Raw genomic sequence first — 54074 nt, forward strand, 5'->3', positions numbered from 1 at the left:
AAAGATTTGTTGTTGTTGTTGAAAAATAAAATGCTAACAGTAATTCAAGTAATCAATTTTCCTTTATAATTAGCGCAAGATGTTAAAAAATGGATATTTTCTAATTTTTTTGTAATAAATAATTTTCTGTTTCATATATATATTTAAAAATTAAGAAATATGAAAAAAAATTTGAAAAAAGATAGAAACAAATTATTAAAAAAAACTCCACCCATGCAGGATGGAACAGTAACTAACAGCACGACAAGCGAGAACGCTGCTACATACACTAGGACGCCATTTGATAAACAGTCGCCTTTAAGATGATATAAACATATATACAAGAAAAATCAAAACTTTAAAAACTTTTTCTCAAAATTGGCTTCGCGTTAGGATGAAATACTTTACCACAATAACACTCTACTTGTATACTACTAATATACCAAAGCTCGTTAAAATCCGTGAGGGCACAACCGTAAGGTCTCCTTGTAAGACTAATTGTAAGACTAATGTCTAAGAAATAGGGAGGAGATTTCCCGGTATATCGTGTAATGGTAAAATAATGTTCTAGAAATTATAAGCGTGGCGGGACGTCACAATAAATTCCAATAATGAAGAAATTGGCTGATCTTTTTTATGGTCCAACAGCAAAATTCAATAAAAGATAAAAAATCGTTAAATTTCTACTATTTAAGTTTACTTTTCGTGTAGAATTTACTGCTTTTTCGACGAAAAACGATCATTTTCTTCCTAAAATAGAAACTTTATATAGGCTAATAGTTAACTTAATAATAAATCTTTTTTTCGCAGTCTAAGATAATTTCTGAGAAAATTATTGTTCATGCACTTTCTTATATAGTTTAACAGGTAGCAAAGGAAAAATCCACCTAAAAAATCTTATTTACCCCCTTCTTTCTTATTTATTTTAATGTTTTTGTTAGCAGGATAAACTATGAAGATGATGCAATATTCAAAAGGACTGTAATAAGTTATGGTAAACGATACCATAAAATAATTATTTCTAACAGGAAATGAAGTATTTTAATCCGTTTATTGTTTTCCACGAAGCATTATACATGTATTATAGGTTTTTTTAATACATTTTCTTTTTTACAGATATGCACCATAAATTATGTACATTTATTTTTATTTTACTTTATTTTGGTAGATTGGAAAATTATTAAACATAAAATATACGTAATTTGTTATCTCCGTTAATGCATATATTGAAATTATGCTATGTTGTGTTATTTTTCAGAAAAAATCATCGTTGGTACTTAAATTCTACCCGGATGTATTCCTTGTTTTTATTTCTGGTCATTTTGTAATCACACTTCTCTCTTTTTTATGGATAATAATTGTAAGATTTTTGGTGAAACTCTTAGGGTGGGGTCTAAGAGTTAGGTTTCTTAAAAAACATTCTCGGTTAGATCATTTTCTTTGGTTTCAATTTAATTCGAATGTGGACATCTTCAGAATGCACATCCCGGGTCTTCAGAAGCGGTTACCTCCTCGTGGTCAGACCTGGGCAATGGTATTTTACTTTCAGTATAATGTTTAACATATTTTATATGTTATACATTCCATTGCAAGTAAAATCTAGCCAAAGACCGTTTACCATAAACATTATAAAGGTAATTAGTTTCTTTTAACTTCCTAATTAATACCATATTCTTTTACACCTTTCCTTGGTTCCTTTTATCCATTTCATATACAGAAACTAATTACTTTATAATGTTTTTAATATCTTTTTATATTTTTACTAATACTACACAGAACACACAATAAAGAATTGTTAAAATTTTGTGTTCATTTTACTTCATTTCACTTTGTTTCAGAGGAAGATTAATTCTAATACTAAATTTGTATTAATTATTCTGCTGTGACGCGAATAAATAAGAGGATTACGTTGGACAGAAAGATTGAAACTTTATATGATGCAGATAGATTTGTATAACATTATATTTATTAAGTATTGTTTATTTTTAAATAGTTCTTCACGCTTGTGTTTTATATAGTAAGAATATTAATTTATTATTTAAATTGTTTTTCTATCTAATTGATTAAGGATCAAAGACTTAACAATAGAGACTATGGAAGTCGGTGTTACGTTATAGTCAACATGTAACGTCAAGGCTAAAAAATATACCTTACTATTAGATACTCTTGTTGAAAATAATAATATTGATGTTTAATATCACATATCACTGCGTGCATTTACGATTATTAGGATATTGCGCGAGCAATCTTTTAACGACCCGTTGGTAAAGTTTTGCATTTCTTTTTTCATGAAGTCTCAAAAATTCCTGTCTCGCTACACTGACACTCTTTGGTTTACGCTTAATTCCTGGTGTATGTACTAAGAAGGCACCGTCGAGTACGACTAAACGATAATTTAATAGACACATCTCGAACATCTGTAAGAAAGTTTATCATATATTTATCTCTGTTGTTTACTCTGTTTTGGCAATTATCTAAAATACCTGAGCCATTTTATCTTGTTTTCCTTCCCAAGACATATTTTCCGTATAAAGGGGATCTTCTCGCATCCCTATGAAGACAGGCTCCCATCTATGATGCGGATATTCTCTGCGAGTAATAATAAGAGGTTTGACTTTTCCTGGGTCTGTCCTTATCATCCATCTGGTTAAGCCCGGAAATCTTTGGCAATGCGGGCACAGGAATCTAATGTAAATGATACTGTTGTAACATACATAATTATGTATGATAGAAATACGAGTATATGATTGTTTAGTTTCTTTTTGACAATTGGATACGACGCGATATATAATTGTTTCATATTGTACTCTATTGTTCTCTATTCGCTTTTACCTATACCTATGAAAGTAAACAGCCAGGCCAGCTTTAGCTGCAGACAGGAGTTCTCTTTTATTCGATGGGGGCTGCTCATTCTTATCGATTTCGAATACAGGTAGAACAAAGACGACGCCAAGTTTAGGCGGCCTACCATGGACCATAGCTACAAATCCAGAGGCTAATCTCTCGCTGGGTAACAGTTCAATGTCGGATACGAGGACGCGCACAGTACTAGCCGAGGTTCTAGCCACGTTCCTGGCTACGTTAATAGGATACGTCATACCGCTCTTCCATCTTTCGGTCTCCGTTCCTCGCCATTGTAGATCCGAGGCGGTACAATCATCTTTTTCTTTATAAGCTCGACCAAGCGCGGGTACTCTTCCCGCGGGAAATACTAAATGGACGGATACCTATTGAGGAATGAGATTGAAAAATAGTCAATTATTATTCGCTCTAGAGCTGAGCAATGGCCGCAGCTGGGCTTAAAGTTGCATGCTAATTGACACCACCTGCGCGTGCATTCGTTCGGGTTGCGTCTGATTAGATTGTTAAAGCACGATTCGATTGGTATCGAGATAGATCATGTAGCATCGCGACATTTAGACAGTTAGACATTTCTAACGAAGGAAAGTGCCACACGTCGATACTATTTGTCGATACTATTTGTCGATACTATTTGTCGATAATTGCTTCTACTTTGGGAGTATAATCTATGGGAGTCGTGCTTGTGGTAACTAGAGATAAGGAGATGATCGGAGGCGTAAAAATGGAAAAATGGGAAACTAGGTAACAAGGCGGATAGGCAGGACCAAAGGAAACCTTGGACATGGCTGTTTCACATCGACAAGCACGATCGAGCAGAGCGACGGCCAGGCCGGCGTCGAGGCCGGGCGCGAAAACGGCCAGGCTCAATGGTCCCTCCCACCTGCGGGCGAGTTCGACGATGCCGTAAACTTGATCGGCCGTCGCGTGAGTGCATAGAGTTATCGGCGGTGCATCCTCTCGGTCTCCTCGGTCTCTGCCACGTATAGCAAACGGAAGTACTCTATATGGGCTTTTCTCTCCGATCTCCGGTGTCCAGTTTATCTGCGAGGAAGGATATGAGAGGGAACGCGGTAAGCCGTAATACCAGATGCAAGAACTTTCATTTCCAGATGACCGACGACCGGCCATGTAAGCACCAGCGATATACGCGGACGTTCCACCCGGCAATACATCCTCTCCTCGATAACTCAACGATTGCACTCGACTTTTCTTTATTGCGTACGATCGTTCCTTTGAGTTCTCGATCGACAATAAATGAAGACGATAACCGCGATCGAGCAATAATCGACAAACAAAAAGTAAGAAGAACGCTAGAGTAAACCACACGATAATCGATCTTCGCGGAGGACCGCGCATGACTTTCTCTAATCTCACGATCAGAGAGATCGCGATAAAGAACGCAACATCCTATATTACGAAAAAGATGTGTCCATCGAGGCTCCGTTGCGTTCACTGCTACGCCAGATGTAAGGGCCGGAAAGTCATTCTTACGGATCGATTTGCTTGGCGCAGTCGTATTATTCACTGCCGTCGTTGCCGCCGCCGTCGCTGCAGCAGACTTATTTTCAACAAGGTTCATCGGACGATTGTAACTCCCTATCTTAATCTTTCAACTCATTTTGATTTATTTTTTTCCATTAACTTAAGCTTACTACTACTACGTTACGAACTTACTTATTTCTTTGTCCAAGCTGCTTAATTTAACTAACAATAAGATTAACGATAGCCGTTAAAACTGTGCGACGATTCGCGATCTAATTTTAGTGGGCCAACGGGTGGGAGAATCGTCGTGTTACCAACCCCCTTTCACGGGCGCTCAATGCTACGCGGCAAATACACAGAATACATAGAAAAATACACATTCTATTGACTATCAAATGAATAGTCAATTCAAAGGCAATAGTTATTAACGAATCGTTCGCTGTCACGAACGTAAGTTTCCCACGTTAGTTTTATTATTAGACATATTATATCAACTACCAGTCAAAAAGTTAGATTGTTCTATTTAAAAGAAGTTCACCAATGAACCTAAAGCGAGATTCCCTACGACGCGTTGCGTCGTTTATCTATTAGGGTTGCTTCAGCTAATAGAGGAAACATTATTCGCGCGCCAAGTTATTATCTAGAGTGTTATTAATACGATAGATCGAAATCGTTGAAATTCGGACCTGAGTTCTGTGAATCAAACGTAATCTCGTTGGAGAATAGAAGGAAGTCCGTTCGACAGGTGGTCGAAAAAGTTGGATCGCGTTAGCGACGGGCGCGTCTATCGCCTTTCATATTCTTTCTCGATGAACGTTCCCCTCTTCCCAATGCCACCGATCTTCGGTGGCGCCGCAACGTCCGTCAGTGATGTCTACGACGTCGCCGCCTCGTCTGACGTGGTAACGCACAGCAGCGAATTAGAACGACGACATGCAGCAACCGTCGCAGGCAATGCTCCCTCATATTTGGAATTTAGAAAAAGTCCCGTTGTTCGCGGGAAAGGATATCGTCGTGTCTCAAGAAACATTGTTCATCCGAAGAGAACAACAATTACGAAGAAGGCGCGCCGACGTTGCGTTACCACCGAATTTCGCCTAAAAATGACCGAACCTAGAGATAAGGATGAAGACGAAGAGGACAACGACGACGACGACGACGACGACGTTGTTATTTGCGCCGATAGTAAGTGTCGACTGATCGCTTTGATATTTTCGCCGTTTTCTTTTCCCATATATCCAAATAAAATACGATTCGAGGCCTACATTTACAATTGGTCGCTATTACGAGGAAGATTACATTCTCGCCTCGTAACTTCTTCGTCGCGTGCTACAAACTAAAACTTTTAAGGACAAATATGTTTGCTTTTTACACTTTCATTAAAAAAGAACATTTCTTTTAAATAATTTAGTCCGGATTCGTTCAAATTATTTTATTTCATAACGGCTTATGTAGTTATACGATCTCATAGTTTTCCTCCGTCTCCTACGTCGACAGAATCGATAATCATCGTGAAAACTATACTAGTATACTTGTATATATGCACGTATTTATGTATTACATATGTATGTATACGGGAACTTATCTCTTTAAAAATTGTTTCGAGCCAATCGTTATACGTCCTCGACACAAATATACACATGTATATATATATACACAAACATAGATGCATTCTTCGCTACGCTTCCGTTTGCAGTCTCGTGACAAATTTTCCAAGTTCAAAGTATAGATTTAATTTTTGTATCTGTGCACTCCAGTACACTGTGTTAAGGGGTTACATGGGTTTACTCAGGGAAAAAATAGCATATTTTCAACAATTTTTTGTTCTATATTAAAAATGGAATTCTTATTCAAACTTTTTATAGCATTTAAGATACATATTTAAAGAACATTTTCTAAAATTTTGGTTGAAAAATATTTTAAACTCAGCCATTGCGACGTCATTTCCGGTGACCCCACCGAAAAAAAGTGTTTTCGTGTTGACAGCAGAACTTATAAACGGTAAGGGGTTTTTCTGTTTAAAAAATAGGGTCTTTTAGTGAATACTTAAAACTAGAAACTGGACGAAGAAAAAAGAAAAAAATTAAAATTTGGATTTTTGGCAACGTTTTTAGCAAGATGGTTTCTTAAAATTCGATTTTATGAAAAAAACAAAAATCCTTCGTCCAAGTCCTTGTCAATAGTATCACGAAGACGTGTACCAAATTTCATCAAAATCGGTTAAATAGTTTTCGAGAAATCTTGACAACCGTCTTTAGAAAAAGCGTTTTGAGAAAAACGCGTTTAAAGATTTGAGTGCTGGTATAAGAGCCATTAAAGAGTGGAACTTTCCAAGGCTCTATCTTTAAAACTACTACTCCTATCGACTTCAAAATTCAATACAATATTCTAGATGAGTTGTAGAATTCAAAAAGATAAAAAAAAAAATTTTGTTTGAAAGTCGCAAACCCATGTAACCCCTTAAATTAAATTTTCAAACATTGAAATGCGATGAAAGATCGAACGTAGACTTTAACAAACTTAGGGCAGCTAGTAATGTTCGCGTAAATACTTTTCGATCGAAAGTTCTTCTATATACATATTAAGTACATGAACAACATCTTTTCTGTGAACACAGCTTCGACCATACCAAGGGAAATTTCGTCTTGGGTACAAAACAGCGTGCATCACGATAAAGCAACTAAATCTATAGCGTTACAAACGGCAGTAAGGGTACCTTTACGACTAAGATTCTTACCATCTCTCGAGGACATCATCGATGAAAATGATCCTGCATCTGCCAGTCCAAAATCTTCTGTCATTTGGAAACATTTAAGATTTTTAGGACGTCTGTTGCTCTCTCAATTCGGTAGGAACATCATTTGTTCCCCATTTTATTCGTCCGAATTTGACGGTAAACAATATCGACGTAAGGCATATGCATAACTATTGAATAATAATATTTTACAGAGAGTTGTTTTTCGCGTGTCGATCGTTTTAGGGGGCGTGAAGGGGGCGCGAAGGGGGCGCGAAGGGGGTGGGGAGAGTGGAGGAGGAGGTTAAGAAAATCAAAGATAAATGGAGAAATATTATTAACTCCATCTAGTAGTATACTTATAGTTCGCGCATTTTTACCTGATAGAAATAAAAATCATTTTTGTCAAGATAAGCGACAAGCGTTGATATCGTCTTCAGGACTCGTATGGTTGTTGAGCATATGGGCAATAGCCGGAGCTGCAGCCTTTTGCGCTACGGAAGGACCACGTGAACGTGAACAGGTTGTAGAATTAAAGGATATGCAGAAAGATCTTGCAGTTGGCTTAGCCACTGAATTGCGTCAACTACGTACGGAAAAAGAGGAAGACATGGAACCCCTATGGAGCGGCAAGGTGCGTCAATATGTTGCAAAACACGAGCAACTTCTTCTAGCAGCTGTAAACTCTGGGTACGGTGAAACCAACGACGGTGGTCAACTTTGGACCTTCCCCGGTTGCGTGCTCTTCGCTGTATCACTTCTCACCACTCTGGGTGAGCTGTCAGCTTCTTTTAAATCATGTCCAATGATCGTACCGGTGATCTTATCAAATGTTCACCTGACGACACAATGTAACATCTACGCTATTTATTTTTCATTACTCATTTGCAATTATGTATAAATACATGCTTCTAATTAATCCTCCTATCACCCAACAAATATCTCCCACGAAAGATAATAAGGACACGTAAGTAATATAAGGCTAATCTTTCATCTATTTTAAAAACTTATCGCTTTTAACTTGCTTGTTAAAAAGTTGTATATATACCATACACCGTTAAATACCATTTAAACAGATACGTAGAAACATCTAACTCGTCGTTTGAGGTATCGATTTTTTCATAGGTTTTGGGGCACCGGTTCCACGCACGAATGCTGGCCGTACCGCGGCCATCGTATTTGCAGCCATTGGTATCCCAGTGCATTTTCTCTTAATCATGAACGTCGGTATTTTACTAGCAGTCAGACTGCAAGAGTATGCAATTAGAAAAACATCCAATAAGGATTTACGAGATCCTATAGAAATTTCTTGTTCCCCACGACCAGTACCCAAGTGGGTCAAATTCGTCCCCTTTCTTTGTATCGGTAAGTGCACAATTAGAAACTTTTAAATTTATATTAGTAACAATATTTTTGATAGTACTTATCAATAAAATACTAACAGTACATGGTATACCTATATGTATAACGTATCTTACGTATAAAAGCGCCTTAAAGCGAATTTTTTTTTTTTCATATAACGAATGCACAGGGGGTTATTACATCCTCGGGGTTTTATGTTTCGGCATAGCCAGATCAAGACCATTGGCAGCGAGCGTCTTATTTCCTTTAGATTTCACAGCAGCCGGTGGACTTTCGACAACGTGCGGTTATGTGCGTGTCTTTTATGCGATATATTTGGAAGGTGCTGTCATTATAGCAGCAGTAGCTGTCGCCGTTCTTAGAGTATCGGCTACTCAGAGTTTGACCAATATCGGTCTAAGGTATGGTTTACTCACTGAAGCCTGATCAATAAAAAGAAAAAAAAAGAAAAGAACATTTTGACCGGTTTGGTTCGCGTATTGCAAACTAAGTATATCCTACGTGATTCTATAAGAATTCGTATGAAATCTCTTTTCCCCGAGAACCGAATGACGGCTATGTATGAGACTCGCACACGATAATTCGTTGATCTTTGATTTATCGACAAACAAACATATTGAATTAACTTTTACAAGTTTTATTAAATCTTCTTTTTTATATCATTATTTTCGAGAAGAAGTGCATATTGTTCAAAAATGTTTTCTACTAACTTCCTAGAAGAAATTTTTCATTGATTTTAAAAACAAACTTATAATCAAAGCCACGCGCTCATCAACCTTATAAATACTTTCATATCGTAAATTTTGATTTAGACCGATATTAATTAATGGTAAGACAAACTAAAATTACATACATTTTAATTTTTTATATAAAATTATACGATCGCGTTAAAAAAAAAAAAGAAAAACAGTACAAAATAAGAGATTATATTAAAATTATTAGTACATATTTTTTGTACAGTTTCTATTGCACAAATTCGTGTAATAATAAAGTAATATTGAAATTCAATGAATGTAATTTCGTCTTTGCCACTAAACCCAGAAAATCACTAGTTTCTACGTAAATTTAATATATTTCCAAATAAATATGATATTATAATACTTCTATTCTATGTGATATATAAATAAATTATACTCAAGAGAGATCCGTTTATGTGCAACAAGTATTTCAGTGAAAGGATATTAATCAGGGAGATTCGAAAAGGAAGAATAAATTAATTTCAGGTGACCCAATCGCACGGTCATTTTTACGTGACACTAACTTTTCATATTTATTTACCAGTAATACACGTACATCCTGTGTGAAACAGCTAATTAATCTTGTTAATGATTTTCAAGATGCGCATTGCATTGTTATATTACATAATCAAATGAAAATTATTTTGATGAAATGTAATGAGGAATTCCAAATATATTTAATCTGACAAACGTAACATTAATGTGAAACGTGCGATGTTATATAATCTGCATGTCAGTGTAATATCAGATCCTCCTTAATTATATACAAGATTATTGAATTTAGTCATTCTTTGTCGCATTCGTTACGATGCAAATATAGACAGTGTATTTAGTCAACAATTTTTTTATTTATTGCTAACATTTTTATAAGAAACTTATCACCTTATATAGTACTACCATTACGAGCCTCTTGTTTCCTTATATCATTACTATTTTTTTTTGTCCTATCGTTATTTTCAATATTAATATCTGAATCAATATTGGCAGACACATTATCTCCTTGCGCTTTATCACCCGGATGCTGAAGTATAGAAGATGAAGATTTATTGTTGCAAATCGATTCGTCTCCTAGGGCCACTCGTATGGAGCCTACCAAATTTAATGGCCCTACAAAGGATTGTTTGGTTCCTGCAGGAAAAAAAACACGCACAGATACATTATATTAATTATTGTGATAGAAGAAACTTGACGTTTATAAAGTTATGATGCGAAAAAAAGTGCAATTTCCAGTATAATTAGTAGGGATTATTTTTTCTATCGCAGAGTTACTACGTGAGATAAAGACGAGAGAAAGACGACAAAGAACGCTATCTATATAACCAAGTCGACATTTTAAACATATATTTTCTACATATCATATTGTATTTTCTTTGAAAATAATTACCTATTAAATTGCGCAATTGCCTACATTATTAGAAATGCAAATAAAACCTTATTTCTCAATTAAACGATGTACAATGCTCCAGGATATTTATTTCCGACACAATTAACTTACCTACAATGATTTTATCCAAAAATAGCTTTTTTAATTTTGTTAAGTAGGCCATTACTTTGAACATTTTCTACATCCTGCGACGCTTGAGTTTGCTTCTTTCGGCGTGCAGAGCCTAGAGAAGAAATGGTTTTAAATGGAGACTACGATTGTTTTTATGCCAAAGTAACATTTCTAATAAAATAATTTCTATTCAATTATTATATCTCTCTCTATATACGCATACTTTTATATGCGTATATTTGATCTCAATATTTATAAAGAAAAAGAGAATAATTAGAATTATAAACCACAAACCTCAATGAAACGCACGTGTCATATTTACTATACAATTTATTTGGTTAGCAAAAACAGATACAAGTAAAAAGAAAACTCAAGCGATGCACAGGTCTGACTGGTTCCTATGTAACATTCTAACATTTTATAGTTAGAATATTTGAGCCATAAGTGAGAGATCAATAAGCATAATGATAACTACTATTCGGAAGAGAATTATTTCACAAATACAATGTAATTATGATTGAAATATGAAGTAGACGAAAACGCTCGGAAAATAAAGAATTCAATTTAGTCGCTTAATCATTAGGATATCAAGATTTTTTATATTTATCCTTACCATCTGTTTTGTAAGTTATTCCATATATACTGCCAGGTGTGTCAGATTCAAGTTCGGCGTATGCTTGAAGTAAAGCTCTCTGTTTCTCAGTCAATTTTGCGGGCACGGTTATCTTAATATTTACGTAATGATCACCGTAACCATATCCATTTACTTTCCTCAAACCTTTGCTCGTCAAACGTATTTTAGTGTGCGAGCTGGTACCCGGACGAATCTGTACTGTCTGATCTTCATAGACACCTTCTATCCTTATTGTACCACCCAATACAGCTTGCGACAATGATATTTCTGCGTCAGTATGTACATCGGATCCATCTCTGCGAAAGTATTTGGACTTTTCCACGCGGAATGTTATAAATACTTCTTTATTATCAATAGCCAAGCGTACTGTTTGACCATCCTCTACTCCAGCCGGTACTGGTACAGTTACTTTTTTTCGTTGCACCTTTTGCAAAAGATTATACGATCTTTTATTAACGCAATCAATTATAATTGAAATTCTATAAAAATGCAATAAATTTAAATGATAGGTATACAATACCGTTTTTCCTTTCCCTTCACATTCGGAGCAAGGATATTTTATATATATTCTAGTACCATTACAATAACGACAAGTTGAGCGCATTACAAAAGGTCCTGTGCTAATAGTTTCCATTCCAGTACCTTTACATTGTTCACACCTGACAGCCCTCGTTCCAGGCTCACAACGAGAACCAACACATTTTGGACATGTATCCACTACGTTTAATTCAACATCTTTATTTACACCTCTGGCAGCTTGCGAGAATGTAAGATCCATTATTACCTATATGTCAAAAGAGATGTTATTTTGAAATGAATTCGTTGCAGATTAAAAATATAAGAAATACAAAATACCTCTTTTGATGCTGCAAAACCATATTTTGATTCTGCAAAATCTTCGAAATCACCAAACACGCCACTTTTAAAGCCAGCATCTCCAAAAATTTTTTTAAATAATTCTTCTGGATCAAGTGTAGACCTAAATTGCCACTGTTGTTGGAAGTCATTAGCACTTTGTCTACTTCCTTGACCCATTCCCATCTGCTCCGAGGTTGTACCCCAAGTATCATATTCTTTTCTTTTCGCATCGTCGCTTAATACTTCATAAGCTTCAGAAACTTCTTGAAATTTTTTACCCGAATCTGGATCACCCTTGTTAGTATCGGGATGATATTTTTTTGCGAGCTGGTAGTAAGCTTTTTTTATATCTTTTGCAGAAGCATTCCTGGATACTCCCAAAATTTCATAATAATCACGTTTTAAAACCTTTTGCGTCGTATGAATAATTCTACACTGCTGTACAAAATTTTCTATAATTCCTGAAAATTTGTGAAATATATAGTGAAACAAATATTTAAGATTCGAATATGTTAAATAAATCTTTTATTAGTACTTATTAAAATTGAATATTTTGTATTATGTATATATATACAGAATCGACAAGTTATATTTGAGAAAGTAAAAAATGATGTAATCTAGATTCTTCGTAATGTGAATAGTATACGTTATACGTTACGTTTTCCCATTTTCTTCTTATTCCAAGCACCGACATCCATCGCCAAAGTTGCAGCAGATCGCTGACATCCGTTGCATTGTTGTAAGACATTGCATGATAATTTATGAAGTTTATTACAACTAATTAAACTGATATTTTTTGGCCTAAAAATTATCGCAAGTCCTTTGCCGGTCGCCATGTTGCATAAAAGACGCATGGCTCCTTTTTCATATCACACAAATACAGTAAGCATACATAAATAACTGCTTTGATTTCTCTTTGAATCAACGGCGTTGATATTATTCAATTGATAAGAGACATAAATATAATATTTATATATTAGGAAGGTTTTTCGAAGAGAAAATAAATATAATAATTTTTTTTCTTCACTGTGGTCGGTATATTATTGTTTATCCTATCACGTGTGCTTACAATGCAAAGGATAGACTGAAAATGCTTCAGTGCAATTCTTGCTTTGCTTGGATCGACTTCATGCACGCCATCTCGAATTCCCTAAATTGTGTGCTGTTATTAAAATGCAGAGGTGCCACTACACTTTTATTTATAAAAATATATTTAAATATGTGGGATTAAAGATATGCGATACAAGATCTTATCATTTTATTATAAATACTCGTCTCTTCAGTTGTTGCACCTATCTAGGGCTAAAGTCCCTATGACACGTTATCAATAAACGTGAGTCGTGATGTCGGTAAATGGTCGATAAGTGGAATTTGACGTCACGACGCGACATCTACCGCTAAAAATTATAATGCTTTTTATAAATATATTTTTATATTTTCTCTTCTAAATCTCTCTCTAATCGCGCTCTCTGTTATCGCGCATTAATTGTATTGGAAAAATGATAGAAAACAATAGAAAAGAAATAAAAAAAACTCCTCTATCTAGGAGCTCAAGATCTATGATTTTCGTGCATATGTTCGCGCATTGATGATCGTAATTCACACGTGACACGGACAAAGTTCAAATCTGGGAGCATCAGGAGATATACTATGATAACGTGATTGAAATTCGGTGATGAATTCGATTATGGAAATTAATAGTTTACTGCTCGTATTCTAATGTCAAACTCGATTAAAATATATTCCAGTCTTTTTTGATTTGTGCATATCGTCTGAACGATGGAACAATGAAAACAAGTGTATTGCTGTACCCTAGGAGTTTCATATTCCTTTCGTTCTTTTGCATAAGTTATGAATCACCAGGTATAATAAAGTAGGGATAAAATAAAACATTTTTCACACATTATATGTACACATTCTATAATAAGAACATTGACATCGATATCTCGATATATTGTTTGAATCTAATTCGAAACATTCCGTATTTACTGCATTCAAATCGATGATATTGCTTAGAGTAAATTGTTTACAAATAATGTCACCATATGAATATTTGTGACAATAAAGTAATAGAAATGATATATCAATATGTACATTAAACGCACGAAAATACTGTGATAACGAAGCTGAAAAGCTCAAAGGGCAGTTACATGGTGAGTGAACGTTACTTACGAAATAGGTTATTCTAAAATTCCTGAGGAACGTTTTTGAACAGGCAACGTCTACCCAAAAAAGTAATATTTATTATACGTAACGCTGTATAATAATTTCTTAAACTTAATCAATTCGTTTTATTGTTTAGATCAATCTATTGTTATTAATAATAGGTAGTTTTTTTTTTTATTAAATCATCATGTAACCGAATGCATGATGCATGTTACATTGCGCCTTATTTATTTATACTTTCTCCCTCTCTTTCTCTGTCGATTATATAGAATAACAGATTGTTATTTTCTTAGAAGACAACTCTTAGAAGACAACTCTTAAAAGACATTAAATGTGGTAAATGATGTCTACGAAGAATGTAGTCGATTGGACAACCAATAATGTTAGTGTTTGGCTCGCTGAAAATGGACATTCACATTTTATATTATTATTTAAGAAGCACGACATAGATGGAAAGGTACTTCTAACTTTGAAAGAAGAAGATATAAAATCCGAAGCGATACAATCAAATAAAACAATAGGAGACTTAAAAAGATTGTATATCAGTATTAAACAATTGCAAAGAGACAATGTTGCAATGCTTTTTGAATTGGGATGCGTTGATTTGTTTACAACGCCACATTTTTATGGTCATCACAAACACGAAGTCAGTATTTACTGGAATTAGTATTTGTCTTAGAGATATTTTCAAATGAATGAATTATTTAACATATTATGCTTAATCACCACAGATGCCTAGCGTTGGTACAAATAATGAAGGTTCTATAGAGAATGAATTTTATTCTGCTTCGGTATCAGAAGATGGACACGCGTCTCATTTGCCTCCTGAAATATGGAAAGCGTTTATCAGCTTGGCATATTTATTTATCGTTACTTGGATTACTGCCTTTGTAATGGTAATAGTGCACGATCGAGTGCCAGATATGAAAAAGTATCCACCTTTACCGGATATATTTTTGGATAACGTTCCTCATATTCCATGGGCATTTGATATGTGTGAAGTTACTGGCACTATACTTTTTGCTATTTGGCTTATTGTTCTTATTTTTCACAAGTATAGGTAAAAATATAAGGCATACAAATTTTCCATTATATAGATCTATCTGTGTTTGATAGAAACGCTTTTCTCATGATTACCTCATCAATTTTTTCTGTATATCCCTCCATAGATTTATCTTATTACGAAGATTTTTCGCCCTCTCTGGTACAGTCTTCTTATTGCGATGCGTTACAATGCTCATCACATCTCTTTCTGTGCCTGGAGCACATTTACAATGCCAACCAAGAAAGGTGCCAGACGAAGATTGGACTAGGTGTGAACTATTATGATAAAGCGTAGCATAAATTTATTATTAAAGTAGATGTTAGCGCAGTCTTTATTAATGTATTTCAATAACATTGTTTATCTAGTTCTGCATACGTGGAGTTATATAACAAGATTGCAATGGCTTATGTTATCTGGCGTGGTGCTGGTATGTCTATACAAGGTGTTAGAACTTGTGGAGATTACATGTTCAGTGGCCATACAGTCGCATTAACTATGCTGAATTTTTTTATCACTGAATGTGAGTATGAATCCGAGTATGTAGAGTAAAATTAGTTTTACTTTTTCTTTCTTTTTCTTTTTTTAAATCTTCAAGCGGAAAAACTGGAGCACTTAAGAAATTGGCTTTTTTCATTTCCAGATACTCCAAGACAGCTCTACTTTCTTCACACCTTTACGTGGATGCTTAATATGTTTGGTATATTTTTTATCTTAGCTGCCCATGAACATTATTCCATCGATGTGTTTGTAGCATTTTATATAACTTCGCGATTATTTTTATATTATCATACTTTGGCGAATAATCAAGCATTGATGCAACGTGATTCGAATAGAACTAGAATTTGGTTTCCACTTTTTAGTTTCTTCGAATCGTCCGTCGATGGAATCGTTCCAAACGAATATGAGTCTCCATCGTTAATTGTTTATAATTTAGTTTGTAGAGGGAAAGATATTTGCAACTCTATACGATCGTTTATCTATTTTCGAAAGCCGCGGAGTAACGTAAATGGTAACATAAACAATATGAAAAAGGAACGCTAATAAAAAAAATATATATAAATATATATATTTTAATGTGTGATTTAAAACTTGAATATTGTGTTAGGAGTTGTTGGTACGAATACACATGAAAATATTTCAATGAGCGGTGATATCCGTACTCTTGATAAAATTAAACACTGGAAGATGATCATTTAACAAAAAATCGATATTATGAATGCATTGATTTTTCATTCTTGAATATTTTTAGAGTTTCTTAATCTAATCGTATTTAAAAAATATTCCTTCCAAAATATTACACGTACTCCCGTTTTCTTTTTTTTTTGTTTACCGTTGATTGTTACCTTATACTATTTTTGCATTAATATTTATTATCATTATTATCTACATTGAATTATGCTCTTTATTTAGTAATTTTACATTTATTGTTCAAATAGGAGTAAAACTTTGAGAAATAATGCTTCATTTTAGAAGCTCATAATTCTATGAAATATTGTAAATATTAAAGTAGGAGTTGCACAATTTTGTTAATTAATTTTATTAACAATTCTTCCATTGTGTAAGTTTTTACCAATGAAAGCCTAAAATAATATAACAGGGCGACTAGTTATCTATTCGTTTCATTATATTATATTTAAAAAAAACTAATAATAAAACTCACGTGCACTTGTTTTCTTATATATGTGCAATGTTATAATAATGTTTGAACATTATGTTTTTTAAAAATGCATTAACATTATGACACTTATACTGTATTAGTATGAAATGCGAAGGAGAAAAATTACAGCATTGTATATATATATAGTACCGACACTAAAGTAGAGTTTATATAGACTGTTTTATACAAAAAGATATAGAAAAAAATTGTGTGATATAATAAGAATTCTACATATTTCTATTCTACTGTAAATCGTATCAAGTTTTAATTGTTGGTCGTCATATAATTGATTAATTATTATCAATTATAGGACATATAGGATATAAAGGTACAACTAGTTGTAAAGATGTGATTTTTTTGCAACAGAAGAATAAGTAAATCGAACGGCACTGCTTTCGACCGTTGATTTGCGTTTATTAATAGATAAAAAGTAAGAAATTGAAAGCATATAATTTATAAGGATCGCATGGTTATATTTTTTTACGTTTGAAGAGAAAAAAAATGGAAACATTTGATTCTCTTATTAAAATAAATAAGTCTACGCGTGTTAAGTAATCGAAAAATTTTGTATCCCTTTCGGAGATTAATCGGAATAGCGTTCAATGGGCTATTTAATTTTGGCCTAATCGTAGCTTTTATATGATACCGATTTATTACGATATGCGCGCTACAGTTTGACCAATTTTATTAAAAAATCATGTGTACAAATGTTTTATCGCAAAGATACACGCAAGCACGCAGATTTGTACGTAAATTTGCAGTGTTGCAAATTAGTATGTACGCAGATTTGAATGTAGGGTTAATCAAAGAGGCTATTCGCGAACGAAAATAACGTTTTATATTTAAGTTTTTCTATTGAATCACGCACGAATCGAGGAACATGCGTGTGTGATTTTACACGGACATTATATAATTAAATACATATTTATTTAATATATCATTAATTAGGCATATATGTATGAATACGATTAAAACGATAGTAAATGGCGCATTACAAACAGTAGCGCGATTTTCGACGGATATAATATAACAATCTTTCATTTATTAAATATATTATTATTTTTGGTATATAAATATATATATCGATAAGAAGGACTGAAATATCTCATCGAACTTTATTTGAGCGCGCGCGCGCACACACACACACACTTACGTTAAATTTGTATAAATAAAAAATAGAAAATATGTACTTATATTTCGGTTTTTGAAGAAAATATTCTTGTATAAATATTCATAAAAATGAATAGGAATGTAAATATCAAAACGCATAGTATGTGCTTATAATGATGTTTTATAAGAGTCATAAAATAGCATTGATTTGTCAGAAATAAATAAGGAATAATGTATATAACTATGCATATATATATATATATATATATATATATATATGCACGCTTGCGAATCATAGTTTCGATATTTCTATAATTTTATGTTTACACATGAAATGTATATATATAGTTTTATAAATAATTTGAGTACATAGTTATAGTATTTAAGTAACATTTTCTTATTATTATTTTCATTATATTTTCACGATATTTTCACGATCAAGGGAGATAGATTTTATAACGTTGTCACCAATGTTGAAATAAAGACTTTTGAAGAATTTAGTCTTCGTCTTATTTCATCGGAATTAGAAATAGTAATTATTCAAAAAACCATCGATGGATGCTTCGTCGTTCTATATTACAATATATATATTTGAGTATTTTAAATAATTTACGTTCACGAGAGACAATATAACTACGATAGAGGTGGTAGTTTGTGATTAATTTTGTAGAAACAACTAAAATAGCGTATAGATCTATAATTAAACGTTGGAAGTGACGTAGCACGATGCTATTCACAGTGGCACTAGTTTGATGATTCTTACCGAGCATCTTGGTCCATACGTACAATATTTGGCGATAGCTGCGAACGAGAGCTTTATCGTCGGAGAAAAAGTGCAAGAACAAAGAAAGAGATTATTTTATATGAGAATATATATATTTACGAGGTAATATATATATTTACGAGGTAATATATATATATATATATATATATATAGTAACAAGGATAAATCTATCGGCCCTCTGTGTGTGTGTGTGTGTGCGTGCGTATGTGCGCGCGTGCGTGCGTGGTGCAAGAGCGAGCGAATTTATATACGTATATATAGACATATGTAAAAGATGAATTCAGTGAAATAGTTTTGAATGATTTTGAATTATCGGCAATCGAGTAATCCGATGAAAGGTATCTAAGTATAAGATTATTTAAAGGAAGATGCAGAAAAATGTGAAAGAGGGAGAATGTTCGGTATGCGGTAAAAATGCTAAGCTGAAATGCAGCGACTGCAGGCGCAGCTTTTATTGTAGCAAGGAACATCAAAAGGAAGACTGGCCACGACACAAATCTATTTGCCATGCATGGGAAATTAAGGAAAACGAAGAGGTAGGGAGATATTTAGTCGCAAGTAGAGATCTAACGATCGGTGAAGCGATCATTTCAGAAGGGCCACTCGTTTGGGGAGCCGCACCTCATACGCGTAATAGGGTGTGCATCGGTTGCGGCCTACATTGCGAGGATGTCGAAGCGAGATGTACCAAGTGCTTCTGGCCGTCCTGCTCTATTAACTGCCAGGCTCTCTTTGCTAAAGACGGCCACGAGTTGGAATGTGCCCTTCTTGCAAAAACCAGAATCTTTCCCAGGTGAACGGTTTGACGTTACTACTGTACTCTACTAGAAAGTAGAAATGTAGATATACCACGTACCATCAGTATATGTCATATATACATCGTATATGTACATCGTATATGTACATCCATTTATATCGCGGCCATTGTACATTATGTAGAATATATCTATTAATGTACCGTTAGTATCGACCGATCGATTTTCTATCTCATTTTTCATTGATCATCTTATTTCCATCGTAGATGCGACGTTTTGCTAGCTATAAGAATGCTCATACTTTGGAAGACTAAGTCGAAGCGTTGGAAATTATTGGAAAAGCTACAGAGTCACGAAAATGCTCGCGGTCCTGGAACCGAGGCATACGAAGAGGTACAAGAGGTAAAAAAGCATCTTGGACCACTTATCGCGGTCGATCCTTCCTGCGCTAAGATTTTGCCGAAAATTTGTGGACTGATCGATGTGAACGCGCTCGAAACTGTACCACCGGATGGTTCCGTCGCTATTTATCGTACAGCTTGCCTTTTGGAGCATCGTTGCTTAGCAAATACACGACACTCGTTTGCTTTGGACGAGAAAGGTAGACCGATCATTACTGTCCTGGCTGTTACCTCGATCAAAAAGTAGGTATTATAAATGCGTTAATGAAAGCAGAGTTAATGAAATATTTTAACAGACATGACATTTTAAAGGGGCGAACATTTGAGTACGAACTATACTCACGCACTTTGGTCAACCAGAGCGAGGAGGCAACATTTGCTCGCGACCAAATATTTCTCTTGCTCGTGCGAACGATGCGCTGATCCAACGGAATTAGGAACGCATCTCGGTACTCTGAGATGCCCTTACAACGACGCTGGACTCGTTCTTCCGATAGATCCGTTGAACTTTGAAACGGAATGGTCCTGCAATAAGTGTCAAGGTACTCTTCGGGCCTCGGAAGTCACTGAGTTAACGGACAGACTCGAGGAAGAAGTCGAAGAGGCAATGAGATCTCCAAACAAGGCTGCGTTTTCCGATCTTCTTTCTCGGTAAGCGATGCTTCCTGCTTGACACGATTCTACTTTTTCTCCTTTTTCTCCTTTTTCTACTTTTTCTACTTTTTTCTACTTTTAATTCTAATCTTCGTATGCTCGTTATATTATCTATATTCATTCATTCCTTTTAGACTTCGCGCTCTTCTACATCCAGGCCATCAGCACTGTATATCTCTTGGACATTCTTTGATACAATTATTACCGTCTAGAGATCCACTAAAACTCGAGCTTTGCAAGCTTATAATGAATACCGTCGCCGCGATAGATCCGTATTACGCGCGATTGACGCTTTATGCCGCCATTACTTTGCGAGAACTCGCTTATTGTCCAGGACAAGACAAGAAGGCACATTTGTCGAAAGCTGCAACTTTATTGATGTCAGAGCCCCCAAAGAGCCCAGGCGCTAAATTATTGCGACTGATAAATTCTGAATTGGAATATGCTTGATGAGTGAATAGACTTTTTGTGCATCTATGTGTAACTATGTATGATTTTATGTTTTATTTGACGTATAATTTGACGTATAATTTTACGGCCTAATCCTATGTAATTTTATAGGCTTAAAGCAAAGTGAATTTGTCCAAAAAATACGAATTAATAGGAATTTTATTGAATGCTATTTTTATCCAGTATATTTTATTATACGTATATATTTACATACGTATTATAGAATCGATAAAAATGAATTTTATGATATTTCATTGAGCACCGTGTGATAGGTGAATGAAAGCGTAAGAACGATTTAATCGTTAGATAAATCTGGCAAGTACACTTGCGTTAACGACTGCGTTACGGATGCAACAGACAGGTACGTTTCGTGCGTACGCCTAAAAGAGGATAAGACAAGGATCGACCTTTGAGCTGAGCCGTGATTTGCAAAAGATACGCCTTTCCTGGTTGGAGTTTCTTTATGGTAAACGGTAGAGCTCTGTCCTTTGGCGTGGTCTTCCTTTCTTCGCAGACCTCGAACGTATATTCGGATCGACGACGACGATGGAGACCGCACTGATCGGGTACGTTAGTAACGCTGCTCAAACTCGAGGAATCTTTCAATTCTCTTACGAGAATGCAATATTTCGCGGCACCGGCAGACTCTACTCCGATTGTCACCTCGTCGCAGTTTCTCAAAGAGCGATATTCGCGTGGCGTGCTTCTCGACGGTACCTAACGAAATAATGTGTATTTCAATGTATATATTTCAATGTATATTTCAATGTGTATTTCAATGTGTATTTCAATTTGTATTTCAATTTGTATTTCAATTCGTATTTCATTGAAGGATATATCCTTAGTAGAAGGAAGAGGTACAAGTACCTGCGGATAAATCATCGAAGACTCCTGCGTAACGAGCACTTTGATTGCCGAGACCCGTGCTAATTCTTGCGGTGTAGCAGATATGCGCAGAATATAAGCTTTCCCCGAGGGTAGTAAAGGTACTCGGAGAAATGCATATCCCACAACTTCCTTTTCCTACAAATCGCCAAATAGAGAAAGACTAAAGTTGCATCGATAGAATGTCGCTTTTGTAATAAGAATTACCCGCAGTATTCCTGGAGCGCTTAATTTGGCCTTGACTATGCCACCGCCGCAAGGAAGAATGTGGAAGATACTAGATGCGTTCTCCGGTGGGCGATAACGGAAATTGACGAAACCATCGGTTTTTCTCAAATTGACCGTAGCGTAACGTCCCGTGTGTAACATTAACTCGGGCGTCTTTCGAAATCTTATGGCATCGGTGGCAAGTTTGTTCGAAACGTTATTACGCATGTTAACCTGCAACAAAAAGTATAGTATAGTAATATCGTAATTGTTGGCGGCCGTTAGGACGTTCGTCGCGTTCACCGCGTTTATTTTAACCAACCACGTATAGAGTAAAGTTGTACGTAGTGTCGAACTTCATTCTGTGAAGAGTTAATTTAGTTTGTCGTACGCAATGAAGCCCTTCCGGGATACCCCGATATTGATGCTCCTTGTTGCTTGAGGAGCTTGCCTTGCCAACGGCGTGCGACGAGTGAACGACAAGAAAGTTTTGTGCGGCGCAAAGAGTCGAAGGATGGGCTTCGGTTCCCGACGTAACGGCCAAACAATAGTTGGATAGGTGCGGATCTACGTGGCTAGATGGGCAAATCAAGAGCAAGGAAATAAAATCGACGATCAAACGAAAATGATCAAAGTTATCCTACCTTTTGTTCCAAGATATGGTTAAACGACGTTTGCTTCTTCTCTGTTGAAATCTTAAGGAACGTTGACGATTATCTTTTTCGTACGCATAAAATCCTGACAGATGATTCAAGGCGTTGGAGGTTGCGTACAACAATACCGTGCTTGGATCGGATTTTTCAAGTTTCCTACCTCGCATTGATTTGATTTCAAACCAATACAAACCAGCGCGCGTTCGGGCTATCGTAAAATTTTGATCTTCTGCTCCTTCGTACGTAAACAAAGGCGATCCTGGTTTAAGAGTTTTCACTGGCCATCGTGTTTGATCTACTTTTCAGTGAGCAGAAAAATTTGATTTGAAATTAAGCAGGAAAAGTATCACTAGATATCTACCTTTTCCACTAAGTCGAACTTACATTTTGTTCCTTCGAATTTTCGATCGTTTTCAGGTGTTTCTACGTAACTCACCGTCCACGCGATCGGACCGCTGCAGGGACTGACGAGCAACGTCAAAGGTGGACCTTCTCGCGGGTTCAAATAATAAAACCTACAATAATGTTATCTGCATCCAGTATGTCTTGTTCCAAGTTTGTTAGTATCGAAGAGATATTGAAAGAAAGATGGTAGAAGAAGGATATGTGGGTTTTTTACGTGCGAAGCCCATAATATAGGTAGAGTATATAAAATAGGTAAAAGGCGGATGAGGCTATATTTAGTGAGTTGGTTTGATCACGTAGTTCGTGTGGTCAACGGCAGCGGCAACTGCAGCGGCAACTGCAGCGGCAGCGACAACGGCACGCTCGCGTCGGTTGAGTTTGTCAGTCTTCTTTCTTCCACCCTTTTTATCCTTTAGCTTGCGTATGCTTTGGGCGTCGGGCACGCACGTGCTCTTTCCCTTTTTCTCTTTCCTCGTGACATTCCCCTCGTTAGCTAGTCGGAGCTGTCTTTGCCATTAGTGTTGGTGCCGATGCTGCTGCTGCTGCTGTTGCTGCTACTGCCAGGGAGACGGCTATTGTAAAATTAGCGCCGGGACACAATGCCGGCGTCGCGGCGTCTGGGGTCGCGGCAGCCACGACCCCCGTGATCTAAATTCGGCCGCCGAAGCCGCGGCGGGACCTTCCAATTGATTCTGTCATTCGACTTCGTTCAAGGACCGCGAGCGTAGAGGAACGAGCAAAGAACCTTTTGTAGGAACAATCTTTTTCAAAATGTACCTTTCTTTGAACAAAAATATATAACAGATAGATTATTGACTGCTTCCAAAACAACAATCTGTTCCGATCTATTTCGTACGTAGGCTGACGTCTTGCCGAGAAGTTTTGAGAAAAAAAATCTTAGATATATAGCAGTGCAGCCGTAGCCGCTTTTCGTGGAAAAGATCCGATAGTAGAACTTTTATGGTGCGTATCGTCGCGACGCGAACATCGCTCCCCCGGAACATAACTACTTCTCCCTTCACGGATCGCGACAAGTTGCGCTCCTCGAATAGGGACGACTCCTCTATACGAGAGAAGAAATTAGACGCTGTCGTCGCATTCTCTTACCAATTACATTGCTAAATCGATCCTTTCTTTGTACACGAACAAATAATTATACTCCGAGATTCTCTCTCTCTCTCTCTCTCTCTCTCTCTCTCTCTCTCTCTCTCTCTCTCTTTCTCTTTCATCGAGTCAAATGTTCAAGAAATAGTATAATCGTATTTTTGAAGGATTTATTTTTCTACCATATGCAATCGCATTCTAAACCACCTGATATCGGATCACGCGTACTTTCGTTATTCTCGCGGAGTTTAAAAAAAATGAAAGAGCAGTGAATTATAATGATATCGTAATAAAATGCCGAAACAGGGAGTAATATTATATTTCTATATTCGTTTATGTGATTTCGATATGTGAAATTTAGTACGTGATTCGCGAGGCAAAGGGGTAAACGTTCGAAGGCTTATGCGTCATACGTGCCTCGTAAATACGAAAGAAAGTTTGATTATAACGAATATACATCTTTTTGCTCTTTCGTTCCGCACGAGGGATGCAAAAATAGATCCGTTCTATATTCTTCCTCGTTTCCTCCTCGTTTCTTTCTCGCTTCTTCCTCTTTGTTTCGCGAAAAGAAAAAAAGTCAAGAGGATGTAATCGAATATGTATTTGATCACCGAGATAAAACAACGATAGAAGAAATTAGGATAGATAAAAATGGACGTTACAGCTAGTTTTAGGTATTTTGGGGGCTATATTTTTGGTATTAAAGTTGGAATGCTCACTGCGACACATTGCCCGGTCGAAGAGTTGCCGGTATCTGGTATTCGGGATGCAACACGCCGGTCCTGTTGAATTCTTGAGCGCGTGTCGGTCTCTCGGCGCCAAAGGGTCTCGGACTGCCTATCGTCCTGCGAGTCAAATAGGATTTCTCCTCTTGCTCCCGTTGCTGCCGAGGCTGCGGTTGAAAGAATTTCTCGCAAAAGGCGCATCCGGTGCACCGAGATGTAGAAAGTGACGCGACCAAGAGCAGGAGGAGGAGGAGCCGCGGACGGTAAGACGACATCGTGACTATTGCCGTGACTATTGCCGTGACTATTGCCAAGACTCTATATTGCCACCGTACAAAAGGATTTTATAAAAGGAAGGAGAAAGATCGGGGAGAAGTAGGAATAGGGTTGCGAAGATAGGAGAAGAGGACGACGAGGTGTCTAAAGGAGAATAGTGCCGACGCCGACGATGACGACGACGGCGACGGCGACGACATCCGTCGTCCAGTGGCGAACGAGTTCGACTGTGTGTCGAGCAGCAGTACAAGGCAGAAGACGACGACGACAACGACGATGATGACGACGACGACGACGACGACGACGACGACACCAGGCTGCCACTGGAGCTGTAGCTTAGGAAACCACGCCAAAGACGACCAAACGAAATAACCCCTCTTCCTTTCCTACGCACCCGACGACTTGGTCTTCGTCTCGTCTTCTGGAAGGAACCCTCGCGATCCCTTTCGCCTCCTCTCCCCTCTTCCGTCGCCACCTTTGGCGCCTCTCTCTTCCCCCTCCCTTTCCACATGCCGCCCTTACGCTCTCTTCGTTCCTTCCTTTCTTCCTTCCTTCCTTTCTCCCCCGGGTGACCTCATTAATAAGCTTCTTACCCTTCTTACCCTTTACTTTGCTTTTCTCTCTCTCTCTCTCTCTCTCTCTCTTTCTTTCCAAAACAATGCGCAATACTTAAATAGGTAATCCTTGAATATTTGCTGCCTACTCGGGTGGAAAGTGTTGCGATTATCTGTGCGCGACATACCTATAGTCCTTTGGTCGTAGAAAAAAGATAATTATTGGAACGTATGGGAGTAGTCAGCAAGATTGGCTGCATAAGGCAAAGCAAGGCGGATGGACGTCACCGGGGCATCAAACGACCTTCCTGTTTCATGGGGCGCGAGGAAAGAAGAAGCCGATATGGCGCGAAGATCGCGTAGAAAGGGAAGTTAGTATAGGATGGGACGATGATGACAGCAGGTCTGGCGGGTGGCAGGCCAATAAATCATGGCCTGCAGTGTGGGAACCTCCGACTATATGCTCCACGCGTGCAGGATATACCATCGGTAAAACATTACTCCCGAAGCAAAAATCTCACAAAGCGCGACTATTCTCTTTAGTTCAGATTTTTTAAATATCTATTAAACTAAAGAATTTTTTTTTTATTGGGGCAACGCGTATTTGTTCTTCGTTCTTTTGACGTTTCGAAGCTGTCAAAATAAGTGTAAAAATATAAAATGGGAAGGTTAGAGGGTAAAGAAACAGCATGTTCTCCGAGTGCAAAAAGAGCGTTTGTTTGTTCCCTAGGCCTGAACATTAGCGCCTCGAATGTCGGCTCCGATGATCCATCGGGTATCGAGTTTACACTTCTCTCTCTCGCGCTCTCGTTCTGCGAAGACCTATTACGTTTTACCTCTTTGCCACCTTGCGATATTGACCCTGCCTTCTTCGAGAGCGACACCTTCCAAGTGTCATCGTATAACCGAACAAGAAAATTGTAGCCAACCAGCAAGCCAGCTACTGCAGCAGCGGAAGACCGTCCCTCCTGGCTACTCCGATGTCGCACCGGCAATTCGAGATCTTATTCGCGTGCATTTGCTCTCGCTCGTCGTAGATACCCTGCGAAACCAAAGACAATCGGTCCTTGCAATAATTATACAATTGATATCGATTTTCCCTTTGAAGGATATACCTACGTTCTCAGGTACACTTTACGTAGCTGCTAAGGTAGCACAAGATGAATCTTGGTCGCTGCTTCGCTCTCTCCTCTCCTGGAATTCTGATCTTTTGCTTGAACCGGCGTATTACTTATTTATTAGGACCGTACCCGGGTGGTCCGCGACATGACGGAATCGATTACGCGAGTTCGCGGAACTGGCCTTCCGCTCGAACCCCTTCGGAATTATGCTTCCACTCGTTCAAATTCGGCGTTCCTCAACCTCCTTCTATGTTGTCTCTCCCTACCTCTTCTTCCTACCTACCTGCCTCCCTTTCTGCCTCCCTTCCTGCCTCCCTTCCTGCCTCCCTTCCTGCCTCCCTTCCTGCTTCCCTTCCTGCCTCCTCCCTTCCTCCTCTTTTTCCTTTCCTCTCGTTTTACTCGACGCTCCTTCTGCCAAATCGCTCCTTCTTTTTTGTTTGCACGCTTTTCGTCTCTCGACCTCTTTCTCTTTAACTTTCTAACTTTATCCCTTGCATCCTCCATCCTCTTCTCCTTACCTTTCTGCTTATTATGTAATCAGAATAACAATAATTGCTTCGGAACTGCTTCGACTGCTCATCAATCCATGTGACAGTTAGTTGCCCGCGGCTACGTATAGGCTTCGATCCTTTGCCGCTTTCCCAAGATCTCTCCGCGTACGATTTCAGGGATGAGAACAAAGAACGCATGTGCGTTGCTATCTAAATGCTAGAAAATGTAAAGACATTTTCTCTTCGATCTAATCACTTCGAAAATCACTATCTCATTTATTTATTATCAATGGATAATGAATTCAAATCTATACGAATATATTCGATATTTCGGTGTTTAGGTTTCGACGGTGAGTAAAGAAGGTTCGGTAAAGAATAAAATATCATTTTGTTGCAATTGTATGTACAGTTTTTATTTGGGTTAATATAGTAATTTTTCATATCAGGGCAGGCAAATACGATTGGGTCATCTTATGCGTTAACGTTCCGATGCCTCGTACAAGAGCGTACGTCAGTTCAAAGAGCGAACATGGGGGGTACAAAGGTAGCTAGCCTCGTCCTAGCCTCGTTATTGCGCATTCACACTCTTCTAAGATAATTACTGCGTTTGTCTCTTCTTTAATCTCCCCGTAAATGTTTTCGTCTAATTTAATTACGTACGTAATAATTCGATTAATCAATAAATCCGTAATAAATCCGTATAAACGTTTGAATTGTGTGCGTGAGTGAACTAGTGGCGTCGATGCCTGTCGTAGACATCGACTAGGAAGTCTCTGTAGTAACCAGCGGTAAACGTATCACAAGTTATGTAGCAAGTTTATTTATTCGTCATCGGAATGCGAGCGTTCGATGCTCGAGGTAAGTGCCTTTTCCTTTTCCTTTTCCTTTTCCTTTTCCTCCTCTTTTCCTCCTCTTTTTCTCCTCTTTTTCTCCTCTTTTTCTCTCCGACTTCTACTACCCTCTCTCCCATCTCCCCCCTCCTTCTCTGTCCATCTCTTTTTCTCCTTACCGACAAGTTGCAATTTTGCGGATGAAAAAGATGACATTCTTTAAGAGATTCGACTCTCCCCTTCCTTTTCTCGAGCTCGCAAGTTCAAAAGTGCGAGGATAATGTTTAACAACGCTTACAAGCACGTGTCGAACCTCGAACGCTCGTCTTTATTGTATGTAGTTTATAGCGTAACACAACGTCGCGACGCTCGTCGTCTCTTTTTCGTTCACCAAGCGTCGTCGTTGAAAGGACGACGCGCGTTACCTACGATCGTTGTGATCGCTTAGATAATCGTTATTGTATATCAAACTTTATAAACTGTAATATAATGTAAACCTGTAAAAAATATACTGGGTGGCGGCGGCTCTGTATAATATAATAAGTAGTATTATAATCGTTATGGTACAATTGTAATTAGTATAAATATATCATTATGTTATATATTGCGACGTATGTTTTCATTACTTCAGGTTTTTCTTTCCTTCGTCGACTGATTTTCTCTTTTCTATCTTCTTTCTCGTTCGTTCGCTCTTTCTTTCGCGCACGCATACACACGCGTACACACGTAATCTCTCTCTCTCTCTCTCTCTCTCTCTCTCTGTCTCTCTCTCTCTCTCTCTCTCTCTCACTCCCTCGCCCTCTCTCTCTCTCTCTCCCTCTCTCTCCCCTTTCCATTCCATTTTATTGAAAATTTCTGGAAAACTTTGTTACGCTATGTCCATCTTTTCGTCAATCTCCCTCACATCGAAGAATACGATAGATTCTCGTTGGTACAGCAAAGACGTTCAGATACGACTGTAAAAATCGATTCTTAATCCTGTAGAGCGTAATTGTTAGAAAGTTTGGATAGTCATTGAAATGAATCGGAATGTCAGTTAATAAATAAACAATGCGCCCGTATTCGTTTTAACAACGAATCAAACTTATCCTTGGTGAAAATGAATTGCAAAGGTATCGAGAAAGACGTGCGATCTTTGCTATACCATGCGATTTAAACTACAGCGTATCTTCGTTATTAAATAATCGTGCGCTCAAAGCGAGGCTAGGGCGATTTAGGAACTACGTGACAGCACAACCGATGCAAGTAACTATTTCATCTGTATGTTTTCTTTCTTTCATAAATAAATTCAAAGTGAAGAAAGTACGGACTCGAAGATTTCTATATCTTGGCGAAAACAACTATCGATAGATCGATCGAATCGAGCTTCATTCTTTCGGAGCTCGTCCTAAAAATTTTCTTTAATTTGTATCAAATTCTTTGGCAAATAAAAAATAGATCTTTGGTAAATGTAAAATATGGTAAAAATGAAGTATACAAATAAATGTCATCTAATATAAATGGAAAAGGATATGAAGATGGATTAGCTTTGACGGATTGTAGAATATTTTTGAATGAGATATGATCGATAACGTAGAACAAGCCACCGACTTGCATACCGACAGTCGGTCAGTCGGTTGGTTGGTTGGTTGGTAAGAATTAATGCGGGGAAGGACGTGGGAGGAACTCTTTTGTGCCATCTTGCGATTGCATCGCGTACGTGTTTTGCGCGTGATTAGATGAAACGTTGATAAAAACATTTTCTGCATTATTTCGTTCGCTTGAACGTGTCACGCCGCAATGAAGAAACCTCGTGTCCTGCAAATTCTACACTTTTTTCTTTTTTTTTTTTTTTCGATTTCTTAGCGTTCGATGGTTTTATCCAAAGAACAATGCTCGTAATGCACAATTATCGATGAATATATGTACATACATATGCATATATATTACGTTATATGTATAATATATATATATATATATATATATTATACATATGTAGATGTATTTAATACATACATACGCATATATATTACATTATATATATACACATGTATATATTACGCACAAATGATCGATTGCGCGATTTCCGATCCTATGTACATACGTAATATTACATAAATTGAAAATAATATCTTCGGAGGCATCGTCCTCATTCTTTCTTTCCTTCTTCTCTCGATTCTTGCTGTATCTCGTTCTCCCTCTCTCTCTCTCTCTCTCTCTCTCTCTCTCTCTCTCGGGCGTGCTTCCTTCCTCTCTCATACACACTCACTTTCACTCTTTCTTTTTCTGTAGTCTTCTCTCTTAAAATCGTTCGCTCGTTTGCGCTAATGCTTTAAACTAGAAAGAAAATACTTTCTCAGTTTTATTTCATATTTATCGAATAATCGTACTATTTCACCCCTCATACTGTAGGAACTTAAAGACGGTGACATTCGGCAATGCACGAAGTCCCGGAGAAAATAAAACCTTTTTATCTGTCGTTTTATACCTGTCAGTAATATAACGGCCGGCTTACATACATGTAGACATACACGTGTATCGGTTTTCATAAATACACGTATGTGCAAACATATATAGTTATCTTAATGGTAATAATCGTGTAATTAATAACAATGTTTATAATTAGGCGTTTCGACGAGACCGTCGCTTGGCAATATCGTGGGTGCGCGTAGATCGAGCGATAACGATCATGAGAGAACGGTGATAACGACGATAGCATACGTTTCCGATATTCCTAAATGCTAGCGACAAAAGTTGCCTTTCGTTCGCGCCAAAGGAGAGGATTTATAAGTTCGATAATTGTGGATCAAATGTTTCCTCTCCTACAAAGTGAATGATTATTGATGGATTCGTCGTTTACGTATCTTCTTTCTTTAATCCGGTCTCATTTGACTTCATCTCTTCTTCCTAATAATAATGCACGCTCGTTAAGTCCATCGTGCGTGATCGTTTTTAACAAAATAGCAAATGATCGATAGTCGCTCGACCTCGCTCGTTATATCAGCTGAATTTGTGCATGCGCAAGCTACGGAATGATAAAAAAATTAACTATGCGGCAGTAGCAGCAACGGAATGATATGTCGCGATAGTTTCCCTTATTCTTTTCCTACAAGATCAACGGTCCTACTTGCCGATCCGTTATCATAGCAAATGTGCTAATTGTAATCATAATATGAACAATGATAATCCTTGGCGTATCGATAGCCGATATTTAATAATTAATATGAATAATCGATGACTATTGTGGCAACAATAATGATAATAATGGTATAAGACGATGACAATGATAGTAATAGTCAAAGTAATAGTAATAATAGTGATAATAATCATAGAAATACAAAAACTATGAGATTGAAAAAAAAAGAGAAAAAACTAAAATAACGATAATATGATAATAATCGGGAAACGTAAAAATATATATGAATAAAATTTATAATGATAAAAGCTTAAATGATATTAATAATAAGTAATTAGGATTCACGTCGTCACATTCAAATACGTTGTATCGTAATCTTTTATACTACGTTTATATTCCTCAAATAACGTGTCTTTCTCTCTCTCTCTTTCTCTCATTCACTCTCTCCTTCTCTCTCACTCTTTCTCTCTCTCTCTCTCTCTCTCTCTTTCTCTCTCTCTCTCTCTCTCTCTCTCTTTCTCTTCATCTTTCATTTCGATTATTTTTTCTTCAACAGCCGATTGCAATATAAAATATGAATAACCAAACATTTCCCGCTTGCCTTGTGTCAATACTTACGAGAAGCACACGTAAATGTGCTGAATGAATTAACATTTAACTAACATTCCTCTATATATGAGATGGAATGCTTATATTAGGCTAAATAAAAGACAATTGAAAGTAGCATTACTTTTCAATGTTTTTTTCTACTTTGTCAAGCACCGCCACTTATTTTCGTCTAATCGTAAGTTCCGCTTTGTCTATCCTGTGGTATTTTGAAACAAAGAGAGAGAGAGAGAGAGAAAGAGAGAGATGCGACGAGACGTATCTTATGATCGGCGAATGGTCTGAAATCGTTCTAATGTTTTTCCTAAAAGACTTACGAATAACTAAATAGGCAAAAGTTGCAAACATTTATCTACCTTACGTACTGATATTTCATTAATTGAAAAATAATACTGAAGTCTGCACGAGGTGCCTATCACATATGTCTATTTAGTAAATGAAATGCAATGCATTTGCACGCATTTTCGTCGACCGCACGGCTGATTTTGTCGCTTCTTCTATCACGCAGAAAAACTTTCTCTCTCTCTCTCTCTCTCTCTCTCTCTCTCTCTCTCTTTCTCTCCCTCTTTCTCTCGTCCATTCATTCTCTCTTTCTCTCTCTTTCTCTCTCTCTCTCTCTTTTTCTCTTTTCCCCCTCCTACGTGCTCGCTCTTACCAGCCCGTTGAATGTCTTTCTTATTAACAGAGCGAATAAAAAATTATTAAAACCATTTTCGTCGAGACTGTACCGTTATGGTTCGCTGTATGAAAAGAAATAAAAGAAGAAAGTTTCTTACATGGTCGTTCGAAGAAGTCAAATTCGCGTAGGACTAGGAAAGTTTGCATCAAAGTAGACAAAGGATACGATCAATTGTGAAGCATTCGACGACGACGGCGATGACGACGACGACTCGTTAAACTATAACGCGTATGCATCTAGAGATTATGTTGGCTGGAAAACATGTAGATGTAACATATCGAACCCGCGGTACAGGTCGTCGAACTAGTTGTAATCTCTTTTGACACACCCTGTCTCTATGTATATATATATAATATATATATATATATATCATTAATAATCAATAATAATATCAGTTTGTATTGTACAGGCTACTTGGGGCTGAAAGCCTGTGGTCTCTCTAATTATATTTATTCGAATCCTTGTTGTTTCGTACTCGAATATATTATTTCCTTCCCTTATTACCTTTCTACTTAAGATATTTGTTTTTTTGTTTTTTTTTTTGTTTTTTAATAATATATGCATCTTGCCCTCGCTTCGTGTAGCAAGGTTCGACGTAACGAATTTTTCCCATTGTTCCTTGCCGCTCTCGAGCCATATTTGTGTATTTTCCTTTCTTTAGTACTTTAATGAAATAATCGTATGTATTATAGCTTTATGTAATTATTTTTAACCTTTACACTTTAATATGTAGCTTCTTTTTTATCTATCGTAGATTTGTCAGTGGCTATCCCTGATGTGTTAGTTACCCTGCGCTTCCGTCTGGTTGTCGAAATATTGTTACGAGATTGTGGTCTACGATTAAAATTCGTCGTTTCTTTCGAAATTCGCACCATATGAAAAACGATCTGGGCGCTTGTTACGCCTACATAAAATGTTTTCTTTTTATATTATGTCAACCGGAGAAGAGATGCAAGCCGTGTGCATTTGTCCTCTTCCCTCTGTCGAACTTGCTTCTCGAACGACACTTTGAACGATCTCGAACTGCTCAAATTTTATTTTCTCACTCGCAGTCAGTGGTGACACACTAATAGATCAAATAAATGACGAACAAAAGTATCATATACGCGGTCATTTGTACGCAAACGTATACACACATATATCGATCCTTGAATACTATGTTCGTTAAAAAACAACTTATTTTGTTCAATTGTCATTGAAATAAATATCGAACGAAAAAGATGTTTTTTTTTTAATCAATACTCGACCATTTATTATATGAACAAAGTATTAATACTACGTTCGTATAATAAATGATAATAAAAGAAACAATTGACGTCGTTAAAAGTTTGTATACTTGAAAAGAAAATGAGATAGCTTTCCTAAGAAACAGTATTCTCCTTAGCATTTAGTTTGTAAGCGTATAAAAATGGAAACGTAATGCGTTAATTTATCACGATTTATAACTCATCAGGATGAATAATGAAAATCGGAAAAAAGAAACATTAATATGATAAATATAAAGGAGAAAAGAAAATACGATTTGAGCAGAGAGAACGCTTGTCGAATCAATGATCCGGTGTGGTGGTGGTGGTGGTGGGGGGGGGGGAAGGGATCGCGAGCATTGGTCGGTCGATTCAGTCTTGCAGAAGATATAACTTTCGTCGGAGAAACTCGAATGTTTCACGTATAAATACGACCGCGCGAAAACGTAAATATGTATTCGAATGAACGAGGCAACGAATGTGCGAAGGAAGGGTATTAAAATGCTTTTTCGGACGATCAAATGTGTTCTATGATTCTTAAAGGAAGATAACAATTACGATCGATATAGATCCAGTCTTTTGTCTTTTTCATTATTTTCCTTCCTTCCGCTCGCTCGTTTGCCCAGTCCTTTTTTCTTCGTCCCATTCTCTCTCTCTCTCTCTCCCCCTTTTTCACTTTTCGCATAAATTGATGCCCACTAATCCGAGCCATTTTGTTGAAGCAACGCCGGTGCCGATTGCGAAGGTTGAGGTTGCAACGATTCGTGATGATAACGATGATGATGATGGCGATGGCGATTGTGGTGGTGATGGTCCTCCGGCGAGGGGGTCCGACTGCCATGGGATGATTCGTGTTCCGGAGCATTCGAAGAAGCAGCAGCAGCAGCAGCGGCAGCAGCGGCAGCAGCAGCAACAGCAACACCAGCAGCAGCAGCAGCAGCAGCAACAGTACCAGAAGTTCCCGCGGTGTTACCATTGCCAGTGGTACCAGAACTTCCATTGCCGCCTACGCTGACATTGTTGTTACTGCTTCCGGGGTGCTCGTAAACCTTCTGCTCGCTCGGAGGTAAAAGATGTATCATGTTAACCGGCACGGGGAAGGTCGCGCTAGCGAAATCCGGGTAATAAGCTTGAGAAAGGTTAGAGCCGAGAAGCGAGTGATGCGGAAATCCACTGTCGTCGGCTGGATGGGGTGGAAGGCCGACGAGCGGATGGCCCAGTTGCGCCGGTGGTTGTTGAACGGTTTTCACGTTATTGTTCAAAGAATTCATGACTGCGTCGCCGGTAGTCGCACCGGTGCAATCTCTTCTCAATTGCTCAAGCTTCAAACTTTTCCCGTATTTACCGCGCACGTACATCAACAAACTGTTGTACGGTATGCCGAATATCCGGCTTGCCTGGGACGTCGTCATTTTCTTGTTCCACACGTGTTGAAGCGCTTCGGTCAGCTCGGCATTCGTCCAAGACCTCGGTGGACCGCCCCGTGGTGCGCTGTGTTGACCCTTGGGTCTGCCAACGGGCACGTTGCGTCCTCCTTGATCGGTCCACCTTCTGGGTGGATCGCCCTCGGCTCTGAGCTTCCTCTTCTTGCTAGGTGGATGACTCGTTAAGGCGGCCGGAACGAACAATCCGTGCAACTGTTCCGGCTTTAAGCCATCGTGAAGATCCGCTAAAAGTGATCCCCTGTCGATTCCGGCGCCAGGAGAAAAGAGCCCGCTCAAAGAAGCAACGGTATCGAGAGGAAACATCGATGCAATCGAACCTCGTCGCGATGATTCTTGTTGCTGTTGTTGTTGTTGTTGTTGTTGCTGCTGCTGCTGCTGTTGTTGTTGTTGTTGTTGTTGTTGTTGCTGCTGTTGCTGTTGTTGTTGCTGTTGTTGTTGATAGGTGTGAGAAGTTCTAGCGGTGCCAAGCGGACTATCGGGCCGCGAATGATGACTTTGCGTTGGCGGCGGTGGTAGTTGGCTCTGGGGATGATTCGGAAGCCAACGTACCGCTAATTGGCCCATACTCGTCAGGTACTCGCTGTGATGATGGGGCGACGTCAAGGATAACGCGGCCGACATGGCAGGTATACCGACGACGGCCGCGGCCGCCACCGATGGAATATCTTGAAAAGAACCGTCGGGATGGAGAAGACTCGTGCCGGTAAGCGGCGAACCCCGTGGACTACTCGCTGTTTCGCTACTTTCGGTTTTAACCTGATGTAATTGTTGATTAATATGATGATATTGTTGATGCAGTTGTTCTTGACCAATCGGCGAGAGGGTTCTCTTTATCGATAAATTCTCCGCCATTTCCTCCTGTTCTTGTTGTTGATTCGAAGCGCTCGCGGAAAGTTGCAAATGGTGCTGATTTAGCTGCTGATTCTGGTGTTGTTGGTGATTATTCGAAAGGTTCAAAGAGGTAAACGGTGGACTTAGACTTCGCGGTGGATGAGGTCGGCTCAAGTCTTGTGGTACCAATTCCCCAGATCTTCGCCGTGGTCGTGCTTGCTTTCTGCGCGGCATCAACGGGGAACTACAGGTTTCTCTTAGGTCCCGTACACCGAAGTTCAAATGAGTCATGTGCGGTAATCTATCGCGATGGTCCCCCGAAGGGTGGTAGATCGTTCGTTTGGACGTCGCGATCGTTTCTCTAACGGATGCTCGTACCCCCGAGGTTGTTTCCTCTGTCGCCGTCGCCGTCGCCGTTGCCGTCGTCGTCCTCGTCGCCGCCGTCGCCGTCGTCGTTGCCGTCGTCGTTGCCGTCGTCATTGCCGTCGTCGTCGTCGTCGTCGTCGTCGTCGTCGTCGTTGTCGTCGTCGTCGTCGTCGTTGTTGTCGCCGCCGCCGCCGCCGCCGCCACGATTTCCGATGCATTGTCCTCCTCTTCGGGAGTATCCTGCCTAGCCTCCTCCGGCGTAGATGGCTCACCGAAATTGAAATCGGCCATTTGGGTATCCGACGGTGATGCTTCCCTTAGTTCCGTCGAGGTCAATCCTCGAATCTGCAGATTATCCGCCGCTTTTATCAACCCCGGCAATTCTTCTCGACTGACTTGCACTTCTCCGCGATACATAAAGTCGATCAATGCCGAGATTTCCGAACCGGGAAAATCCTTGAGTACAATCACCGGATGCTTGCACGGATGGGCCGCGAATATTTTCTCGAAGAAGGGGCTAAAATACATTGAAGGTAATACATAGGTAATGAAAAATATCTATTAACAAGGAATAAATACTAATAAAAAGAAAAACAAATAGAAGGTGATGAAAATAATGCCGCTGGAAGAATCTCGAAAAGACCCTTTTTTTTGGTCTATAATTTTAGTTCAAAATCTCTCTCTCTCTCTCTCTCTCTCTCTCTCTCTCTCTCTCTCTCTCTCTCTNTCTCTCTCTCTCTCTCTCTCTCTCTCTCTCTCTCTCTCTCTCTCTCTCTCTTTCTCTTTCTCTCACTCTTGACTTATTCACATAGATTTTTGTTCATTCTGCTTCCTTAGCGCGGCTTATTTCTCAAGGAAATAATGGTAAAAGGTAAGGAAAAAAGCATAAAAGACATGTGTAGAAAAAGCATAGAAGAAAGAAGCAAAGTTTTGTTCGAAGCAAGAAACGCTTATTTCTTGTCGCGCGCGAGAGGCGCGCTTTTTCAACCCTCCTATGAATCGATCCAAGCCGTTTAATCGATTACAAGGAAATGCTCGAGCGTAACGTAAGAAGCTCGTCAAATCGCGATCCTCGTAAAAAGATAGATGTTAGATGTAACGATCGAATGTAGATGTAACTTCTTATAAAGCTTACATAAGGTAAGTTTCACACGTTTCACACGTTTCACACGTTTCACTCCTTTCACACGTTTCTCCGGCATATCTCATAGCCTTGGAGGAGGGAACGAAAGGAAAGCGATTAATAATAAATTCAAACCTGCAAGCGCTGAGGACGACCTTGTGAGCCCTGTAACTAGTGTCGGCGCAAACCAAGGTAACGTCGACGAACTCCTCCTGGTGCAAAAGAGCTTCGAAGGACTGAAGTATATGAGCTTGATGATTGTTCCATCGAAGGGAGAAGTGTGATTGAAAAGCCATCCCATCGGGACTTTCCGCAGTGCTGGACATTTTTTCAACGGCCTCGGCGCCGTTGTTGGCGGAGGCAACCTGGCCTTCCACCTCCGCCTCGTTCTCCTTCGTTTCTACCGGTGGCGCGATCGTTTTCCTCTTCCATGCACACATGTACGCCCCGCGGTTGCGAGCTAAACGTAAACGAACACTTTGTTATTTTTATTTTCTTCCTTTCGCAATAGCGATATCGCGTCTACGATTATTTTCTCGCAAATCGAGCCACGATCGTCGATCCTTCGTCGTCGTCGGTATCCCCGACAAAATGTTTCTACGTAAACGCGCGTTCCCTCCCTCTCCCTCTAATCTGCCCCCATAGTTTTCTCGAGTATATTCATCCGAATGATTCGATACGAATGAAGCGAACCTTTGTTCGAGAAGAAGAAGAAGAAGCTTTACCAACGCGTTTAATATTCACGTTTTCTATTTTTTCTCGAAACTCTAGTGTTTCTACAGGAGATACACGAGGACCGCGACGACGAAACGATCGGGGCTGAAAATGATGCCGAGATGTTAATTAATTTCTATTTATTCGCTAAACGCGCGATTTGTCCTAATATTTGAAGCATTCGAAGCGTATCAATGTTAGGGAAAAATTGCAAAGGTGGAAAGAAAATGTTCTCGGAATGTTTCGAACAACGATTCGAAAAGACGTTCCCGCGTATGTCGTAACACGGTCGCGCGTCAGCGAGCACATGTAAGTGCATATTGACGATGCGATGTCGATGTCTACGAGTTATCAATGACTCTATACGTATTTTTATGCACAGTTTGTTAAGAGGAAAAAAATGTCAAAGTAACACATAGAGGCAATTAATGTTTCAAAGGGTTTATGGGAGACGAGATCAAGTCGAACACGTTGTATACGATAATTAAACGATCCGCGTGCTTTCCGATTTCGTAGCAAGCCAATTGACGACTCGTTAAACGTCTTGGTTGTATGCCCATTGAAAATTTCAGACTTAATTAGTACGTATATTGTAGATTTACAAAATGATCGGAAAAGAAAAGATCGATATTTTGCCTTGAGGGAGGTTGTTCAACGTACGAGCGAAAATAGACGACCGTTAAGAATGCTCTTTTCGATGGGCACATTTGGAAGATAAATATTCATTCAAATAAACATCCAATCGTCGTCGAATTAAAATCTGACGCGTAACCAATTTGAAATGGATGAATGTTTATGTTTCGGCTCGTACGTAACATACACCGTGTCACACATGCACTTGTTTTTCTTTCGAAGAAAGATACAACACCTTTGTAACACTGCTCAAGACTTAAGGAGGAATCGCGACACGTCTAATTTCACGAATCGCGGCACTAATCCTCGTCGAATTCGTACGAATGTCCAATGTCCTCTTGGTCTAACGTTGTCCATATTTAAATAACTTTTAGCACGTAGTTTGTAGTACACTTTGGACGAGATCAGCTTTTGCAACGGTACGTACTCGCACTCGAATGAAATTTCCTCGTAATTTTTACGTTTTCGCGGTCTTTTTATTTATCTCGCAAAAATACGAAGGTAAGGTAAAATAAAAACGATTGAAATCACTGACGCGCGCGAACTTACGTGAGCGATCGTATTCGTAGGGTTGATAGAACAAATGTTATTCCGTATACATGTAGAATAATATCTTGAAGAAAAACAAGAGATCAAGGATAAGAGAGATCGGTCGGTCTTCGTAATAACGCGAGTACTCGCCGATTGTAAGCACACACGTGAACGATCGATTCTTTTTCTTTTCAACTTTCGGTCAACGCGAATGATTGCGCAAAACTCGATTTCTTCTCTAGTCGGCTACGAGCGCGAAGAAAACTGCCTGAGAGATATCGAAAGATACGTTGGCGGGAAAACTAAAAGCGACTTAGCGGACCACCCGCGTGACTCATCTTTTCTCCTCGTGCTTTCTCTCGGAATATAGTACAGGAAGTGCAGGTAGAAGTGCGAGAAAAACGAGAGAGACGGAGCGTGACTAGGGTCGGAGAGAGGGGAACGACCGAAAGAGAGGGAGAGGGAGAGGGAGAGAGAGAGAGAGAGAGAGAGAGAGGAAGGGGCGGGGGTAGGTAGCGCGCGGCGCCCCAAACGAAGATCAGCTGATCATCTTCGATATCACCCACTCTACGCACTAGATAGAAAATTGATTAGCTGGACAAAGAGACACATAGCGGCGAAGACGAACGAACGCGTATATCCTTTTGATTTTCACTTGGCAACGGAGAAAGTTTCACTTTTCGAAAATTTGAATCGTCAACACTGGTGCTGCTAAAAGCGCTATTCGTTGGAGGAAAAAGCTCGCTCGGCGGGATTCGACTAGGGCTTTCGACTAGAGTTCAGGCTGGGGGGAAGGCGGAAACGTTCAAGTTAAAACTGACCGTATCGTATGGAACGCGTGTGCGGCACAGCGGCGTCGGCGACGGCCGGTGAGTGAATGCGCCGTGACGTTAAGCGCCCCTCCTAAGATTCCCCGCAGGCCCCTCGCCACTCTCTCTCACTCGCCTACCCTTCCCTCGATCCTCGTCCTCTCTCCTTTCGAAGCACGCTCGTTCTCCTCGTTCTTCTCCTTCTCTCTTCCACCGGCGGTGCGCGTCTTTCCCGCGCGTCTCTCGATACTAACCCACCCTCGTGCTTTTCTTCCCTCCCCGCCGCGCAAATTTACCACTACCAATCTCGACTAGTATTACCATCCGACGCGGACCACTATCGCGTCCACCACCGCGGTACCTTTCGCGGCCCTCCTTCGCGGCGGCCCTCCTTTCGCGGCCCTCCTTTCGCGGCCCTCCTCCTTTCGATCGACCCCCGCGATCGACTGCCCAGTGACGACCCTAATTCCTTTGTTCACCGCTCTCGTGTGTTTGTCGCACGGAAAACTTTCCAAAATAAATAAGAGAAGAGAGAAAAGTGAATGATTCGAGCTAAGGATACGTACACTTCGAACGGTTTCCTCTCTCTCTCTTTCTCTTTCTCTTTCTCTTTCTCTTTCTCTTTCTCTTTCTCTCTCTCTCTCTCTCTCTCTCTCTCTCTCTCTCTCTTTCTCTCTCTCGCTTCTCTTCTTTCCTCTTCTTTCTTTTATTAACTTTCTTTGCTTCGGGATTATTTCTCCCTCCGTTTCTTTATTTTTTTCAACACACTTTTTCTCTTATATTATATTCTTCCCCTTTATTTTATCACAACACTAAACGAACAAATCGGATTGATCGACGACGCTGCTCGGCGTCATCGTTCGACGCGTTGATGTGAAAAAATAAAAAGAACAAAAAGAAAAAGTAAGATCAAAAATAAGTGTGGACGATAAAAAGAACGAAAGAAAATGTCGAGAAAAAGAGGGAAGCCAAGGAGGAGAGGAAGACAAGCAAGAGGATTTAAAACATAGGAGACGGTGGAAACTATCGAATAGGCCGTAACGTTCTTCCCTGGTTCTCATGGTACAAGGACTTTGGTATCCGATCAAGGTAAAACTCACACATTGATGAAACGATCCTTGTTTTTTTTTTAGCTCGTAGAACCGCGCACTCTGGTGCAATCCTGTATTTAATCTGAACGCACTCGCGGTCGTTTGTTCGTCGTTTGGTGCACTCGCGCGATAGCCGGTAGCGTAGCACTCTGTTTCAGGGAGCTCGTGTGTAAACTCGTGCGACGATAGTCAACAACGACTAGCGCGTGGGAGGCCTGTGCGTGCGTGCGTGCGTGCGTGCTTGCGTGCGTAGTCTTCTCGTACGTTTCGACAGGCGGCCGGCCCGACTCTTCGAGCAGTCGCGTTGTGACTGCCTCTTCGGACTTGCCACTGAAAGTGGAGAATGGGACGAGAGTCCCACCTCCTCGTGCCACCTCCAACCGTGTGGGTACCAGCCCATTGGACCCTCCTTCTCCTTTCCTGTCCAACGTATCGCTCCTTCTACTCACCACCATTCTTCCATCGAACCTTTAACGTGCGTTAGACCAAAGTCTCTACTTTCCCCCACCTCTCTTATTCATCCGATATACTTACCTCTCGTTCTATCCCTCGAGACAAGAGTATACATTTGAGTCCTTTCGTTATTCTTCGTTATTCGAACTACCTTTCAAATGGTTTACCTGCCTCTTTCGACCTTCGACCTAATCTTTGATACTTCCTCTTTATCTTAATTATTCTCAGCAGGAAGGCTTTAGTCATGCCGATGGATATGTGAATGCTAGCGGACACCTTAGTGGACTTAACTTTTCTATACAATAGATGGAATGATGGCAATTTCAAGGATTTTCATTCATAGCCCTGTAAAGGCTATAGGGTCGGTCATCAATCACGTTTCTCTTTTTGTCGAGAAACACACATGTTTTTGTGTGTCGACGGCCATAAGATTTTTCGTAAATGTTTTCTCATTCGTTGCTCAAGGACGTAAGGACAGAGACTCGAATAGACAATGAAAAAGGTCTGTAGGCCGTAATGTCAACTAATTGAAAGTATTGGAAGTGTGTGTGTCGGGGGGAAGTTTTGGTTCGCGCGCACGAGGATCGGAGCGCAAATGGATGGCGTTGTCGTCGTCGTCGTCGGCGCTGCCGACGCCGTGACGCTCGGGTGGCGCCCGAGCACGCGTCACGAGGCGCTAGAAAAGCGAAGGTGCCCACGGATGTATTTTTTAATTATTGATTTTAATGACGAGGAGAGCCGCGCCAACGCCATCTTGGATGCTGGGCGGAGTAAGGAGCGCCGCGGCTTGGTGCCCCTCACCCTCACCCTCACCCTCTCCTCTCCTCTCCTCCCCCTCGCGCCGTCATTCTCGTTCTTCTCGGGCTGATTCTCCATCAGCCCCTCTCTCCCGTCCGCCACCTCCACCTTTCGCTCTTTTCTCTTTACGCGCTCTTGCCCTCTGTCCCTCCTTGTTGCCCCTCGGTCCTACTCCTTCCAACGCCACCTTCCTTTACTCCTTCTCTTACTACTACTACTACTACTACTACTACTACTACTACTTTTACATACTTCTATTCCCCTACCCCGTTCTTTCTCGACGCTTGGTAACCCCCTCGTGTTCAGCCACCCCACTTTTTCTCTTCTCTAATATCGAGAGATAGACGAATGATGATTAAGAAAACGTTGCTAGGTGAGAGCTACGAAGACTAGTGTCACCCTCTTCTTTACATCTTCCTGTATTCAACGACAATAGAAACTTTCGAAGGATGATGCAGAATCTTTATATATTTTGATAAAAAAATAATCGTAGATAGAAAAGGAGAAGAAATAAAATGTTGCTCCTATGGACGGACTGGATATCTCCTACCCCTTTAGAAGGGCAACGATAGATTTTGTTTTCTTAAAGACGGTATTCTTTGCAAATTTGTCTTTCGAAAAACACGCTCGACGATATTTAATTACTCTCTTTTAAAGAACGTATCTGTACACGAAGAAGACTCGACTACTGGACGACGACTCGACTGCTTAGTTGCTTTATCTTATCATACGACTCTTTTCTCGAAGCTTCGTCCCACTTGAAACTCCAACAGTCGCATGATTGTGCGTGTTTCGCTACCTCGCGGAAAGTTCGTCCCGACTATGTCGAAATAGTGCATGCCAGCTTAGCGAAAATGCAGAATATAAAGAACTGAAGCGCTTTTCCTCTAGTCTCAACATTTTTCTAATTAAGATAATGTATTTACATAAGCTTGGATCAACAAAACCGAATTCGAAAGCGAGCATTTTTTACGTTAAACGCAATGACCGAATGGTAGGGCGGGCGATAGAAAAGCCGAGCAAGGAAAAGTACCTATGTGTACGTGGAAACGCAAAGGAAATAAGAGATGTTGCAGTGAATAGCAAAGACGAGTGAGCGAGGGAGAGAGAGAGTATGTCGGGATGAAACGAAACAAAGAAACGGTACGAAAGGAATATAGTATGTACGTCGAGTATTCTTGAAACACAGCCCAATTCCTTCTTAGTTTCTTGGGAAGAAGCCTTCTCCTCTTTCTCTCTCTCTCTCTCTCTCTCTCTCTCTCTCTCTCTCTCGATTAGGGTAACGAATCAAGCAACTTTCATCGTTGTTGTATTTTCGGTAACCGACTGCGTGTGGCTCTTATAGGCGTCGAGCGCTGATAAGTTGAGACGAAAAAACGCGGAGAGAAAATGATAGCGTACGACGGCCTAGAGGAAAAAGGATGCTCGTCGATGGAACGAGTCGAAAATAAGACAAAGAGAGAAAAAGAGAGAAAAAGAGAGTAGAGAAGCAAAAGCGGAAGAAGAGGAGAAAGTGCGAGCAGGAGAGCCGAAGAAGAAACGAGAAGAAGAAGAAAAGACGAAGCAGGGTGGTTTTAACGCTATGCGCTGCCAGAGAGAGGGACAATGAGTGGGGTGGAGGGGGAGACGGAGCGAGAGAGAGGAAAAGGAAGGAAGAAAGAAAGAAAGAAAGAAAGGAAGAAAGAAAGAAAGAAAGAAAGGAAGCGAGAGAGAGAGAGAGAGAGAGAGAGAGAGAGAGAGAGAGAGAGAGAGAGAGAGGTGGCGGAGGTGGAATTAATGCACGCACCGGGCCACGTACCCAAACCCTTACAGGGCTGCCAGCCTACTTCGTTATACGACAAGTATAAGAGGAGAGCACAGAGACTTTTATTGATCGCCTGGCAAAAACTCAGGAACCCTCATTTCGTCCTCCGTACCCCCGACTCCCTTTTGCCAACCAAGTTTCTACCCCCTTTTCTCAGCAACCTCGCGAGCCCTTCGACGAAAACGTCAACTGGCAGCATAGTCAAGGTCGCCTTTGTTATCGATATCGGTCTATTCTCCGTCCACGTCGAAAGTCATCTAGACCGAACCATTAGAAATTTGCACACATGCATTCCCTGTCGGAGTAAAAGTTTGAAAAGACGATAAGACTTTTGCCGGTCGATTACGGCGACGAGCCGTAGAAGTTTCCGTAGATCTTCTTTGCAACGTAACCAACGATCGATTTGCTCGTTCCAAAGGATCGTTGGAAAGTTTAAAGAACGTCGTCGAGGATCGAGTATCGATAGAAAAGATCCTACGATCCTCTGTTAAAATCCATATGACTCGTAAACAAACTGGAAATTTATTGAAAAAAAAGGAAATGTAGTACAAACTTTTGTAGTCTTTCAAAAATATTTTCGCTTTTCAAAAAGTTCGCTACCGTTGAACGTAAATAAATACGTAGTAAATACGTGGTATGCGCGTATGTATGTATGTATGCACGTCTTATTATAGTATCTCAGTAGAATAAATCTTTTGAAAGATTTTCAGGTTGCGAAGCGTCGCGGTGGTACCTTTGGTCTGGTTCTTTATACTCTCCAACAATTAACTCTTTGTTTAACATAGAAAAATCAAGTCGCATTGTATGACGAACTCATTTCTTTTTCGACAACGGTTTGCTTCTCTAAGCCGTATCTATGGACGTATCTACGGACGTATCTAGGGACGTATCGGTGCTTTTGCAACTTAAAAACATACAAGTATCGTCGAGTCCAGAGGAAAATGTACTCTCACTGTGGTGGTGGTGGTGCGGCTTGTGTGCAAGGGACAGGATGGGTGGTAGTGTAGCGACTCGGAGGATGGAGCGGGCGAGAAACGGTGAACGGGTGAGATGTGTTTGTTCCACACGAGCTATTGTCCGCCAAGACTACCTTCCCATTGTTTGTTACAATCTCCCCCTCTCTCTTTCAACAACAGCCTCCCCAGAAGCTCCTCAGATTCGGTATCTTAGATCGCGCTCCAAACTCCCTACCGTATCCTACCACGCGAAAATTCCGATATTCTTTCCCTTATTTTTCTGTTCCCCCTTTTTCTTACCAAAATATCTCCTCTCTTTAGTTTTCGCCGGACCACGTTGTGTGCCGACTATTGTAAATCCGTGCTACGGAACGTCGATCGTTTTCGGCACCTCGTAACATATAATGATTAAAGTCTCGCATAGTCAGCGACAGTCGGTGATAGTCGGTGAGTAGAGAGAAGAACAAAAAATAGATAGAGGGAGAAGAGAGAAGAACAAAAAATGAGAGAAAGGAGAAAGAGAAAGAGGGTGGCGCAACCTCCTGGAAATATTCTAATAAGCAAAATTTTCGCTTTTGTATTTAAGAAAAGGGAAAGAAGTGGTAGGACGCGCGAGAGAGAAGGAACGACGCAGGGGGTTGGAACGGAAGAAAGAAATGCGGCGCAGCAACCCTACCGTACTTGGTGTTAGTCGCGATGGTAATGGTGGTAGCTAGCAATGCCGCTTTTCAAGGGGTTGGAGCGAGATGAACAAGTGGAAGTTGCTTGAAGGAGGAAGCGAAGAATACGGAGAAGAAGAAGAAGAAGAAGAAGAAGAACACGTAGAAGAAGAAGAAGCGGAGGTGGAGGAAAAGTAGTAGAAGTAGTAGGAGGTGGGGGAGGAGGAAGAGGTAGATGAGAAGGTAGAGAAAGAGGTGGTCGTATTGTCTCAAGGGGATGGTTGCTCGTGGTGCGGTGCGGATTGAGGGGACACCGTACGCGCGGGAAGAAGACAACCGTTCGTAGGGTGGTTTCCTATGCTCGGTACTGTCCTGGTAGTGGAAGGAACGAAACGGCAGAAGAAGAAGCGGAAGAAGGAGACGAAGAAACGCTGCCGGAAGAAAGAGAAAAGAAGGGATAGGTGAGAGGAGCTGAGGTGCCAGAGGGTGCCCGAGGAGAGGGTAGAAACGCGAAGGGGGTAAGACGCTGCATGAAGGGTTGGAAATGTAGATAGAATTTCTTCATTTCGCGTCCTTCGCGCCCCTCTCTTCAGCCCCGCGTCGACCACCGCGCGATCCCCTTCTTTCCTCCACCCACTCGTTGTCGTAGTAGTGGTAGTAGCAACGTCGTCGTCGTCGTCGTCGTCGTCGTCGTCGTCGTCGTCTCCTCCACCTCGTCCACGTCGTCCTCGTCGTCTTTTCCTCCACTTTCCCCAAACCTTCTCGAGCTTCTTTCCACGCCGTCCTCTGCCCACCCACACAGCAAGCCGAACACCCCCGCGAAGCCCCGACCCTGCCCTCTCATTTCACCCATCCCCGCCATTCTTTCTCTTAAGACTCCGCGGCAGAGGAATCGTTAAAATCTGGCCGTACCCTCGGTACCCACTCCACCCTTCACCGTCAAGCCCGCTCGCGCGCAACTCCTCTTCATCTTTTTTCTCTCCCACCCTTTTTCTCTTTTTCTCTTGGTCCCCCGACTCCGTGCTTCCTTTGCTTCTCGTTGGAACAACCACCGGCAGCAGCACTCCTTCTCCCTTCTGCACCACCCACCCCGGCGTACAGTCACCAACCCTTGAATGCCGCTCACTCACTACTTACTTTCGCGGGTGGGTGGGAAAAGGGTGGTGGAAGGTAGGGTAGCGTTTGGCTATTAATCGAATGGGTAAGCGCGCTCGAGGGCCCCACCAAGCTCGAGTCCTCCGTTTTTTCTCATTCCCCTTTCTGCTCGAGTATTACGTCGATTAATTAATATTACATGATAGCCTACACTCTCTCTCTCTCTCTCTCTCTCTCATCTTTAGTTTACTGGATAAAACCTTTCGTAGATAGACGTTTCATCGAAAATATATTTCAATCGAATTAATCTCGATCTCTTATTGTCGCTAGATAAATATTCTGTGCATTAGTTTCATATACATGTGTTAGATCACGTTCGTTGGATCGTTTGGCAAGTATACATACGTACGATACGATCGCAAAGATTGTAAATCTTACCGAGCCCGTCGTCGGCTGTAAAGGATTCGAAAAACTTTTCCAACAAGTATAAGTTACTTTACGAAGGGAATACTATTGCGCGCACAAACGCGTTCTAGTTAATTAAGTACTCGTCTTCTCTTAACCGACCGAATGGAATATTCGAGTATACTTTATATATTTTGCAAAATATCATTATTCTTATATTTTACATAGCGGGACAAAGTGACCAATCGCTAAGATGATCTTAAAGTCAAAGATAATCGTGTCGCGGATCCCTTATTTTCGGTTTCTCTACTCTACCACCACCCTCGCCTTACAACTCGGAATTGTTCTACTCGCTCATCGTTCCTTTCCCTTTCTCTTTCTCTCTCTCTTTCTCGCTCCCTCGCTCTTTCACCTACCCTCCTTCCTCGCCCTCTTCCTCGCCCTCTTCCTCGCCCTCTTCCTCGCCCTCTTCTTCACCCTCTCCCTCTCCCTCTCACTCTCACTCTCACTCTATCCCTTGATGCGAGTACCTAGAAAGTTTTCAACCGATATTCTAGGGTTAACATTTCAAGTATCGATAATCTTTGTCGCTGAAATATCGATGAAAAGATTTAGGACGGGAGAGAGAGAGAGAGAGAGAGAGAGAGAGAGAGAGAGAACAAAAGAATGAATAAGAATGTATTTTTTGTTCACACGTCGTCGGACCAAAGGAATGAATTTTCTTTAGCATATTTTTTTCCCTTACATTTGTTGATACGTATAACGTTTCGCGGGTGCGATCTTCTTCCGTTGAAATTTGAAGAAAGGCAGGCAATTTAAAGCGGCAAAATTTGCAAAGCTCGCGATCGTTCGCGTCTAACCCATCTGTCGCGCGTTTATCGCGTCGGAGAAAGGAGGCTGGAAAAAAGTTGTAGGGAATCGGGAATGGTAAACCTCTGGCTTGCGCGAAAAATATGTAAAGTATTGATTGCATTTTATAATTACTTGGAGACGGTCGTCTTAGCTACCCTACCTACTCTCGCGCCACCCTCATCCACGACGTTCTCTCACCCTCCCGAAGGAGCCTTCGCCGGCAAAGCTTGTCTTTTTCCTTTTCTTTTCCTCCTTCGGCTAACCTTCGATCTACTTTTTTCTTTTCCCTTACTTTTGGTGTTTCTTTTTCTTTGAAAGGCCTCGCGCGCGTACGCTTTTTTCTTTACCCCGAGGAGCGCGAGCCGGTAAAATATATTACCGGTGGAAAGCGTTGGCAATAATAGTTTTTATTTTGAATAGTGTAAAAGCATTAGACGAATTTGAGAATGCGGTAGGGACGCGCGTTTCGGTGGCAGCAGTGCCAGCAGTGCCGACCGGCACCGTATACGTTGCTATCTGTTGGCTATCGTCTCGTGTGTAGCGGCAACGGGACCGGAACCGAGACCGGCACCACTGGCACCACTACCACCACCGGCAGAGTAGTAGAGTGCTAGGTGGTAGGTGGGTAGGTGGTAGGTGGGTAGGTGGTAGGTGGTGAAGCGGCTGGTAGAAACGTACGTAAGGGTTTTCTCGGTTTCTTACGGCAAAGGAGTGGGAGAGTTTGTGTCGGAAGAGGGTTGAGGGGGCCGAAGGTGGGCTGTCGAGGGGATGAGAGGACGGAAAGGGAAGAAGCGATGGTCGGGGGTAGAGCGGCTCTGCCTAGAAGTTGCGCCCAGCATTTTAATCGATTTCATTTGCGCGCATGTGAGCGAGTGAGCTCGACCGAGAGGGAGAAAGAGAGACGGCACGAGAGAGAGAAAAGAGAGAAAGACGGGTTCGCGCGGTGGAGAGAGAAAGACGGTCGGCTGAAAAGAGAGGACGTGGGGGGGGAGGAGGAGGAGGAGGAGGAGGAGGGCCGGTAAAGCGGGAAAGACGGAGATCGAGAAGGAGAGAGGTACCCACCGCTGCCGAAGAAGGCGAGAGAGCACCGAGAGGGACGGAAGAAGCGCGGCTCCTCCGGTATATAAACCTTTCTTTGTTTTGCTTTGCTTGCGTCATTAGGGGTTGGGGATGGATGAGAAAGCGGAGGAGGTGGAGGAGGTAGAGCTCGAGGAGGAAGTGGAAATGGTAGTGGAGGCAACACCGACGTCGGGGACGGAGGAAAACTCAGTGAGAGAGGGCGTGGTTCTTCTGCAATCTACATATAGGCATCCGTGCAGACGACCTTAGTTACGTGTACTATATACCTACTCTACCTACCTACCTACCTACCTACCTACGTACGTGCGTGTCTGCGGGGACATGCACGAGAAAGCTGATACAGGGGGAAAAGAGACCGCGTGCTTTCCGTACGTGCACGCTCTAACTCTCTCGGAGTTTCGAATTCGTCACTGCCGTCGTTTCCGTCGGTGCAGCAGGCGTCAACGTTGCAGCGGCGAAGCCTTTTCTCTTTTCTCTTTGCCTAGCCGAGCCTTTCTTTGCCTTTCCTCGACCCACCTCGCCTCGTCGCGCTTTTCTCTACTAATAGTAATGCGCAAACTTTCTGCGATCGTCGAATAGCCATTTAGTTTTTCCTATTGCAAAATTTATTCATACAGAAAGCATCCCTACCCGGGTAGGAAATAAAAAAAGGAGCGTCCGCGGCGTAGCGATCAGCTGACGCAAGGGTCTGCCACGTGTCCCCCTTTGTAAGATCAGACGGTAGAGTTTCGTCCACGTGGTGACCGGTGGTCGCAACGTGGATCTCTCGGGGAGTGAAAAGAGGGAGTGATAGGAAAAAGTAGGAAGGGGGAAAGAAAGTTGGCGCGAGAGAGAAATAGAAAGATGAAGAGGGAGCGCGTAGTGGGGGTGGACAAGCGGCTCGGAGATTTTATTGGCGTGGTATGGTCCACTACGTGGTCAGCTGGCGTCGGCGCGCGATGAACGTGGCAGAGGCCCGAACGAGACGCGTGCGATTTTCCTCGGGGGGCCGAGGTGCTGCAGGTGCCAGCGCGCGTCGGAGGTGGCGTCGGAGGTGGCGTCGGAGGTGGCGTCGTATGGTAGAGGGGTCGAGGCTCTCTCGAGAGGGTGCCTCGGCCACCACGTGGCTGAGCACGTGGTCGTTTTCTCACTCCACCGAGAGTACCATTCTCTTTCGCGCTTTCTCTTTCCACGTCACGACTCACGACCTCCTACGTTGGATCAGAGACACATGTTGCCGCGCGTGCAACCCTTTAACGTAAACGTATTTACTTCGTTTACGCGGATAGCGAAGAGTTACTTGCTCAGGTCGTCTCGCACTCCCTCTCCCTCTCCCTCTCTCTCTCTCTCTCTCTCTCTCTCTCTCTCTCTCTCTGTTCTTCTCACCTACACGAGGTATCGATCGAGAAAACTTTCTTCCAATCTCGATGGATACAAAGATGCAAAGAAAAAAGACGGGAAGAATCGCGTTTTTGTCTCGGCTTTTCGGATATTCGAGACGCGGTTAAATATTTTTCGGTGTTCTCGCAGGAAACTCGCGTGTCGGGAGAACGCGCCTACGTACCGAACCGATTTTCTATAAGAACGAGATCATGACAGTCACGAGAGGGTGGAGGGTGATAAAGACGAAGGGTGAGTGGGTACACGATATGTCATGCCGTGCCTGGTTCGCCTCCACCTTCCTCGAGGCAGCCTTCGTTCCCTCGATGGTCGGCAAACTCTTCGCCCCTCGCCCTCGTCGTATCCACCGTCGCACATCGATCCGCCTTAATGAGTGGAAAGAATAAGACAGCTTCCCCTCCTGTGAAAGCCGAGTTTCGCCCTCCCTTACGACGACGACGTCGTCGTCGTCGTCGTCGTCGTCGTCGTCGTCGTCGTCGTCGTGTATACTAAAAGAAGGGGTCGCTGGAATCGGAAACAAGAGAGAGAAAGAAAGAAAAGGGGAAAGAGAAAGAAGTAAGGCAAGGAAATGGATAGAGACGAAGATCGTATACGTATGATACGCGCGTCTCTTTCTCTGTGTTGGAGTCTCTTCGCGGGCGCGCGCATTCGAACGTGTAGGAGGTAAAAGAAGGAGGAGGTGGGGAAGGAGACCGAAGACGAAGAAGAACGAGAGAAGAAGAGAGAAGAGTTTCGAGAGGTGAGGAGGTGACGGAGATAAAGGAGGGGTGGTAATGCTCCCGTTGTTTCGTTCGCAAGGATGGCATGCACGCACCTCCGATACCCTCCCTCCGGCCGATGGCAACCCCCTCGGAGTCGGAACCACCTTCTCCTTCTCCGTATCTCGCTTCCCTCTTAACTCCGAAGGAATGTTAATTCCCGGCGCTTTAATTCTTACGAATATTTCCCTCGTGCCCGAGGAGCTTTTTTCCTTTCTTCCATTTGGATCGAAGGCAACTGCGATCAATAAATTCTCGCTAGTAATGCGACGACAATTGACGAATTAGAATAATTTTGGAAATAATTTGGTCCAGGTCCGACGTGTCGCATCATTCACCTGCCGCGCGAGCTCGTTAATTATTTGTTGTATTTCCAATACGCGATCGGAGGAGGAAAGGAAAAGAAAATAAAAGAAAACAAAAAGGACGGAGAAGGCGATATCTCGATCGAAAAGATATCATATGGAATGATGTTCGTGGGTAAGCGCCGGTAAGGAGAGATGGGAAGCACGAGCGCAAAGATCAAGCAGGATCGTGCGACCCGGGGGCCCCTTCGACCTGGCCCGCTCGCGAACAAGCAAAGAAACGACCGAGTGCATCTGCTCTCACGTGGCTGCGATGCGATCCACGCCTGTGATGCAACTTGAATCGCGTTACCTCACCGCTCTCCTGCCCTCGAATTATGTTGGATAGGTTCGAGTCGCGACGCGTCCAACTTACCTTACATTAGAATAGACTTTCCCTCCTGCTCGATGACATAACGGCCAATCTTCTTTTCAACTTTTCCTTCGAGTCGAGAGATTAGGGAACGCGCGCAGGTGTATTTTACTTAGCGTCCATCCGGAGAGAGGGATAGCGTGAATTAAGATGGCGTCGTGTTTACTTCGTTAAAGAGTTAATTACTACGGTTCGCCGTGGCGCTTGCTAGGAAGGACGATGGACGCGGTATAAACGTAGTGAACGAGGAGAAATCTTTCTCCTCCATTGCATATCCTTCCAGCGGTACTCTATTTTTCCTTCTATTTTTCTATCTTTTACCTCGCGAGACTCTTTAAGTGCCCCTTGCCGCTCGGCAAATCCGATCGAGGCCTTTCCACGAAATCTATTTATCTATTTACCCTGGTTTAGAGGTAATAAGGTGATATTAAAATAAGTAGGTAGGCACCGACGGAGAGACTAACTTTCGTAGCGAACCTCGGAGCGGAGTGATTTGCGGCTCTGGCTCGCAACGAGATTAACCGACTCGAGCGAACAACCATTTTCAGTTTTAAAGAAGCATCATCGGGGAGGACTTTTCTACCACCAGACCCATCACAGATCGTTGGATGGAGTTGGTTGCAGATCGTTGCAAGGAGTCTGCTGACGTTACTCCCCTTCCGACGGCCAAACGATACGAAAGGAATTCTTTTTTTCGGCTTCGCCAAAGCTTCGGCCTCGGCTCCGTCAGAGAAGGGCGTAGACGCTCGCTCGCTAGGCACTTCTAGCTTCCATCAGCAAAGTAATTAATTTTTAATGTACTTTGCCTGCTTATTTCTTTCGTATCATGGCTTTTTTCCCCCGTCCGCTTCTCGGAAGCGGGTGTAGGGGGTCGACGGTTATGAATTTCTAATGAGATTCCGCGGGAGATCTGCGAGAGATTAGCGTAGCTGGAAGGTGCGGTGAAGGTGTGCCGGAGGTAAAAGTGTGTACATTGCATGTCTAAGGTAAGCAGAGGTCGCTAAGAGGAAGAAGCGAGTCACGGATAAGGAGGAGATGATATCGTCCAAGCGCCTACCTATTTTCCTTCTTTCCTCGGATTTTCCCTCTTCCGAGGAAGTACAAATGATGCGGGTTAGGATGCATTTCGTTAGTTGTCCATCGACGGACAATTTTTCTCTTCCTATCATAAATTCTTCGTGTTTTTCTTTCAAACGGACGAAGATGCTTAACAATAGCAAAGTGACGTCAATTTCAACAATTGTGTCGAAAATTGAAAAGACGAAAATATTTGTTTTTTCACGTAGTGTGTGTTGTTATTCCTATACTGGAATCTTTCGATACTGGGCTGTACGAGGGACGGCAACGTCTGTTTCTCTCTTTTCTTTTTAAATTTTCCTTGCATTTTACCTGCTTCCTGTCGACAAAAAAAAAAAACGGACGAGAATAATTTATCGAAACGAAATACTGCGCTCTCGCTTCCTTCTTTCCTTCCTTTCATCTTTTAATTGTACACGTTCTTGCTATCCTCGTCG

General features: G+C 41.0%; 7 protein-coding genes across 18 annotated transcripts; 3 read left to right on the top strand and 4 right to left on the bottom strand.

Moving 5' to 3' along the window:
• Positions 1-1008: 1008 nt before the first annotated feature.
• On the bottom strand, positions 1009-4479 carry LOC106792619 (beta-1,4-glucuronyltransferase 1-like). Of its 3 annotated transcripts, XR_001382319.1 has the most exons (5): positions 3616-4478; positions 2812-3206; positions 2463-2664; positions 2129-2396; positions 1009-1503 (listed from the first exon to the last, which is right to left on the bottom strand). XR_001382319.1 is itself a non-coding variant. In XM_014759103.1 (4 exons), exons 1-4 carry the CDS (start codon positions 4195-4197, stop codon positions 2184-2186), a joined length of 1392 nt encoding a protein of 463 aa, XP_014614589.1. In that variant the 5' UTR covers positions 4198-4479; the 3' UTR covers positions 1926-2183. The 3 variants fall into 3 exon arrangements, 2 of the variants coding, with proteins under 2 accessions (XP_014614589.1, XP_014614590.1); XM_014759103.1 differs by lacking the exon at positions 1009-1503 and having other exon boundaries at positions 1926-2396; positions 3616-4479; XM_014759104.1 differs by lacking the exon at positions 1009-1503 and having other exon boundaries at positions 1926-2396; positions 2818-3206; positions 3616-4475.
• A 65-nt stretch (positions 4480-4544) lies between these two features.
• LOC106792618 lies at positions 4545-8941 on the top strand. Of its 4 annotated transcripts, none has more exons than XM_014759099.1 (5): positions 4545-5508; positions 6941-7231; positions 7498-7830; positions 8183-8422; positions 8589-8941. In XM_014759099.1, exons 1-5 carry the CDS (start codon positions 5133-5135, stop codon positions 8843-8845), a joined length of 1497 nt encoding a protein of 498 aa, XP_014614585.1. In that variant the 5' UTR covers positions 4545-5132; the 3' UTR covers positions 8846-8941. The 4 variants fall into 4 exon arrangements, with proteins under 4 accessions (XP_014614585.1, XP_014614586.1, XP_014614588.1 ...); XM_014759100.1 differs by having other exon boundaries at positions 4546-5508; positions 6941-7216; XM_014759101.1 differs by having other exon boundaries at positions 4552-5508; positions 6941-7171.
• A 1043-nt stretch (positions 8942-9984) lies between these two features.
• Positions 9985-13282, bottom strand: LOC106792617 (protein tumorous imaginal discs, mitochondrial). 2 transcript variants are annotated; one of them, XM_014759094.1, is made up of 6 exons: positions 12802-13282; positions 12141-12604; positions 11806-12069; positions 11265-11709; positions 10652-10763; positions 9985-10284 (listed from the first exon to the last, which is right to left on the bottom strand). In XM_014759094.1, the coding sequence occupies exons 1-5, from the start codon at positions 12995-12997 to the stop codon at positions 10663-10665; spliced, it is 1470 nt and encodes a 489-aa protein (XP_014614580.1). In that variant the 5' UTR covers positions 12998-13282; the 3' UTR covers positions 9985-10284; positions 10652-10662. The 2 variants fall into 2 exon arrangements, with proteins under 2 accessions (XP_014614580.1, XP_014614579.1); XM_014759093.1 differs by lacking the exon at positions 10652-10763 and having other exon boundaries at positions 12802-13279.
• A 296-nt stretch (positions 13283-13578) lies between these two features.
• On the top strand, positions 13579-18363 carry LOC106792624 (sphingomyelin synthase-related 1). 4 transcript variants are annotated; one of them, XM_014759110.1, is made up of 6 exons: positions 13579-14296; positions 14603-14955; positions 15041-15369; positions 15479-15622; positions 15720-15874; positions 15995-18363. In XM_014759110.1, exons 2-6 carry the CDS (start codon positions 14650-14652, stop codon positions 16393-16395), a joined length of 1335 nt encoding a protein of 444 aa, XP_014614596.1. In that variant the 5' UTR covers positions 13579-14296; positions 14603-14649; the 3' UTR covers positions 16396-18363. The 4 variants fall into 4 exon arrangements, with proteins under 4 accessions (XP_014614596.1, XP_014614598.1, XP_014614599.1 ...); XM_014759112.1 differs by having other exon boundaries at positions 14606-14955; XM_014759113.1 differs by having other exon boundaries at positions 13579-14006.
• Positions 18364-18472: 109 nt separating this feature from the next.
• Positions 18473-21333, top strand: LOC106792623. Of its 2 annotated transcripts, XM_014759109.1 has the most exons (6): positions 18473-18765; positions 18861-19007; positions 19270-19698; positions 19927-20304; positions 20374-20712; positions 20850-21333. In XM_014759109.1, the coding sequence occupies exons 2-6, from the start codon at positions 18874-18876 to the stop codon at positions 21163-21165; spliced, it is 1596 nt and encodes a 531-aa protein (XP_014614595.1). In that variant the 5' UTR covers positions 18473-18765; positions 18861-18873; the 3' UTR covers positions 21166-21333. The 2 variants fall into 2 exon arrangements, with proteins under 2 accessions (XP_014614595.1, XP_014614594.1); XM_014759108.1 differs by having other exon boundaries at positions 18473-19007.
• LOC106792621 (protein NDNF) lies at positions 21197-27411 on the bottom strand. 2 transcript variants are annotated; one of them, XM_014759106.1, is made up of 7 exons: positions 25139-27411; positions 23295-23425; positions 22902-23205; positions 22580-22832; positions 22258-22491; positions 22033-22188; positions 21197-21882 (listed from the first exon to the last, which is right to left on the bottom strand). In XM_014759106.1, exons 1-7 carry the CDS (start codon positions 25417-25419, stop codon positions 21508-21510), a joined length of 1734 nt encoding a protein of 577 aa, XP_014614592.1. In that variant the 5' UTR covers positions 25420-27411; the 3' UTR covers positions 21197-21507. The 2 variants fall into 2 exon arrangements, with proteins under 2 accessions (XP_014614592.1, XP_014614593.1); XM_014759107.1 differs by having other exon boundaries at positions 22033-22213; positions 22902-23208.
• A 5957-nt stretch (positions 27412-33368) lies between these two features.
• On the bottom strand, positions 33369-41918 carry LOC106792620 (protein jim lovell). Its single transcript, XM_014759105.1, has 4 exons — positions 41613-41918; positions 37961-38285; positions 36908-37219; positions 33369-36697 (listed from the first exon to the last, which is right to left on the bottom strand). Exons 1-4 carry the CDS (start codon positions 41614-41616, stop codon positions 34759-34761), a joined length of 2580 nt encoding a protein of 859 aa, XP_014614591.1. The 5' UTR covers positions 41617-41918; the 3' UTR covers positions 33369-34758.
• Positions 41919-54074: the final 12156 nt, after the last annotated feature.

Source organism: Polistes canadensis, unplaced genomic scaffold (genome assembly GCF_001313835.1).
Source record: "Polistes canadensis isolate GaletaPanama2010 unplaced genomic scaffold, ASM131383v1 scaffold_502, whole genome shotgun sequence".
NCBI lineage: Eukaryota > Metazoa > Arthropoda > Insecta > Hymenoptera > Vespidae > Polistes > Polistes canadensis.

Coding starts and splice junctions, on each gene's coding strand:
- LOC106792624 (XM_014759110.1), top strand. CDS start 14,650: ATGATGTCTACGAAGAATGTAGTCGATTGGACAACCAATAATGTTAGT. Junction 15,370..15,478: donor CTTATTTTTCACAAGTATAG/GTAAAAATATAA, acceptor ATCCCTCCATAG/ATTTATCTTATTACGAAGAT. Junction 15,623..15,719: donor CCAGACGAAGATTGGACTAG/GTGTGAACTATT, acceptor TTGTTTATCTAG/TTCTGCATACGTGGAGTTAT.
- LOC106792620 (XM_014759105.1), bottom strand. Junction 37,220..37,960: donor GTCGTCCTCAGCGCTTGCAG/GTTTGAATTTAT, acceptor AATGTATTTTAG/CCCCTTCTTCGAGAAAATAT. Junction 36,698..36,907: donor GAGGACAATGCATCGGAAAT/CGTGGCGGCGGC, acceptor AGCATCCGTTAG/AGAAACGATCGCGACGTCCA.
- LOC106792621 (XM_014759106.1), bottom strand. CDS start 25,419: ATGTCGTCTTACCGTCCGCGGCTCCTCCTCCTCCTGCTCTTGGTCGCG. Junction 23,206..23,294: donor AAAATTCGAAGGAACAAAAT/GTAAGTTCGACT, acceptor ACTGAAAAGTAG/ATCAAACACGATGGCCAGTG. Junction 22,833..22,901: donor ACCATATCTTGGAACAAAAG/GTAGGATAACTT, acceptor TTGCCCATCTAG/CCACGTAGATCCGCACCTAT.
- LOC106792623 (XM_014759108.1), top strand. CDS start 18,874: ATGATTCTTACCGAGCATCTTGGTCCATACGTACAATATTTGGCGATA. Junction 19,008..19,269: donor AGAATATATATATTTACGAG/GTAATATATATA, acceptor GATTATTTAAAG/GAAGATGCAGAAAAATGTGA. Junction 20,305..20,373: donor GCTGTTACCTCGATCAAAAA/GTAGGTATTATA, acceptor GACATTTTAAAG/GGGCGAACATTTGAGTACGA.
- LOC106792619 (XM_014759103.1), bottom strand. CDS start 4,197: ATGCGCGGTCCTCCGCGAAGATCGATTATCGTGTGGTTTACTCTAGCG. Junction 3,207..3,615: donor GTGAAACAGCCATGTCCAAG/GTTTCCTTTGGT, acceptor ATTCCTCAATAG/GTATCCGTCCATTTAGTATT. Junction 2,397..2,462: donor AACAAGATAAAATGGCTCAG/GTATTTTAGATA, acceptor ACTTTCTTACAG/ATGTTCGAGATGTGTCTATT.
- LOC106792618 (XM_014759099.1), top strand. CDS start 5,133: ATGAACGTTCCCCTCTTCCCAATGCCACCGATCTTCGGTGGCGCCGCA. Junction 5,509..6,940: donor CGTTGTTATTTGCGCCGATA/GTAAGTGTCGAC, acceptor CTGTGAACACAG/CTTCGACCATACCAAGGGAA. Junction 8,423..8,588: donor CGTCCCCTTTCTTTGTATCG/GTAAGTGCACAA, acceptor ACGAATGCACAG/GGGGTTATTACATCCTCGGG.
- LOC106792617 (XM_014759093.1), bottom strand. CDS start 12,997: ATGCGTCTTTTATGCAACATGGCGACCGGCAAAGGACTTGCGATAATT. Junction 12,070..12,140: donor GTTTTGCAGCATCAAAAGAG/GTATTTTGTATT, acceptor TTTGACATATAG/GTAATAATGGATCTTACATT. Junction 11,710..11,805: donor GTGAAGGGAAAGGAAAAACG/GTATTGTATACC, acceptor CTTTTGCAAAAG/GTGCAACGAAAAAAAGTAAC.